Source organism: Miniopterus schreibersii, assembly GCF_964146895.1.
Source record: "Miniopterus schreibersii genome assembly, chromosome: 3".
NCBI lineage: Eukaryota > Metazoa > Chordata > Mammalia > Chiroptera > Miniopteridae > Miniopterus > Miniopterus schreibersii.
In genome coordinates, this window is record NC_138103.1 from 12,506,020 (window position 1) to 12,573,907 (window position 67,888).

Consider the following 67,888-nt stretch of genomic DNA (forward strand, 5'->3'; position numbering starts at 1 on the left):
CGGCAGGGTTGGCCGACTGCAGCTGGGCTCTTTTTAAACCAAGGTTTGCCACCAGACAGCAGAGCAGCAAGAAGATAACTGGGCGGGGGCTCCAGATTGGCTCAAACAAAACACACTCAAGAACGCCAGTCGGGTTTCAACATCAGGAGGTAAAAACAACTTAGTGGGTGCAGGTTCGGGGCTTTCTCACTCGAGTGTATCCACTCCTTCCACTTCCTCACCCGAACTGCGCTGGGCGCTGAGGGGCCGAGCTCAATCAAGGACCCCGCGGCGCTCCAGCTGAGGACACGAGCTGCCCCAACTGCTAGAACCAAGGCTGGGGCCAGGCGGAAGCCCGGACTGCTCCGGGCCTGACCTGGTCCATTGTGAGGGAAACTGAGGCCGAGGGAAAGGCGGGGGGCGGGGGGTGGGGGGTAACTAGCGTGGCGTCGGACAGGAGGGAGGAAGGGAGGCGCTGAGCCCGGCTTCGAACCCCGGCGTGCGTTGCTCCGAATCGGGAGCTGGGGCCTCTGCCCGCCGGGTGCTGCCCGCGCGTTCCTGGAACTGGGCTGGGCGGAGAAATCTGGGCCGGCGGAGAGGCATTCTTGCCGCCCTCCCCGCCGCCTGGGGCTGCGGGGGGCCTGGCCAAGGTGACCCCGCGGGAGGGAGGAGATGGGCCCCGCCCCCTCCTTCATCTTCCCGGTTTTCCGGGCTTTTCCTCTGGGCCCGCACGCCCTCCCTGGATACACTGCGAGCCCGCCCCCTCCCCGGGCTTCCCCGAGGGCGGGACGTCCCTCCCCGCCCCCCGCCCCCCCGGGCCACCTCCAGGCCGTGTCCTAGCGCTGCCCTCCGGCTGGAGGCGGGGCCGCGGGGGGGGTGAACCCAAGGATGGGGACCCGGAGGACGCGCTTCTCCAGGCCGCGGCCCCGCGCCCCCTCCCTCCCTCCCTCCGGGTGCCGGCTCCCCGCTGCCTCGCTGCCCTCAGTCCTCCCCTCCCCCGGCCCAGCGCCAGCGCGCGGCCGCCCCCTCCCCCCGACGCTCACTCCCCGCCTGGCAGCTGGCGCCCCGGGCCTGGGGCCGCGGCGGCGAGAGGGGTTTGCTGAGAGGGCTGGAGGGAAGCAGCGGGGAGGGAGGAGGGAGGGCGGCCGCCCCCCGAGCCCCTCCTCCTCCCCCTCCTCCGCAGCCTGCCGGTTCCTCCTCCCCCCGCCTCCCTCCGCCCTCCTCCCTCCCTCCCTCTGTAAGACATCCCGGCCCGGCCCGGCCGCCGCGGCCACCTTCCCCGCCGGAGCTGCAGATGTGGCGGAGCGGCCGGGTGCCGGGCGGCCGTGCCAGGGGAGCCCGCGCCCCGTGAGCCTCACGCCCCGGCCCCCGCCCGCCCCGGCCCTTCCCCCGCTCACTCCCCGCCGCACCCCGACCGCCGGAGCCCGACCGCCCCCGCCGCCGAGGTAGGAAGCCCCCTGGCGTCACGTCGTGGAGACGGGGACCGGGCGGGGGGCCGGCTTGTCCTGCGGGGGCTGCGGGACTCGAGGGTCGCCTCCCCCTACCGCGTCCGCGCCTCGCTCCGGGCCATTGTGAGCCCTCGCCGGGGCCCCTGCGCTCGCTCCCTCGCTCTCTGGCTTGCGCGCTCCCTCTCTCGCCGGCTCTCGGACTGCGTCCCTCCGTCTCTATGTCTTTCTCCTCCCTTCTGCCCTCCCTCCGTCCAGCAGCCCGGCCGAGCCGGGGCCGGACCCGGGGCGGGAGCAAACTTCGGCTGGGAAGTTGGGCGGCCGCAATGGGGGCGCTCTGCGGGGTGAGAGGGGGGCCCCCGGAGCCTGGGCAAGAAGTTGTCTAGGGCTGCTGGGCAGCCTCTTTTTTTCACGGCTGTGCCGGGCTGTTTCAAACGGGGTTTGAAAGGTGTCTCTTCCCTTGTCCTCCAAAGTCTCCTCCCCTGCTGCCCCTGGTTAGACCTGACCCTTCGTTGAACGGGGGAGGGAGGCGTCCCTGAGGTTCCGGACGGGGGTGCTGCCGCGTTTGGACTGGGAGCTAGAGTCCTGTCCAGCACTTGTTCCAATCCCTGCTGTCTGAGTGCAAGCAGAGGGCTTGGCAGAGTGGGGAGGGCAGGGGTACCCAATCCGCCTGAGGAAAAGTCTGAAGGGGGCAAGGCAGGTGCATCTGGAGGGAGGGAAATGCCTGTGCCCTGCCCCCCCCACCCCGTCCAGGCCCCCTGGGATGGGGCTAGAATCCAGGCTGGCACCTGGAGGCCTTGGCACACTTCCTGCCCTGCCGGGTACTCAGGCCACAGCAGGGCAGCGAGCCGCCTGTCGCTTGTCCAGGAGGGCCTGCCTGGCCTGGCTGCCCCCCCTCTCACCTCCCCCCAGGGCAGCTATGGTTGCAAGGAGCTACCCAGCCCTGCCCTGGGGCCTGGGAAGCGGGAAGGGATCCTGGGAGGAGCCCTGGGCCCCTAGCCATCTCAGCCCAGGATCTTGGCTCTGAAGGGAATGCTTGACACTGAAGGGGCAGCCAGGCCAGCCCTGGACCTGGCCAAGGCTTGGGCTCCTGTGGTTCTTGGTCTGGGCCAGGGACAGGCCAGAGCTGTGGTCCTGGGAGGCAGCCATCCTGAGGGTCCTACATGCCTGATCCTGGCATCCTGGAGAGAAGGTGGGGCTTAGCAGACAGCTAGGGAAGACACTCTGTTCCCCAGTGTCTCCTCCAGGGCTTTCCTCAGCCCCGAGGCTCAGGGAAGAGGAAAGTGGCTTCTTCAGTCTGCCCACCCACCCAGCCCTCCCCTAGCCCCACACGGGTGCCACAGTGCCACAGCTGTTCCAGCACAGCCCTTACATCCCTCCCCATGACCTCCGAGCCTTCCCCCTCTCTGCTCCTCCTTCTCCCCTCTGGGCCACAGCTGGGCCTCCCAGCTGGTCCTGACCGGTATTGGGGGAGGGGCTGCACCTGGGGGCCCTTTCCAGGACACCTCTTTCTGAGCTTTAGCCCAACTCATTTCACAGCCCACCCCCAGGTCCCCTTGGCCCTGTTTGTAGCCCACCAAGCAGGAGGCAGTGGCCAGGGGTTTGGGGCACCATTTATGGAGTTGAGGACCCCTTGGAAGCAGCCCTGTTTTCCTCAGCCCCTTCCCCTCCCCCTCCTTTCCGGAGCTGCCATTAGTGCTGACCCTCTGACCCCCCCATGCCTGCCCACCATTCCCTGTCTGTGACCTTTAACCTTTGGTGTTAAATCCCTCCAGCTGGGGCTCTTTGGCCTCTGAGTGACCCTGGCACAGGCCCCCTGGGGGGCCTCTCCCTTCTCCTGGCTCTCTACATAGGGACACCTGCCAGTCCCTCCCTCACTGATGGGGAGGGGGTGCCCCAGAAAGCCAGACAGTGAGTCATGCCACTTCTAGGCACCACTGCTTTTGGGGTTAGTGGCTTTGGGGGATACACTGGAGCTGGGCCACAGCCTGGAGGGTGAGTGGGAAAAGCCCCCTCCTAGGAGTCTGCCGTTCTGGAATTGAGTTCTGGCTGGGCCACCAACTCCCAGGGGGTCCTTGAGCCAGGTTCCTCTCCTTTCTGGGTCTCAGTTTCCTCATCTGTCAAACCAAGGGGTCAGACAAGGTGAGCTTCCTGAGCTTCAGAGTCCATGAGAAGATGGGCGGGGGGGGGGGGGGGGGGGGGTTGTTGAGAGAGGGGTAAGACCAACAAAGGCCAACTCTCAATTGTCCGTGGGTGGAGCCAGTATGAATAACTGGATGCCACAGACATCCAAAAACCTCATTTTAAACAATCGTGTGAACCGCGCTCCCCCCCAAAGCTTTTGTTGTTTCTAAAAAGCCCAGCTGCAAATGGGTAGCCACAGTCATGTCTTCTCCTGCCTGGGCTACCCTGGGCTACCCTGGCTGCCTCTCTGGGAGTGCCCATGGAGGGTGAGAGGGTGAACTGACCAGAAGGAGGCAAAACTCTCTAGGGCCCCTCCTGGGGCTTGTTTGGAGGCCTGAACCGCCCTCAGCTCCACCATGGGGCCCCCACTTTTCTCTCCCCTCCCTCCCTGGCTTGGCCTTGGCCCTGGGCGGTGGGAGTGTCTTCTGCCACCTAATCCTCCCAGGGTCTAAGCTGTGGTGTAGAAGGAAGAATGTGTTTTCCTGATATTTTCCCATGTGGGTTTTCCATCCAATTTCCCACTTGGGCAAGGGGGCGGGGACGGATGCTGGGCAGAGTTTGGGGCAATCCCAGGATGAGGGAGGGTGGTGAAAGCTGTGGCCGGGTGACCAGATGTGGGGAGTGGGGCCTGCAGTTGAACTCTTTGGGAGGTGTTTGGGATGGGCCCCTGATGCCGGAGAGGAGGGCTGGACGGAGAGAGGGGGGCCGGACAGGGTGGGGAAGACTCCTGTTCCCACCTTTCCTCTCCAATGGGGTATGCTTCCCAGGTTCCTGGGTCCCGGGGGAGGCAAACTGAAGAGGCCCCTTACCCACGTAGGAAATTTGGATTGTAGTGGAAAGGCCTGAGCTAGGTGGAATGGGAGGGTGGGTATTGGGGGCTGCTTTTCTGAGGCTGAGAGAATCCTTTCTCTATTCATTGTTATCATTGTATATTTCACACAGATGACTAAAGCCAGAGGGGTGACCCCTAGAAAGTACTTGGTGATCCTCCCTTCACCCAAACAAGTGGCCTTCTCAGAGGTGGGGAGCACTAATAGCTGGTGAGGGGCTCTCTGGGGCCAGCCAGAAAGATGTGGATCCCTACCCCCCACCCTGCTGGAGTTGCTTACCCCTCCAGGGCCTGTGAAAAGGCCCTAGAGAGAGGCTGAGGTCCAGGCATGTGTCTGAGGGTTCACCTCTCTAAGAATGCCGGGACACCCAACCTTGCCCTGGGTGTGGGGGAGCACAGCTCCTTCAAGACTGTTGGGACACATCTGCCCAGTGTTTCCCAGGTGGATGTCTCAGCCCTACCCTGGAGAATTCTAAATCAGGTGTGGCCAGGTAAGGCACTCCCATTGTCAGCCAGGACCTCTAGTGCTTTGCTGATCAGCCAGGGTTGGGGCCACTGCTTTGACACTGGGACAAAGAAGGACTTGCTGGAGGAGTGGAGATCTCATGCAGGGGCACAGCCTGGAGTAGACCCAGGTTTCTTCCTGGCTCCCACATAACCCCGTAAACCTCTGCTGTCTCTGCAACTAATAAAAATGCCATCTTAGGTCCCCAAGGAGGGGTAGGGGAGTGAAGTGGGTCAGGGATAGAGCAGCGTGGGGGGAACACCTGGTAAAAAAAAAATCAACAGTGTCTTCCAATGGCCCTGTGAACTTTGCAGGCATTGATATCTGTCACTTGTAATTGCTACCTTAACCTTGTGATAGAGATCCACTGATCCCTGTTAGAGTGAGGCAACTGAAGCTCAAGATAGAAAAGGGCCAGTGGGCATCAGGGGGTCCAAGTTTCCGGGGGTCTGCTGTGGCTGGGGTAGTGGTGTCTGATGGCCAATTTCCCAGCCTGGGATGAAAAGGAACCCTGCTCCTGAGGGGACCCTGAGCTGGCCCCAGCAGCTGTGCACACCAGGCCCCAAGCATCCACCCTTTTCCTGCACTGATCCTCCTGGCCTCCACTCCAGACCTGTCCATGGGGGAGGTGAGGCCTGGCCTAGGTCTGCCAGGGTCCCTGGCCCTTTTTCCCCCTTCTATATCTGGTACCCTTCCAGGGGAGCTCTTGGAGCTTCTACACAACTGATCCCCAGGGAGTCCAGTTGTCTGACTATGCTGACTGGGATGTTTCTCCAAGCTTCTTCAGGCCGGGCAGCATAGAGGCCCTGGCTCTGGACATCTTGAGGGGGGAGCTCTGGCCTTGCTGCCCTCTCCAAGATGGGATGGCCAGACTGAGAGGGGCCTGGGGGCACAGAGATGGGAAGTGGGGTGTGGGGGTTTCCTTTCTGTTCCAGATGCCTCTGGTGGGAGATGGTAAGGGGCTGAGAATCTTCCAGGCCATGGCTGGGGGTTGGCTGGGGTCTCCTCATGCCCTCTGACTGCTCTACAGGTCAGGTAGTACCCACCACAGGGATGGCCTGACATTCTAGTGTGTTATGTGTGCACATGTATTGCCACCTTGGCAGATGGCTGCCTGGGGAAGGGACTCAGACGCAGCCTCTGGCCCCCTCTTCCAGTCATGTCCAAGGGCGGGTGGGGAGCATTCAGAGGCCCCAGGAGATTGGTGAGCTGCCTGAGTCAGCCCTGGGCGCCTCCAGGAAAACAATCCTGCCAGCTGACAGAGGGTCTCCACCATCTGCACAATGTGCTCACAGGCCAGCGCCCCACTGGGACCTTGGGAGTAAGGAGGTTGCATGTGGGTACTGGTGGGGGAAAATTGAGGCTCAGAGATTTAAGGAGTTTGCCTGGGGTCACAGCGTCAGGGAGGGACAGAGGGGGACTGGAGCCTAGCGCTTTCTGGCCCTGGCCTCTGAAATGTCAATTCAGCCTGGGAATCCCCCCAGCGCCACTCTCATCCACTGCATGGGCATGATATGGGGAACAGCTGTGTCTGGATAAAGCCTCCCTCCCTTACCCCCATGTCCACCTGGGTCTAGCTGGGAAGTCCCAGCCTGCCTGAGCCATTTCTCCTCTGGGCCACTTCCTCCTGTGTCCGGAGCCCCCCAGCCCCACCCTTCTAGGCTGACTGACCCCAGCTGTGATGTCCTCCTCCCCCAAGGCTATGGGGCCCTCCATTGTTCTGCCTGTTCTAAAGTACCCCCACCCCAGTGCTGCTGGCTGTCTGCCTGCCAGCCCCACCCTCCTCCAGGCGAAGCCCCCAGCACCACCTCAGGACACCTAGTGGTCACCCTGCATAGTCTTATGGACCCTGGGCCCCAAGGGCCTGAAGCAGGCCAGGCCTGGCATGATGTTTCCTTTTGGGTTCGGAGGCTGCCCCCTGGCTTCTGGACTTGCTTTGCTGCCTGGAGTGGACAAGTGGGGGAGGGTGGGGTGGCTGGTGAGGGCATGAGGGTGGAGCCAGATTTTGTGCTAGAGCCCCTGCTGGGCTTGGTGTAGCCCAGCTGTTCTGGGGCAGGCTCTGTGCCACTGCTGGATAGGAGTGGCAGGAGATGAAGCTGGGGAAACTGGGTCCTTCTGGTCATCCCAGACGACCAGGGCGATTCTAGCTGCCCCACCCTAGTCCTGTCCGTAAGTCCCTTGCCCTGGACAGGGAGGAGGAAGAATCTGTGTCAGGGCCGAGGCCCTGCCTCTCACCTTGACCTTGGGCAGGCCACTTCCTTCTTTGGGCCACTTCCTTCCATACCTGCCCACCTCACCTGGCTGGTGGCACCACAGATAGATTCACTCAGCAAACATTCACTGAGGACCAAGTGCCAGGGAAAGTGAAGGTCAATGGTGCTGTTAGGGGCATGGTCAGGATGCTTGAGCTCCAGTCCTTTTCTAGGCGAGCCCCCTCCTTCCTTGGATGGGGAAACTGAGGCCCAGAGCCTGGCCCACATCACATCGGGGCAAGCCTGGGTTCTGGCTCTGAGCCCCAGCACTTTGCATCAATGCTCAATTCATGCTGCTGGAGTGGGCAGTATGGGGGCTGTGGGAGAAGGGGCAGTGGTGTGTTCCATGAGGCCTTCTACTTTTCAACCCCCCCAAAGGCTTAGAGCTCCCTGGGGCCCCAGATATATCCCTGCCTGCCCTAGGCCTCCCTTCTTGGAAAGAGGCTCTGAATGCCAGGTGCAGGGGGTGAGTACCTGGGGCTGAAGGTTGGGAGCAATGAATATGACACTGTGTGCAGGGCTGGGCACTCAGGGCATGCTCAAGTGCTGGTGACATTGTGGCACTAGTGATAATATTAGTGAGGACCTGGACCCAAGGTGAGTGTGGCAGGCAGCACAGGGCCATTGCAGGGCTAGGGATGCAGCTTTTGGCAGTGTGGGGTCAGAGCCAGGTCCTCTGCTCAGCTCTCAGGTACCTGGAAGAATAGTTCATGTGCAGTTTGAAGAGGCTGATTCAGGGAAGACTTGCTGAAGTAGGGGGTAGGACGGGAGTGGCAACTGGAGATTATGGGGGCATGGAAGATTGTAAAGCAGGAGCTGGCACCCAAGAAGTGGGCCCCAAGCACACGGGAGGCAGGGACTACTGAGAAAGGAGGTGCTGCAGGAGAGAGTCTGGGACAAGAGATTCTGGGCTGGAGAGGATGATGGCACTTTCTGTGCAGAACGCTCCATGGCCCCAGTGCCCCCAGGTCCTGGCCTACCCTCCCCCTTGGGACTCCTCCTCTGATGAACAACAGACAGCTTGGCTGTGGGTTAGTTGGGCCCACACCCCTGGCCTCTGCAGCACTGGACCTAGAAAGAGTGTGGGCTTTGGACTTGGAGGTGAATCCCAACTGTGCTACTTATTATAGCTCTGTGACCTTGGCAGGTGACTTAACTGCCTTGAGCGTCAGTGTGTCCTCATCTGGAAGGTGGGGAGAATAGCACCTAATTGGCAGGGTGGTGAGGATGAATGGAGATGGTGAGCGGGAGGCATGCTGGCCAGTGTAGCCTGCAGAACATGTTAGGACCCAACACTCCCTCTTGCTTCACCCCATGTCCATTTGGCCAACTCGGATCTGCCCCCCCATTGGCAGGAGCAGCTCACCCCTAATACTGTTTCTCTGTTGCCAGTGGTTTCCCCACTGAAGTCTGGATGCCCTTCATTCTCACTCATCTGTGGGCCCCCCAGAACTGGATGGAGGGCCTGGCATTGGTTGGAATGCAAAACTGAGTGATGGGGTAAATGAGGCTGGGAGGGAAAGGCCAAAGTCCAGAGCCCGTCTTGCCCGCCTCCCCTCCTGCTGGGACTTGGCAGGTGCTGTTCAGTGGGACTGGTGCCTGTCCTTCGGTAATGGGAGGGGTGAGCCACAGGCCTCGTCCCTGCTTCCCACCATAAGCTAAGACTCCTGGGTCCTGGGTCCTGGGTTCCTGATTTCGATGCTGGTTACCTGCCACGTCCTGTGTGTCCCATGTATGTGCACAGGTGTGACACATATGCGTGTGCCTACATGTGTGTGTGTGCCCATCCATGTCCTGTGGGACACTGACCAACACCTTTGCTGGCCCCAGAGAGCTCTGAAGGAGAGCCTAGCCCACCAAGAGTGGCAGTACTGACGGGCAGGGCCTGGGCTTCCGACGTCTAGGCCTTGCTGGGTGTGTGTCCTGTCTGGCTCCCCAGTGCTGGCCCCTCCCAGGGATTTGGGCAGCCTGGGCCCAGCCCTTCCCTCCCAGCCCGCTGGCCAGTGGGTTTGTGGGCGGGTTGGTGTGGGGGCTGCTTGGCAAGCTCCCCTCTGGCTGAGGCCCAGGTGCAGGCAGTGCTCATAGCCCCACATACCACCTCCCCCCGAAGCTGGGCAGACAGGAAAATACCAGACATAGTTGTGCAAAGGTGGCTGCAGGCAGGCAGGCAGCAAGGGGTGGGGGCTGCACTAGGGCGCCTAGAGCTACCAGACCTAGGGGAGACCTCTGTGCCAGGCTGGACCCTGCAGCTGGATGGGCACACACATCTGTGTGAGTGTTCATCTGTGGGCTAGGGCCCATGTGTGAGCTCCTGCCCCAGCTGGTGTCACCCTGCTGGTGTTGGGGAAGGAAGTACATCTGGGGAGAGCCGGGCTGGGGAGCATGAGTGTTGGGGGAGCCAGCTGCATGCCTTTCAGCTTCAATGCTGCCTGAACTATCTGGGTGACTTTGGCAGGCCAAGTTACTGCATGGGGCACTCCTAGCCTGGGGCCAGGAACAGGAATCCTTAGGGCTACCAGTTGCTGGCACCTCCTGTGTGCCAGGCACCTGGCCAGGCAAGTCCTGCAGGATGCCCTGATTGTGGTGCCTGTGATGGTGGAGGAAACCAAGGCTCAGAGAGGGTGACAAGGACCCATCTGAGGCCCCACAGCCAGGGCGGGAGCACAGAAGAAGGGAACCAGGTAGCCTGGCTCTGGGTAGCACTGTCTAAACATGCCTGCTCAGGTGCTGCCCAGCTGGGGCCTTTCCCGAGGCCCCCATAGCCCAGAGCAGAGAGCTCAGCCCTGGCTGGGTCACCTGGGGGTGCTTGCACTCCCACCAGAGTGAGGTCTGCCCTCCCAGAGGATCTGGGAAGGCCCAGGGTGCTGGCTGAGCGCCCTTCTGGTGATGGGGGAGGGGCCTGTCTTCAGAGCAAGAGGTTCCCAGGGAAGGCGAACCCCAGGCTCCTTCAGGAAGTGCTGCCTGCCCTGGTCCCTCTCCTGGGACCTGCTGGGCAAAGGCCTCAGGATAAGCCCCTCCCCTTCATCCTGGGAGGAGGCCTGCCCCTTCCAGGGCTGCTCAGACCTTCTCCAGGGCCTCCCAGCTTTTTTTCTTTGATGCAGTATGGCTCTGGAAGGTGACAATGATCAGCTGTGGCCATTCCACAGGACAACAGAGGCCTGAGACTCTCTATGGGGCACACAATTGTTTAGTTACATCCGAAATCGAAGCCCACGTGCTCCCAGATGAGTGTCAGACTATAGTGTCTGGAAACAGCAGACACTGTTCCCTACTCAGCTGCCCTCAGCTCTAGACTGGCCAAAGACTGGAGAACTCAGCGATGGTGACAATTTATTCAACAAGTCTGATTACCTACTATGCACCCAGTACTGTTCAAGGTGCTGAATATCACATACCAATGGGAAACACTAACCAACCATTGGATATGTATCATTGTATTGATTTCTCCCCAAAACCCAGTGTGAGTGGCTTATTACTGTTATCCTCTCATTTTAGAGATGAGGACCCTGAGGTGACTTGCCCAAAGTCACATGGGGAGGAAGTGGTAGAGCCATGTTGGAGACCCAGGTGGTCTACCCCATACTTAGAGCCCTAAGTATGCTCTGCTGCCTGGTCAGGAAGGGAGACCAGGAGAGGATGAGGTCTGCCCCTGCCCCTAGCCCCTCTATGGCTTGGCTGCCATAGAGGGTGGAGCTCTTAGCCAGAGCAGGGTGGAGCCGCAGTGGTTCCTAGGAATGCAGGGCTGTAGGCCCTTTGCTTTGGCAGCATATCTGCCTGCAGCTTTCCAAACTTCCCTGTGTCCACCCCCCAGTTGGCCTCTCCAGCGCCCACCCACTGCCTGCTGTCCCTCCTAGGCTCTGCACCTAGCTCCGGCAAACCCCTGGGCAGGGAGAGAGTGCCAAGTTGGAGCCCTTTTGCCTGCCCCTCCCCACATCCACTGGCACAGGAGGGGCTAATGGTGAACACAACTTCTGGACTCACCTGGGCTTGAAACCCAGCTCTGCCACAGACAAGCTGAGTTTCTTGTCAGGACAGGTCATTTAATCTCCCTGAGCCTCAGTTTTTGCATCTGTAAAAGGGACAAAAGAGCACTTGCCTTAACAGTTGCTAGCACATTCCCCAGCTATCAACTAGCTGTTGGTACTGTTATCCTGTAATATTCACTCATGGCTTCCAGTCTTGGGCTTGCCACCCACTGTGCAACCTGGGGCAGTAATCTCCATCTCTGGGCCTTAGTTTCCCCATTTGTAAGACCAGCGTGTTGACAGTGATGGTCCTAGTCACCAGACTCAGAGCACTAATGGAGCACAGGGGAGGCCAGGGACTTGCTTCCTTTTTCTAGGCTATATCAAGAAAGCCACATGGGCCCAGCTGGCATGGCTCAGTGGTTGAGTGTCCACCCATGAACCAGTAGTTCATGGTTCAATTCCTGGTCACCGCATATGCCCTGGTAGGGGGCATTCAAGAAGCAGCTGATCAATCGACTCATCATCTATCTCTCTCCCTCTAGTCCTCTCTCTGAAATCAATAAAAACATATATTTTTTTAAAACGAAAAAAAAAGCCACAGGGGCTTTTGAGAGTTGCATCTTGGGTGCTTGTCCCTAAGCCCTAAGCTGGATGAGCCATGGCTGACAAAAGGGCAGTTTCAGGGCTACTCTGGGAATAAGGGATGTCCCTCATGTCGCCTTTGACAACACTAGTAGTCAGGTACCTGGCTTTATGCTGCTGTGGGGTGGGCAGGGAGAGCCCCCATCTTACAGAAGACCCCACCCTCTCTGCTTCTGCCAAGGAGACCCTGAGTGCCTCTCAGGGTGGCTGTGTGGAGCCCCCCTCCATCTACACAGGTACTCCTACAGGCTTAGTGCCAGCCCACCGCCCTCCCCCAAGCAGGGAAGGTGGGGCTTTATCCAGAGCAGATTCCAGCCTGCTCCTATTTGCCTGGTGACCTCGAACCTCAATTTCCCCATCTGTATGACAGGGGAAATGACTGCATCTACTCACAGTAGGGGATTTAGAAGGTTCAGAACAGTGCATGAAGGGTAGGTGTTTAATGGATGTCGAGACTTTTGGTATGCCATCCACCCTAGCCACCAGGCCTCAGGGCCTCAGTTTCCCCATGTATTGGCCCACCTGGTCCAAGCCCCGCCTTCGGGCATGGGAGGGTGTAGCCCCCCACTCACCCGCCAGGTAGGCCAGACATGCCGGGTGGGGGTGGGTGGGGGGTGTGGGGGGATCTTGGTGGGCCCAGCAGCTGGGGCCCTGTTGTTGGGCCACAGGCAGCACACAATAGCAGCCATTGTCTAGGCCCAGCTAGGCCCAGCCTGCAGGGAGGGGGTGGACAGAGGGCCAGCGTGGCCCACCCCCGGATGACCCCGCCCCGCCCCCACCACCTCTGTGGGTCCCCCCCAGCCTTGCGCTCCCTCAGCTCCCTCCACTCTAATTAGTTCCTTTCGCAGCTGGAGTTGCTGTGCGCAGGCCGCAGCAAGACCACCTCCCCTCGGATCCCGCCCACACAGCTCCACAACCCCGCACCAGCAGGGCGGAGTCGCATCACCTCTGAGCCAGATTCCCCAGCCAGGTCCCTGGGGAGGGGACTCCATGCTGCACCCAGGGGATGCCTGCTGAGTTTCCGCACGGGGGTGTAGGAGACTTGTGGCCCCGACTATTGCGGGCCCACCGCTGGTTAAGAAACTTGCTGGCACCCTCAGAGCAAGACAGCTGCCCTTCTGGGCGCCTTGGTCCTCTCCACCGCCTGGTTTTCATGAGCGTTAAATTGGGTGATGGCTGGCTGGCCTCCGCGGGTTATCACCGAGCCAGTCCCAAGGTTGCAAGCCCGGTTGTCCCCTCAGCCATCGGAGGGCATAACTCTGGCTCACACCCGCCCCCCTTACCCAGCTCAGGAACAAAGAGCAGAGCTGGAGCCCAGAACTGGCCGCTGGCTGGGGGATGGGGGGTGGGGATGAAAGAGGACACTGAAGTTGGCCAAGGAGTGGGGTCACAGGCGTCTTCCCCTTGAGAGTGGGGGCCACCATTGGGAGGGAAATCTGGGTTAGGCCAGCCTGGGGATGGGGGTGCTGGGAGCTGTGGGCCTTGGGGGTGGCTCCTTCCTCCTTTCCGAGGAGTGGAGAGGCTGGGCCTCTACGCTGGGCTCTGGCTCCCATCAGAATGAATCCCTGGGCAGAACCCAAGGGCAGGAATTGGGGACAGAGGTCTCTGGGGGTGGGGTGCTGGAGTACCCCCTCCCACCTTGGGCCCCGCCCTGGGAGACAGGTTCCTCTGGGGGCCCTCCCTGGTTCTGGGTTGAGGCAGAACCAGGTCCTTCAGGTCTTCAGAACAAGGTGACCCAGGGCTTAGGGCTCTTTCCTGGTCCCCCTCTGGTCTTGGGGGAGGGCAGTAGGCAGGTGCCAAAGGGTGTTGCTTGGGCACCAACGCCAATGAGAGTGTCACTTTGAATTCTCAGTTCCAAACTATTCTGCCCTCATGGTCCCCTTCTCTGGAAGGTTGGGTTGGGGACTGGGGGTGGGAGGTGGAGGCTGTGGGGAGGCCTGTGGCCCTAGGCCAGCCAAGGACCAGGCCACCAGCCCTTCCTGGCTCCTGAATTCTTAATCAGCATAAATATTTACTTCCTTCCTCTCCTTCCAGGCTCCTAGCACAGAGGAGCTTCAGGGAGGTTGGAAGGGGCCTGTGTCTAAAAATAAACAGGTGGAGGGACAGGCAGACACATAGATAGACAGACATGACTGGGGGGTGGGTTACGCAGAGGGCAGCTCCTCCCCCAGCCAGAAGGAGAGTGGAGGGGGCCCATGCCTATCCATTACTGTCATTCACTCACCTGATTGCCTGGATCTGGAGCTCCTGAAGGACAGGGTGGCAGTCTGGTCCCAGCCCCCCTTGCATGGCTGGGAGTCCCTGGCCCATGTATGGCCTGGGGGGCAAATCCAAACAGACCTGCTGACTCTCACCTGATGGAGTTTAACAGGGACAAGTCAAATCACAGACCTGAGTCCCATGGTCAAGTGAAGCCAACTGTGCTCTGATAACGCAGTCCCCCTCCCTAAGCTCAGAAACTCTGATATTACCCATGTGCTGGTGGAGTCTTGGAATGTGTCCCCAGAAGCTGAGGGTCCTAAGTGAGGGGGGAGACTGCCTTGTTGTTCCCTGTGTGCTTGGATGGTCTTAGCAAAAGTGGAGCTTGGCCTAGCCCTGGCTGGTGTTCTCAGTGGTTAGAGCATCGGCCCTCGCACCGAAGGGTCTCGGGTTCGATTCCTGTACCTGGGTTGCAGGTCTAATCCCGACTGGGGTGGGTGTAGGAGGCGGTCAATCGATGTGTCTCACATCATTTCTTTTCTCTACCCCTCCCTTCCTTCCACTCTCTCTAAAAATAATGGGGAAAATATCCTCAGGTGAGGATTAACAACAAAAATGTGGAGCTTGTCCTGGGAGACAGATGAGCCAGGGCTTGGAACGGGGTGAAGACTGTTTAAAGTTGCTGAGGGGCCCAGCCGAGCGTGGCTCAGCAGTCGAGCACCGACCTATGATCCAGGAGATCCAGGTTCGATTCTCGGTCAGGGCACATGCCCGGGTTGTGGGCTCAATCCCCAGTGGGGGGCGTGCAGGAGGCAGCCGATCAATGACTCTCATCACATGTTTCTATCTCTCCCTCTCCCTTCCTCTGTCTGAAATAAAGTTGCAGAGGGGCTTGACCAGGAGAAAACGAGTGGGAATGTGGGGGCTATCCTTTATCCTGTTCCATGGAGAGAACTCCATACCTCTCTGTACACATATGGGCAACACTGGCTCTCAAGGAGACACACCAGACGAAATATAGAGTCTTTTACCACATGGTGGTTATGGGGATATTCTGTATTAAATTGCGAAAACCTGGATTCAGTGAACTGGAGTGTTGGCTTGTTTTGCAGATAGATTTTTCAGGGTATAATCATCTGAATTAACAAATGCAAGGAAACACTGTGACTGTTTCCCCACATGTGAAAAGATTGCAGCTGTAAGAAAAGTTTGAATTTGGAATGAAGATTTGAGACCTGGTTAGTGTTGTTCAGTGGTTAGAGCCTTGGCCTGCGCAGGAAGGGACGCTGGTTCTATTCCCAGTCAAGGGCACATACCTGGGTTGCAGGTTCAATCTCTGCCCCCCCCCCCCACATGCAGGAAGCAACCAATCATTGTCTCTCTCTCACTTCCATGTCTCTCTCTCTCTCTCTCTCTCTGTCCCTCTCTCCTCCTCCCTCTGCCCCTCCCTCCCTCCCTCCCTCCCTCTCAAAATCAATGGAAAAAATATCCTCCGGTCAAAAAAAGAGTTGACCTTGTTCTTGGGTCATTTTTATGTGAAGAAAATGACACCATTTAGACATTCTAAGAAAATGGTGAAAATTTCAGCATGAGAACTCATAATAAAAGAATGTCATCACCAGTAAAAAATGCTATATGCATATATTTTACTAACCAACAGAGTAGGTCCACTTCCTTCCAACCCTGCCCCTGGCTGGCCTGGCTGGGCCACAGCCTCCAGCTGCCCCCTGGTGGCAGCCCAGGGCCCTCTGGCTCCTTGTTCCTGCTGATACCTCTTCTCCTGACCTCACTTGTGAGGCAAGGCCACCTGTCTGCACCCCCATCCCTTGGGGCTAGGCTTTGCTCAGCTTTGCCCAGCAATCTCCCAGCTTTGTTCTCTCAGAGGTGACCATAGATCCCTATGGGGCCCGGTACAACAGGCGCTCAGCAGTCAGCTGAGGACCTCTCATGGCCACCTTGGAGAACACTTATTACTCCTCTGGCCTGGTTCTGGGTCTTCCTGCTCAAACCGGGCATGTGTTCCAGGCATGACTTGCCACTCAGTCAGAAATGACCTTTGGGACTTGGCTGGTTATTTCCATGGAGATCTGGCCTTGAATCTGGTAGTTCTACCACTTCCTAGCTCTGTGACCTGAGGCAGGATCTCTTAAAACTCAGTTTTATGGCAAAATGGATTATTTGAGCTTTGTCTCCCAGAAGAGACTTATGGGAAGTGGACATGGAAGATCTGAGTAGGTGGTTGGCTCTTTTCATGGTACCTGCTGGCCAGGCCACTCAGAGGATTTCCCTACCTGGGGAGACAGCTTCCACAATGCTGCACATCTACTGCCTCCCTCTCCTGTGGGCTTTAATGAATGCAGCCTGAGGAAGGCCTGGGGTCACAGCGTCACAACACAGCTCCTCTCCTCCCCTAGGTTCTTGCCTGAATACCAGCTTGGGAGCTCCCCACTACCTGCTTCCACCTCCAACCCCAGCCCCCCATCACTATGCACTCCTTGGACGAGCCGCTTGACCTGAAGCTGAGCATCACCAAGCTCCGGGCGGCAAGAGAAAAGCGGGAGAGGACGCTGAGTGTGGTCCGGCACCGAGCTCTGCACAGGGAGCTTGGCCTGGTGGACGATATCCCCACCCCATGCTCCCCGGGCTCCCCGCCCTCAGGTACTGCACCAGGCAGGGCAGCAGTCTCTGGGCCCTGATGGAAGCATGGTGATAGAATGTCCAGAGTGTGTCCACCAGGACATAACTGCAGCCACTCACAGCTTCTGGCTCAGAGTGCTCCCCACACTGTGGCCATTCATCACCCCAGCAGTTTATCTTTGGAGAGTACATTGTCCCCAGGAGAAGGGGAATTAACTGCTCAGTTTATAAAGCTGGAACAGCAGAGCCAGGATTCAAATTGAGGCCTCTGGGAGGAGTTGGAGTGGCTGATAAAGGGGAGCTGGGTTTCCATGTAGTAACAAAGGGCCCTAAGACCCATCTCCTGGGCTTTGAGGAAGTGTGGGCGGCCAGCCAGTTCAGTAGTGATTGGGGACCTAGCCCAGCAAGTGTTTCTGAGGATGCTTAGGGCTCAGGCCCTCTGCTTTGCCTCTGGTGCTCCTGAAAACCCCATCTACCACTTCTGAGCTCAAAGGCTCTAGAAGTAGCCTTCAGACCTCTTGTTTCACGAAAAGGAACAGGGGCAGAAGGGGCCTAGGGAAAGTTAAAAAGATCCCTACCTGCCAGTGTGATGGGAAACTAGGGGCACTCGATTCAAGCTCCTAATAATCAGTTGCTCACACTATGTACCAGATCATTCTGTCTGTAAAATGGGTACATCCCACTTCTCATGTCAGCTGATGGCCAAGCTTTCATGATTGCAGAGGTCACATCTGTCAGCTGTACAGGCTGTTGCTCAGATATCTGGGATCCCAGGGTGGTCATGGGGTATGGCATAGTTGAGGTCTGCTTCCAGGGTCATGGCTTAGGATTCAGAGGTGGGAGGGCCTGCCCCACCAGGACTCCTGCCTTCAGCACCTTTGAATTGTGCCTCTCTTCTAGGCTTCCTACTGAACCCCAAGTTCCCTGAGAAGGTGGAGGGACGCTTTTCAGCGGCACCTCTGGTAGACCTCAGCTTGTCACCGTCATCAGGACTGGACTCCCCTAATGGCAGCAGCTCGCTGTCCCCTGAGCGGCAGGGCAACGGTGACCTGTCTACAGTCCCCACCGCCCCGGTAAGGAGGGGGTGTGGGTTCTGGAGAAAGAAGGTATATTAGTTTCCTGGGGCTGCTGTAACAAAGGATCACAAATTGGGTGGCTTAAAACAGTAGAAATGTGTTCTCTCACTGTCTGGAAGCTGAAGTCTGAAAGCAAGGTGTCGACTGGGTTGGTTCCTTCTGAAGGCTCTAGAGAAGAATCCTGTCTTGCCTCTTACAGCTTCTGGTGGCTCCAGGCAATCTTTGCCTTGTAAATACATCATTCCAGTCTCTGCCTGTTGTCACATGGCCTCCTTCCCTGTGTGTCTGTGTGCAAGTCTTTCTCTTATGAAGACAGGTTGCTGGATTTAAGGCCCCTCTATCTAGGCTACTCTCCTAACTTGATCATGTCTGTAAAGACCGTATTTTCAAATGAGGTCACAAACACAAGTACTGGGGGTTAGGACTAGGATATACCATTGTGGGGACAACTCAAGTTGCTACAGAAGGAGATAGAAGGGGTCTGGGCCTGCTGGCCTTGTAGGGCACTGACCAGTTCTGCCCCTTACCCTCTCCTGCCAGGATTTCCAGCCGCTACGCTATCTGGACAGCGTCCCCAGCTCCTTCCAGTTTTTCCTGCCCCTGGGCTCTGGGGGAGCCCTGCACCTGCCTGCTTCCTCCTTCCTCACCCCCCCCAAGGACAAGTGCCTCTCGCCAGAGCTACCCCTGCCTAAGCAGCTGGTTTGTCGCTGGGCCAAGGTGAGTGGGGACCAGGAAGAGTGGGGCAGGGCCTTGGGTGAGTGGCCTCACATGGGCTCAGAACTCTCCCCGGCCCCGCAGTGTAACCAGCTCTTTGAGCTCCTGCAAGATTTGGTGGATCACGTCAATGACTACCACGTCAAACCAGAGAAGGATGCAGGGTACTGCTGCCACTGGGAAGGCTGCGCCCGTCACGGCCGAGGCTTTAATGCCAGGTGAGAGAGGGCAAGAGCTGGCAGGAGGGAGGGGGCACAGGTGTCCAGTGAGCTGAGCCGTGCTCCGTGCCCTCCCTGGAGCAGGTACAAGATGCTCATCCACATCCGCACACACACCAACGAGAAGCCGCACCGCTGCCCCACCTGTAGCAAGAGCTTCTCCCGCCTGGAAAACCTGAAGATCCACAACCGGTCACACACAGGTGAGAGATGGGGCTGGAGGGCAGCAGCTGGGCAGGCTGGCAATGGTGGAGTGCCCAGCATCCCTGGGCATCCAAGGGATGCATCCCATTGTTGACTGGTACCTTTTCGAGTGCCACTTGCTGGGGGAAACTTCTATGGGTCACGGGAGCAGATAGACAGGTCTTCTCACCACACTCAGCATTGTTAAATTTGTAAGACTGACTCATGCCACCTGTGGCTGCAGCCAGTGTGTATGCTTTGCTCCTCACCATACCCCAGCACACAGTAGGGCCAGCACTGGCCAACAGAGCCACACACCTGATTATAAATTTCCTAATTGCTGAATTAAAGTACAAAGAAATAGGTGAAATGAACTGTAACCATATATTTTCTTGAATCTAATATGTCCAAAGTGTTATCATTTCAAAATTAAAAAGATAACAATGAGACATTGAAAATCTTCATTTTGCATGAAGTCTGTAGGATCTGGTAAGTACAGCACATCTCAGTTTGGAGTGGCCACACTTCAAAGGCCCATAGACTCACTGCTCCATCCTGGTCAGTGAAGGAGCACACATTAAGTAAATCTGGAGCCATTTTGCTGAGTAAGGGCCGCATAAGGGGTAGTCAACATTCATCAGTGCTCACTGTGAGCGTGCTCCTAGTAGGGGCTTTATGGAAGTCTGTAATCAGGTTCCTCAGTTCACCTGTTGAAGTGGCTGTCACCTGCAATTTGAAGCATAGCACTAGGGCCAAGGGCGCACAGTCAGGGCACAGTGGTCCTGGGGGTATCCAGGCTGTCTGGGGTCAGATCTCGTGCCAGGTGCTGAGGACACCGCCCCCCAAATGGGACAGTCTGTATTTTCAAGGATATCTTGGTCTGGTGGCTACCAAGTAAGTAGTAGGTGGGGGCAGGACACTGGGCTGGGAGACCCCTCACACCAGCCCCACCCACAGGTGAGAAGCCCTATATCTGCCCATATGAGGGCTGCAACAAACGCTACTCCAACTCAAGTGACCGCTTCAAGCACACTCGAACCCACTACGTGGACAAGCCCTACTACTGCAAGATGCCCGGCTGCCACAAACGCTACACAGACCCCAGCTCGCTGCGCAAGCACATCAAGGCTCATGGCCACTTCGTGTCCCATGAGCAGCAGGAGCTCCTACAACTGCGCCCACCCCCCAAACCACCACTGCCTGCCCCTGACGGCAGCCCCTATGTCAGTGGGGCCCAGATCATCATCCCCAACCCAGCTGCCCTCTTTGGAGGCCCTGGCCTGCCCGGCCTGCCCCTGCCCCTGGCCCCCGGCCCCCTTGACCTCAGTGCCCTGGCCTGTGGCAATGGTGGGGGTGGTGGGAGTGGGGCGGGCATGGGCCATGGGCTGCCAGGCCCCGTTCTGCCCCTCAATCTGGCCAAGAACCCACTGCTGCCCTCACCCTTTGGGGCTGGTGGACTAAGCCTGCCTGTGGTCTCTCTCCTGGCTGGCTCCACGGGTGGCAAGGCTGAGGGGGAAAAGGGGCGTGGGGTGGTGCCAGCAAGGGCCCTGGGCCTGGAGGGACGCAAGACCCCCCTGGAGAGGACTGAGAGTGGCCGCTCCCGGCCCAGCCCAGAAGGACTCCCCTTGCTGCCAGGCACTGTGCTGGACCTGTCCACAGGTGTCAATTCAGCAGCCAGCAGCCCAGAGGCCCTGGCCCCTGGCTGGGTGGTCATCCCACCAGGCTCTGTGCTGCTCAAACCAGCTGTGGTGAACTGAACTGGCCCCAGGGACAGCTACCAGAAGCTCCTGGCCCTGCCCTGACGAACGGAAACTCTTCTGCGAAATAGCAATAATGTCCTCCCGCCCCCTGGGGCCTGTTGGCTGTGTCCCCCTCCCAGCCCCAGCCCCAGACAAGCTGGGTGGCAAGGATGGTGCTAGGTCATTGCTGGTGTCGCCGGCTCCCAAGGGAGGAACTGCCTGCTGACCAGAGAGACCTGAGCTCATGGGTGCTGAGGCCTTGCTCACCTCTGGCCCTCAGTCTCCCTGCCCTGTCCTCCACCCTGGTGCCTCCCTTATCCAGTAGTCAACTCCCATGTCGTCGTGTCGTCGTCTCCCCTCCCTTCCCCCCCCGCCTTGTCCACTTGCCAGCCACATCCCAGCAGTGGGGGCAGGTGGGGTGGTATCTACCCTCTTTGCTAGCCCAGGGCTCTTTCCATACTCCTTCATGTGGTGAGCTATGACAAGGAGCCCCAGGATTGAGGCCCCCACCCTTCCTGCCTAGCCTCACCAGTCTCCTGCTCCAAGGGCTCCTCGGACCCCTTTTCCTCTGGCCCACCCTCCAGAGGGAGAGCAAGACAGACGCAGGCCCCTGCAAAGCCACAGGAAGAGCCACCTTATCCTTATGACAAGGTGCCTCCTGCTCAGAGGGAGGCCTGCTCTGCCCACTGCCCCTCACCACCTACCTATCTGTCTAAAGCATCCAGCACTGCCTGAGGGTGAGCCCCTTCTCTGTGTTGGATGATGCTCTCCAAAGTGAGGGGACAGCTGACCACTGAGCTGCCCCTTTACCCTTGGCCTCCTCTACCTATGGGTAGCCCTGGAGTATGGGGAAGTGAGGTACCAGGACCTCGGGCTTGCCCGGCTCAGGGAACAGGTGACGTGGGCCTGGCCTGGGGCAGTGGCCCTCCTGCACTAGGTGCTGCAGAAGCCTGCAGGCTGGTAAGAGGCAGGAAGTTGGCTGGGGATGATCCCAGGTTGGGGCAAAGCTCTCATTCTGGGTGTGCTGTCAGCCAGCACACAGACAAGGGAGGGCTACAGGCCAGTGCTAGGCACAGGAGCTTTCCAGAGGTCATGGACTGAGGCCCTGGGCTTAGGAGATGGTGAAACAGTCAAGAATGGCCATAGGAGGCCCAGCCCATCCACATGGGAGGGGAAAGTTGGAAGGAGTTGGACTTGTGACATGCTGTTTCCCCTGGCTTCTTCCAGCTGAGCTTCCCCATGGTTTTTTATTTTAAAACCCCAGGGGCTAGAATAGGGCAAAGATGCTAGTGTTCCAGGTGCCCATTGCCCAACCCTGGGGAGTGGGCGCTCCCATCAGGCCCTGGGGATTTAGCATGTGCTTCTCGCTAAGCCCTGAGGAGGCACTGGTCTAGCCCCCAGGAGCTTTGGCTCCAGGCCTGCCCTGTCCTTGGCCTCAGTGAGCAACCCTTCCCTTTCCCTGGCAGTAGAACAAGGGAGCTGCAGGACAGCAGTGGGGTCTTTAGTAGCCCTGCGGTTCCAGAGTCCCTATTCTGTTCCTCAGCAGCTCTGCTGACCCCTACCTTTTTCTGGACTGCCCTTCTGTCCCAGAGGGGTCACCCTGACCCAGCCCGCCCTAATAGGGCCCGGCAGTGCTGGCTCTGCCTCTCCAAGGGGCTGTGAGCAGAACAGGAAGGAGCTGGTCTCCTTTCTTTGGGCCCCATCCAGGACCCAGGCACCACCAACCCCATGAAGGGCCCCAGGCCTTTAAGTCCCCAGCTGGGGGATGAGGGGGGTTGAGATTCAAGCCCAGGGAGCAGAGGAACAGGGCACTGGAAGGTGACATTAGCTCAGCATGTGACTCAGTGATAGACCAAGCCCAAGAGGGCTGGTGTACGTGTTGTTGTTGATTTGTTGTTGCACATTCCAGGATATCAGTATTTTAACAGGTTCTAAGTGCCTTTCTATCGTAGCTTATGTTTTTCCTCCTCTTGGCTCCACTGCTGTTAGCATAGAGTAAAAAAAAAAAAGATAAGCTAATGACTATAACAATATATTCCTCCATGTGAGAGGAAATTTATAAAGAAACAATAAAAGTGAGTTGCAACGATGGTTTCTGTCTTGTACATTCCCGAAGCTGGGCCACCCAACAAGAAACTACTTCTGACTGCCCTGTGTCTGGCTCTGGAGTCACCCACCCCAGGCTGCAGCACCGAGGCCCTGTTTCTGGGTCTTCTTCCCAATCCTGTGGGTGCCATCACTTTTCAACCTGCTGCTGAGGGCTGGACAAGGTGGGAGGGGACAGGTACTGAGGGAGCAGGACCACTAGGACCTGAAAGGCAAGATCTGGGACAAAGCTCAGTCAGGTCCTTGTCCTGCCAGTACCTGCTGTGGCTTTGGTGAGTGGCTTAGCTCCTGGGAAGACCCAGCTCCCAGGCCTCAATGCAATGAGAGGTTTCTTTCCCCCAGCCATATAAGAAGCATTCTGCCCAAATTACTGAGATTGCTAGAGTCAAACCCAGCTGTGGAAAGGCAACCTGTGATAAAGCTTGGGTACCCATGGCTCCATCTCCTGGTGGGAAGGGCAGGGACAGACCCAAGGATGGTGACACTGTAGGAGGGACCTGGTGCTGGCACTGTGACAGCAGGAGTGGCTATGTCTAGTACGTGACAGAACTCTGGCTGGCTTCTTGCCAAACTTACCCACCCCACCTCTTGCCGCATGCCGCACATGGCTGGCAGGAAGAGCAGTCTGCCTTCTGGAATCTAGATATGCGCACTTGAGAAATGCGGAAAAGACATTTATTACCGAGCTATAAATTAGAGGTGGAGGGTGGGGTGGGAGGAACCAAGTAGTCACGTTTGGGGCCTCTTCTCTTTTTCTCTGTCCTCCTGGGCCTGGATTCGGAGCTCCTCCTCGAGACGCTCCTTTGCTCGGACCACCTGGGGAAGGAGTTACAAACAGCTAGATAGGGTGGCCTGCACAAGATAGTCCAGTTTCAGCTGTGAGTCCCAGATAGCAGTGGGCAGGTCTAGTGTCCGAGGTGGAAAGGGTGGCCTGGGGGCTTCCCCCCACAAAGAGACAACCCAGGACACATATGGACTGTTGTCTGGGACCTGAGAGCTGCTTCTAGCAATCCACCAACTAGGTGTCCTCTTCCCTCAAAGCCATGGCTGTTGGGAGGACTACTGGCCAGGCTGATGCAGGGCTCAGGCTGACAGAGCTAGACAGCTGAAGCAGCCAGAAGCAGTGATAGTTTAGAGGGGCCTTCCTGAGGTTGGGGCACCAGGGAAAGGCCCGCACAACTTTCTATCTGCCAAGCTCTGAACTGCCTGGAACGTGGCTTGCCCTCCTCCCAGCAGCAAAGACCACTCACCTTTGACTGCAGGTAGAAGGAGCCGCCCACAGATTTATCATTCACCTTGAATAGGTGTTCGTAGTTCTGCAGAGGAGGGGAGACGGTGAGAGGTGTGCAGTCTCTGGGTTACAGAGGCGGGGGAAGCTAGGAGATGACAAAGAAGGAAAGCGAAAGGGCTCAACCCCTCCACCCTGCATGCTTGAAACTCCACACAGGAAGTCACTGTAACCACTAAGGGGTAGAAAGGTGGACAGATACCCATGGAGGAAGGAGTTTGGCTGCTACCACCAACTGCTCTATGCCTCTGCTACTGCCTGCCTCGGGCCTAAAAACCAGGGACACTGGTCCCCACAAGTCAAGAGTCCCAGCTGACTGCAGCCAAAGTCCCCACCCCACCCCTCTTATCAGGCCTCCTTTCCCACAGTGCTGGCCTGCCCCCTATTTCTGCTCTGCTTGCCTCAGAGCCAGCCCAGTAGCCTCACCTTCTGGATCACTTCGGGGTTCAGTTTGGAGACATTGAGAATCTGCTGTGCCTCCTGGAGGCTGAGGCCAGAGAGGTTAGAGGCAGCTGCAGATTGGTGTCCGGCACGTCCCCGGGCATCAGCTGCTGCCCGGCTGGCTGTGTGAACATGCGGGTTAGTGCTCAGCCCTCAGCAGCCCAGAGATCCCCTGGTTTTCCATGTGGGTGGCTCACCCCTGCCAAGTGGCATGGGAGAAGAGACACACAGAGGCAGGAGCAGCCAGAGGGCATTTCTCAGGAGTGGTTTCTTTTTGCGGGGGAGGGGGGGCTGGGGAGGGTGGCGGAGGGGGAAGGGGATAGAGGGGTAGTGAATTGAGAACAGATTTGCTCTGGGTCTGGTCACCAAACCTGGAGCCTAGCCCCAGTCTAGACCATGAAATTACCCTGTCCTTCCTCTCTGCTGCTCCCTCATCTGGGCACATAGCTGGAGATCTTCAAGCTACTAAGGGGAGCAGAGTGAAGGTGTAAGCAGGGAGATGCAGCAATAAGCTCTGTCAAGGTTTGCTGCCCATTGGTTACGTAGGCCACCAAAGCAGGCTGCCTCAGGTGACCACTTCCTTTTCAATGACCCTAGATGCAGAAACCAGTACACTTTTTCTTATGGAATCAGAGAGTATTTTAGGCTTTGCAGGCCAATTAGTTGGTGTTGGACTCTGCCTTAAAAGCAGCCAGAGGGTGTGGCTGTGTTCCAATAAAACTTTATCTACAAAAACAGATGGCCAGGCAGGCCAGTTTGCAAACTCCTGACTGGATGCTCATGTCAACCAGGTCTCTCTTTTATGGGAATGCCCCAACGTCCAGCAATGTCCTCCACTATGGAAAGTCCCCCAAGCCACCCAAGCTGCCAGAACCCCCCCTCACTGGGAGTTCCTGCATTCACAATGGGCCCAGCATGAGGGGCCCATTGCTATGGGGAAATCTGACCTGGGAAGGAGCTCCCACCCCAGGGGGAGACAGGGGTCAAACTTACCTGCAAACTCCTGCCGCAGGGCCCGGGCAAAGGCCCTTCCCACCACCTGTGCCCCCATCACAATTATCTGGGCCAGGTACTTGGCCTGTGGGCAAAGCAGGCATCTGGTTAGCAGGCTGCAACCCCTGGAAATGGCTGCTGAGTGGTAAGGCCTCTGGAGGGTTGAGGTAATAAAGCACAGAACAGCAGCTACAGGCTTCTTTTTCTAATGAAAAGCTGCTTTCGGTGGCTTCAGGTAAGGGGGTAAACCTGAGTCTCCAGAGGCAGAAGGGGCTCTCCCTTGGCCTCTGGAAGAGGCAGACAGGAGCCAAGGCATAGTGGCTGCAGGGCCCCGAAGCCACTGGCTTCAGGAATAATACTGTGGCCTCGAGTCAGAACCAGGGGCTGGTCCCAGACTCACCAGCCATCCAGACCAACGAGAGCACTTTCTGTGCTTCTGGAATTGGTTGGTCCAACCTTCATTCTACTGGTGAGGAAATTAGGAGCAATTCTAATTCTCCCAACACTATTCAATTGTACGCCATTCAACACAACACAGCAAAAACTGTACCTTCCAAAAGTGAAAGCCTATGAGGCGGGCATTTAGACAAACATATCAATGACCAAGTAATGAGGGAGAGCAGGGCTGTCATCTATTCCTCCACAGGCTCACTCATTGAGAGGCAACATTCAGACTACAAAGATAACACAGGCCCCTGCCCTTGGAGCTCCCACACCCACCAGGCCTTGCAGGGAAATCCTCCATGGCAGTGCTCCACCCTAAGACCATGTGGTTTCATGCACAATAGAGGCCAGCGGGGAGTCCCATTAAGCATGTGGACCAGAGGCATGGAGAGGCAATGCACAGAAACCCAGTATGAGATAGAGATATTGGAAGACAATGGCATTTCTACTGGGATGGGTTTTGAAGGGCAGGTAGAATTATGATGGGAACACTGGGGTTTCCTAGGCAGAGGGACCAGGGGGAGCCCAAACTGGGAGAAGGCATAAGAAATGTATGGGTAGCAGCCAGGAGCCCAGGGGACCAGGAAGGTGGCTGAGATGGGCAACTGTGTAGGTCTTACTATGTACAGAGATTATGGATAGCCAGTACATGTGAAAGTGACCGTATGTATGAGATGGTACAAACCTGGGTATGTACAGGATGCCCGGGAACATGCTCACTGCAGGTCAACACTGTTCATGGGGCACATCAAAGTGGTTTCCCTTGTTCTTTGTACTTTTCTGTCATTACATTTTCTATCAGTCAACAAGTATAGACTAGGCCAGGGTGCTAGGTAGCATGCCAAACACATTCTATTTATTGTACCATTTAATCCCAACAACTCAAGCCACTGAGGAACAAAAAACATTCATTTTTTAGCAAGATTTAAGCCCTGGGCAAATTACTCAACCTCTCTGAATTTCAATAACAAAGACACTAAGGCACAGAGGTATTTGGTGACCAGCCCAAGGACACACAGCTAGTACTCAGGGGAAGGTGGGCAGGGATCCCAAAGCCAATGCTATCAGCCATGGCATCCCTAGGCTGCCCATCTCACACAGGGTCCTGGAGTCTGCAGGGAGGGTGACAAAGCAACCCAGAAGCCAGAGAGTCTTGTCAGATTTCAATGGAATCCAGACTTCAAAACTGGCGTTTCGCCTCCATGGAACCTGCTCTTCCCTAATGGCAGGGCAGGACATGAGTCTGGGCTATTGTTGGGAATTAATAAATGGAAATGGGTCTGGATTTCACGAGTGGGTGGAAAGTTCATAAGCCTCATATTTCACACCAGAAACCAAAGCTCAGTGAAGACTCCTGTGATCAAGGCTGCAGCCACCTACCTTGCAGGTGTAAAGACAAATAATGGACCTACTGCTGATTGGGAAGCCTCATCTGAGCCCCCCAAGCCCACCTAGAGCCACTCAAGTGGGACAGGAGGCTCTGGGATGAATTGCTGGTCCTGTCTGAGTGACAGAGAGGCTGACAGTCTATACTAGGTGACTCCAGAGGGTTCCCTCGGCCTGGCACACCCTCAACCCTCAGAACACACCTTCCTCTGCTGCCACATGCCTGAGTGCAACCCCATCATACCACCTTGTATTAACTGGTTTACTTCTCTGCCCAGGGTAGTAACTGTTGCTAAAAAATGAATGTTAAGAACAAGATTGTAACCAGGCAACTCCTCCAACCATCCCCTGCAGGCTTTAAACCAAAGTGGCATGGTGGCCCCATGGTTCAGGCTGCCAGAGCTCCATGGCTGTGGGGAAGGCTGGTCTGGTCTTCAAAGTTTCAGAGGACACCCTGTGACCAAGGGAGCTGCCTAGTCGGCTGATTGAGGCTACCAAGGTTCCTGTGACAGCCATCTCCCAGGGGAGGCAGTGTGGTATAATGGTTATACAAGCAAGATTTGGGATCACTTGTGTGCAATCCCCAGCTGTGTGCCCTGGACCAGTTCTCAACCTCCCTGAGCCTCAGGTTCCTCAATAACTATGGGGGTGCCACAGGGGTTAAATGAGGTAATGTTTGTAAAGTGCCTGGCACAGAGCCCAATGACACCGTAGGTGCTCAATAAATGTTGGTTTTCATTTATTACTATTCTTTGTTTCACAAAACTTGACAGTGGCCAATCATTATGGAGTTACAAAGCTTCTCCCATTTGATAGATTCTCTAATTACTCAGGGGAGAAGGCTGCACAAAGCCGGGCCACATTCCCAGGAATCTCAGAAGCAATGTGAAAGAGTAAGAAATGCTGCTTTAGAATTGGGCTGACATCATCTGGAATCCCAACTTTGCTTCTTGTTAGCTGTGTGGCACTGGGCAAATTATTCAACCTCTCTGAATTTCAGTTTTCTCATCTGTAAAATAGAGAGAATAACACCCTCTTCACAGGAGAGCTGTAAGGCACTCAAGAGGCAGTACACGTAAGACCAAGAGGACGGACAGACAGTGGCCGTTCCAGAGCAGCTCAAAAGCTGCTTTTGCTTCTGGATTAGATACTACTTGATGTTGAATGGTCTAGAGACCAGGGGTGTAGCCAAGCCTCTCATCCACCTATTCAACACCCAGACACCTGTTGAGCACCAGCTGTCGGTCAACTCTGCTCAGAGCTGAGGATTGATAGGCAGCAGAGTTCTGCAAGCTACAGCTACCATGGGTGATGAGGACAGCCACTGGCTGTGGCCTCTCCCAGAAAGCCCATAGTCCACACACTGACATTTGGGCCTGAAGACCCTGGGCCAGAGCAACTGACACAGCATCCAACTTCAGGCGAAGCTGACAGTCAAGGAGCAGAGGTCAAAGCCATAGGATTCTGAACCTGTGACCCACTGTGGACGCACCACTCATGCCTTCTCATCTGGGAAGCATCACGGCTTAATGTAGGGCCAAAGCCCTGCAGCTGGGGCAAAGGAGGACAGTAGCGTAGGGGTCAGGGAGCACTCAGGAATGTGGTTTATCCCACATCAGGTGCATCAAGACGAGAGCCTGGCTTTCCGACAGGCCAGTGTGCAATGTTTCCTTGAAGGAACGATTCCAGGCCCTCAGGCTGGTGGGCAGAGACAGCCACTGAGATTCACCCCCTTCTCTCAAGGATGCACTGAGATAGGAAGGGGGCCTTGTTCACACAGGGCCCCTGCAAACAGTTGCAACTGGGCAGGAGGGAGTTGAATCTGCCAAGGTATATGCAGGCCCAGCCTGTGGCTGGCCCAGCAGGTGTCTGATACATATTTGAATGAATATGATACTTAACCAAGTTGCTATCAGCTCTGCTTTGGCCAAATTGAAGTCTCATAATCTCTAAGCCCCCAGACAGAATTTCCAAATGCCTCCCATACCCTCTGCTGAAGGAGGGCTCTAGCCATCCCCCGACAATACAAACAATTCTCCACCAACACCACCTGCAAATTAAGTCCACACCCCCAGCTGACCAGCTACAAATGACTTCTAAGGTTTCTTCTGGCCTCACCTCTCTCCACCACCCACTCCTAGAGCAGCTCTCTACTTCTTTACCTGAAATCTCTGCAGCTCTGAATTCACATACCATACAAGCCACCCTTCTAAAGTGCACAATTCAGCCTGGCTAGCGTGGCTCAGCAGTTGAGCATTAACCTATGACCTAGGAGATAGAGGTTCCATTCCCGGGAAGGGGACATGCCTGGGTTTTGGGCTTAATCCCCAGCAGGAGGCATGCAGGAGGCAGCAGATCAATGACTCTCATCATTGATGTTTCTCTCTCTCTCTCCCTTCCTCTCTCTGAAATCAATAAATAAAGTCAAGACTTAGTCACATCCCCCTCAGCCCCCAAGTGAAACTGAGGGCTCATCACAGGCCTCAACAAATGGCAGTGACTACTACAAGGCAGGAATAATGTAAAGGAAAATGTGGAGTCTCAGGACACGGAAGGAGCTGGGATCAAGATGTCTCTGACACTCGTGGAATGAGTGACCCTGGAGAAGTCAAACACGCAGAGCTTCAGGTTCCTTCTCTGTGAAACGGGGACAGTGAGAGCACTAACTTCATACGAATGAAATGAAAACCTACATAAAGCCTCAGCTCAGGAGCTGGCACTTGTAAGCTCTTATGTTATACTTATTTTCAGTTAAGAAGTGGCTCCCCAAACCCTGCATCAGTCACTTTGAGACTGGGGGTAGGGCTCAGGACCCTGCATTTAAAAAATTTATTTTAATTTATTGATCTGAGAGAGAGGAAGAGAGAGAGGGGCAGAGACAGAGAGATCTGTTGTCCCACCCATTCATGCACTCATTGGCTGACTCTTGTAATGTGCCCTGACTGAGATCGAACCACCAACCTTGGCCTATCTGGGCGACGCTCTAACCAACTGAGCTACCCGGCCAGGGAAGGACCCTTCATTTTTAAAGGGGCCTTAAGTGACCTGACACAGCCAGTGTGGCCCAGGTCTGAGGACTTGCTCTAGGTGCCAATGGTATCGCAGAAACGCTGTTTTCAGTGTCGCAGGGCCTGGTTCAAGCCCAGCCACTTCTGCCACTTTATTGGGAAAGTCTCAGAGCCTGTTTCGCCAGCTTTCAAACGGGGGCAATAGGACGACACCAACAACTAGCTCCGGACACAGGAGGGGCTCGTGTGCCGGGCTAGGCTCCACCTCAGGCTGCTAGCACATGGGCCGGCGCACGCGGCGACCGCACCTGCTGGGCCTTTTCCGACCGGCCAGGCCCCCCTGCCTTCCAGCCAGGCGGCTCTCCCCAGCTCCGAGGCCGCCAGCGCCCGCCCAGGTACCCCCTGGTGCGGCGCCCTCCCCTCGCTACCCGCCGGGCAGGTAAGGGGAACCGAGCGCCCGCAGCCAGCCAGGAACTCGCAGACCCCGCCCCGGCCCCGGCGCCAAAACGGCCTCCCTTCCCCCGGGCAGCCCCGACTCAGCCCTCACCATGGCGGCCGCTCTGTCTCGGGGGCGCGGGCTCGGTCTTCCAGGCCCCGCGGCCCGGGCTCAAGGGCGGCCGGGGGTCAAAGGTCAAGGGAAGCTACCGAGGGCGCGTGCGCGAAGCCGCGCTGGGCATGCGCATAGCTTTGATACAGAGAGGCGAAGTGTGGTTGGTTGCGCTGGAGACTTGGGATAAGTTGGGGGCGGGTCCTACCTCGCGCCAGGACTCCGAAGGCAACCAGGGGCGGGTGACGGGCGGGTGACGGGCGGGTGATGGGCGGTCCCAGGACCCTCAGACCCACGCGCTTTACCTGGTGCGCTAGGAGCCGCAGTCTAAGTCTGTCAGAAGCGGGCCGATTTCTCCCCTTAATTTTGTCAAAGTATGTGGGACTAAAAGATAGGCAATATATATACATCACACGAACATAAGGAGCGCGATACTAAGTTCTCACAAATATTTAAGAAAAGGGAAAACTCCAAAATAGGGCTCATTCCCTCCTCCAATTCTTTGCTCAAATGTCACCTCAATGAGGCCAACGTTTTTTAATAACGGATTTATTGAGAGAGAATTCACACACCAGTTTATCTTTTTTAAGTGTACAAGTCAGTGCTTTTTAGTATATTCAGTTACTAGCTCCAGAGCATTTTCATTACCCCCCCCCCAAAAAAAAACACCCCCTCACCATTAGCAGTTACTGCCCATTTCCACTACCCTTCTCCACCACGAATCCACTCTGTCTCTGTGGATTTGTGTGTTTTGGAAGTTTCATGTAAATGGAATCATTCTATATGTGGCCTTTTGTGTCTCGCTTAAACCTTCATTCTATTTTTTTAAAATATGCCTTTATTGATTTCAGAGGGAGGGAGAGGGAGATAGAAACATCAATGATGAGAGTCATTGATCGGCTGCCTCCTGCACGCCCCCTACTGGGGATCCAGCGGGGGACCTGGGCATGCGCCCTGACCGGGAATCGAACCTCAATCTCCTGGATCACAGGTCCATGCTCAACACCGGAGCCACACCAGCTGGGCTAAACCTCCATTCTTAATCCCCCTTTTTACCAAAGCTGTAATTGTAATTGGAAAATTGTAACCCACCCCACTGTTCTTTTGGCATTGGTTCTGTAAATGCTGAATCTTGACTAATATGTAGCTTGTAGATAAACAACATGTTTGTGTAAGAATCCTAGGAACTAACTTCAGAAGATACAGGCTCCAACCTTCAGGCATCCCAGTTCCGGGAGATTTGCTGATCTTCAAATGTAGAACCAGAATGACAAAGAACCAGGATGACGGCGACCAGGATGACACACACTAGACCATCATTTGACCAGTTTTGAGGTCCTTATTGGAATGGGCTGGACTGCACATAGAGAACTTTTCAACCCCTTCCCTTGATTCCTTTGTTCTGCTTTGCCTCTCCCTCCTTATAAAAGCCTCTGCCTGCACTGAGATATTGAGATGGGCTTTGCGACAACAGTCCTCCATCTCCTCAGGTGAACGGCACTTGAATAAAACCTCTCCCCTTTTTCACCAGCATCTGCCTAATGAGTTTGGTTTTTGTGGTGGCAGGCAGTTGAACTTGGGTTCTGGTTAGTTTTGGAGAGTCAGCCAGGAGGTTGTGGGACCCCCACCCTTGGTAAGGCCCTGGACTTTCGAGGGGGTTCCCCAGGCTGCCTGTGGCTGGCCTGTGAGAGAACTTGGGAGTCACTAGCAGCTGCCAAGTGATTTTACTTGGGGAATGTCCTTTGTTCTCTCTCAATGCTGGTTGCCTGCTATGTCTAGCTGGTGAAAGGAAACAGGTCTTTGGGGAGTTGAGAGACTCCCAAACTGGGTAATCTCTGGTCAAACCATTTGGGATTCTGTAGGAATCAATAGGTGCCACATGGCAGTAAACACAGGTCAGTGACTAAGAAAAATCCCAGTTCCCAGGTGAGGGATTTGGTTGGAATGCTCTTTTGGTTTTGGTATTTGGATTTTTGGGTATTGTTTGCTTTTCTTGTTGCCTATATCTGTGGGTTGTTCTTTTTTTAATCTGTGGGTTGTTGTTTTTTTTAAATATATCTTTATTGATTTCAGAGAGAGGAAAGGAGAGGGAGAGAGAGTGATAGAGACATCAATGATCAGAGAGTCATTGATCAAGCCCACAACCCGGGCATGTGCCCTGACCGGGAATCGAACCCGGATCGCCTGGATCCTAGGTCGATGCTCAACCACTGAGCCACGCCCGGCCGGGCTCTGTGGGTTGTTCTTAATAGATGTTTTTAATTTGGAATATTGTTGCTTAATTTGCGTAGGACTCATACTGCTATATAGTTGCTTGCTCCTTCCTGTTTGTCTAATTGTTATTACTACTTTGCAATTGGAGTTGTTTTACCAAAGTTCTGATAAATAGGATAAGGTCTCTTACCTACAAGCTTTCATGCAGTTACATAGTAAGAATTCTAGTCAGAGAGATCTAAACTGATGGTTCAAAGAGGGGTAAAAGGTCTCATCCCTCCCCCAGCTAGTAAAAGAAAAATGTAATGAAATAAGTCTTTTAAAACACTTTAAATCTTCCTCCTGGAGGTCCAGGAGCTACAGCCGTCCCAGGAACAATGGGGAAATTAATACCACCCCAGAACCCTGCGGGCTGTGGAAGCAGCTGGGCCAGTGCCCTATCTCAATATAAAGGAAGAAAAAAAAAAGGGGACTTTTAAATTCAAGCCTCTGAAGGCCCAGGAGCTGCTGCAGTCATGGGAACAAGCCTAGGAGCCTGCAATCTCCCCCACCCCCTGCCTTTTCTCCATCATCCTAGGAGTTGTCAAGGTTATGTCATCTCTGTTAATGCCTCTCAAAAAATTTAAGCGTATTTTCCAATGGAAAAAAAGCCTGCTTCTGAAAGTTATGCAATGTGGTAATAAATTTCCCAATCTAAAAAATGCTAATTGCTTGCTTTTAGTTGTCACTAAAAATTAAGGTTTCTAAGGATTGAGAATTCTAGTTAAGTCAAAAGGAAACTACATGGTTTTGGTAATATAGAATTGAAAGTAGGTTGTTCTAAAGTTGGTTATTTCTGAATGAGTTAAAAAGAAATAAACTGAAAGGGCCTAGGAAAGTCACAAAGGGTTCATGTAAGCTGCAGGTTCATGTAATTCTGTGTAAGTTGAAGAATTGTGTAGAGGAAAGGAAGCAAAAAGAGAAAGAACTAAGGAAGTATAAAAGGTGAGAAAAGATAAAAGATAGGGACATACATATTACAGGAAAAAAGAGAAATACTCAAGAAGGAAATGGAAATGGGAAAAAAAGAAATAAGAAAAAGGTGCATAGTTAGGTAGTAAAATGGAGTAGCAATTTTATTGACAAATGAAAAGACCAGGAAGCTCTCTTTGATTTTTCAAAACCAACTGTAATTTTCCCACAGGAATCCCATGTACAACTGATAGTGGGGAACAAATTGACTTCATAGTCTGATATACCTGCACTTGTAATTCTGACTTACCTTAAAATGTTACAAAATAAGCAAATTGCATTATAATTGGATCTATGACCATGTTACTTTAAGTATTTTTATTTATTTATTTTTTAAAATATATCTTTATTGATTTCAGAGAGAGGAAAGGAGAGGGAGAGAGAGAGACAGAAACATCAGTGATGAGAGAGTCATTGATTGGCTGCCTGCTGCACGCCCCTGACTGGGGATCGAGCCCGCAACCCGGGCATGTGCCCTGACCGGGAATTGAACCCTGATCGCCTGGATCCTAGGTCTATGCTCAACTGCTGAGCCACGCCCGGCCGGGCTTAAGTATTTTTAGTCATTTAGAGACAGTCACTGTTTTACTCTGATGAACTTGCAAAAATGTTACATCTTCTGACTTATTCTAAAATATGAATTTTGGAGAATAAGTTTTCAGATCATACCTTTAAAAGAGACACACAATTATAGAACTCTAAGGAATAACTGGATTCATAGAAATACTGGTAATCTGCCCGGCTGGGCGTGGCTCAGTGGTTGAGCATCGACGTAGGATCCAGGAGATCGGGGTTCGATTCCCAGTCAGGGCACATGCCAGGGTTGGGGGCTAGGCAGCTGATCAATGACGTTTCTCTCTCCCTCTTCCTTCCCTCTCTTTGAAATCAATAAAGATATGTTTAAAAAAAAATTTAAAAAAGAAAAAAAGAAATACTGGTAATCAGGAGAAACAAAAATTAATTATGGGACTGAATAAACTGAAGATAATTATTATTCTTATGACTTTGTTCAAAAGATTGCTGAGTTTTTAAAAAACCTGTTTGTTTTCTTAGAGCAATTTCGTAAATTTTACTCTGATAAGCAATTGATAAAGCATTTATATTTTCCACTGTACTTGATCCCTCCAGAATTTAAAAACTCTTAATGAGTATTATTATTTTCATGGCAATATGTTTATTTGCATGAATCCAATAGGAATCTGATTTTTTCATAACAGGACAAGTAAAGCCAGTGCCCAATTGTTTTATTAACCAAGACTTTGACTGGAATGTCATGTTTGAGAAAGGCATGCCTAGACACTGGATGTCAGCAAAAAAGCTTTAAGGAATGAAGATTGATTCTGAAACCTGTAAAAGCCCCTTGGAAAAAATGTCCTGGTACCTTGCTTATTTATATGGTTCATGGCAGTCTTTCCAGGTAAGAGATGAAGGAAAGAGCCGCAAAACATTTTGGGGACATTGAGAACTTGAGGAATTTACCCAAACCTATGGGTATTGCAGGCAAAGCCTCATGGCAACTGTGTGGCTTGGCTTCTGCACCCTGAGCAAACTTTCTTGTGAGATTCCAGCAAAATTTTTAAAGCCTATATGATCAATTGCTATTCCTATTGTGTTTATGCAAATAATCAGGCCAAATTGAAACTGGGCTTAGTATAGTAAATGAATTAATCTTAACTTGGCTCTTTGATAAAAATGAGGATGATTTTAGGAGAAAAGTTATGTTTCAATGGAATCTGTAATACACAGTTATGAATATTAGACTCTAGTTCAGTTGATCATCTATAAAATTTTATTTTTCACCTATGAACTAGACTGGATCCTGATTTTTTCCAGTTTTCTGAAATATTGTTTACAATCTCCTAATTTCCATGGAAATTGAAGAAAAATTGACAGAGGTGAACTGTAACAGTGGAAAATTGTAACCCACCCCACTATTTTTTTGACGTTTCTGTAAATGCTGACTCTAATATGTAGCTTGTAGATAAACAACATATTTGTATAAGAATCCTAGGAACTAACTTCAGAAGATATAGGCTCCAACCTTCAGTCATCCCAGTTCCAGGAGATTTGCTGACCTTTAAATGTAGAACCAGAATGACTAAGACCAGGATGACACCCACTAGACCATCACTTGAGCAGTTTCGAGGTCCTTATTGGAACGGACTAGGCTGGACTGCATGTAGAGAAGTTTTCAACCTCCTTTCCTTGATTTCTTTGTTCTGCTTTGCCTCTCTCCTTATAAAAACCTCTGCCTGGCCCTGGATGGTGTGGCTGTTGGTTGAGCCACAGCCACATCCCATGAATCGAGAGGTCGCCAGTTTGATTCCCAGTCAGGGCACATGCCTGGATTGCGGGCTCAATCCCCAGTGTGGGGTATGCAGGAGGCAGCCAATCAATGTTTCTCTCTCTCCCTCTCCCCTTCCTCTCCTTCTAAAATCAATAAACATATTTAAAAATAAAAACAAAACAACAAAAAAACCTCTGCCTGCACTGAGATGTTGAGATGGGCTTTGCAACAAGAGTCCTCCATCTCCTCAGGTTATAGCACTTGAATGAAACCTTTCCTTTTTCACCAGGATCTAATGAGTTTGTATTTTGTGGCGACAGGCAGCCAAACTTGGGTTCTAGTTACATTATCGTCTTTCACTAAATTATATTATTCATTTATTTTTAATTTTCATTGTTTATAATCTCTTCCCTCCCACTAGAATGTGGAATCCTGGTGGATACCTTTTATCTCTTTTCTCCACTCTTGGAGGTCAGCACCTGAAAGAGTGGCTGACACATGAAAGGCACCAAATGTTTGTTGAATGAATGAAAGTCAGGCTGCTTTGTGCTATGTTATGGACCACTGACCCTCTTTCTTTTCCTCTAACTCTCCAAATTCTTTCTTCCCTCAGCACCCAGGCCATCCTTCCCTTTGTCTGAAACACTCTCACAGCTCTCTCTGTGGCTTCTTGGCTTTCGGCTCTTAACTCTCTTCTTAAATGTCACCTTCACAGACCCTGAACACCCTGTTTCCCCCTGCATCCCAGTCACTCTCTTCCACATAATTTATCTTCTTTACAGCTCCCTATTTGCTTACTTGCACATGATCTGCCTCCCCTGCATAGTAAGACTATAATAAGTACCTTGAGAGGCTCATGTCACCCCCATCTGTTTTACAGTACCTACCATCCAGAGCACTGCTGGATACCTCTGTGTTGGATGAATGAATGAACTCCCAGGAGCACGCAACTGAAATGGCCCCACGAGCAAAGTGGAGCCTGGGACCTATACTCCTGTCACCTTCCCCTCCCAGCCATCCCAGAGACCACAGCAGCACAAGAGGTAGCCAGCTTAGAAAAGTTTAATTGCTTAAAATATCCCTAGGCATGTGCGGGCCAGCCCCTGCGGAGCTCATACTCCCTTAATCAGGCTATCAGTCTGTGATGCCCCCTTCTCCTGGCTTCAAGCCTGTGGAGCAGGGTGACTGGGCCCAGAACCCTGAGGCTGGTGCTGCTCTAAACGGCCTGACAGGGGGCCAGCCCCCAAAGGCAACCGACCAGAATTGGGGCAGCAGGCAAGATGAGGTGGCATGTAATCACTGAAGGTTCTGGACAAAGGCAGTCCAGGTCAGCGTAGGGAAACAGGGAGCCCAGGGCCTGCCCAGGGATGTGCTACTGAACCCCCACCCTCACCCCACCCGCCATGCCTCTGGTTCCACATGCTAGCAGGCAGCTGAGGAGAAGTGGGCAGTACCAGAGAAAGCAGAGGTGCAAACAATCCATGGTTGCTTTAGCAGGGCCCAGAGGGCATGGAAGTGCTCAAGGCCCAAAGAAAGCCAGGGTTTCTGGGATGAGTTGTGCCAGAGCCAAGAGGTGCCTTCCAGTTTGAGGGTAAGATGTGAGGTGTGCAGGGGCACTAGGTGGTTCTAGGAAGTGGTAACGGCAGGTGAGGCAGAGGTGACTTGGTGGGCAGGCTAGTCCTGGGGAGATAAACCAAGAAGTGAGTGGGAATCGAGGGGCTGTGGGGAAGGGCGGAGGCGCGTGCTCAGGGGGAGCAGGGGTGTGTGTGCCAGGGCCCCTCACTCACCCACTCGTCCTCGTCCACACCTTCAAAGGAGTCCTGGGGGAGCGGGTCCTCCCGATTTCCCAGCTTTGCTACCATGGCATTCAGCAGCTGGGAGAGTGGACAGGAGAAGGGGTGGGAAGAAAAGAGGACCCTGAGAAGGTCAGACCCCACTTTGAACCCCGTCAAGGTTGTGAAAATGCCATTGTCATCAGCGCCCCAACAAAGCTGATGGTTTTCATTGTAGAAGACAGCTCTGTGGATGGAGAAGCCGGAGACAGACAGGCTGTGACACGCAGCACCCGAGTCAAAGGGCAGCTGTCTCTGCACGTTGCCTCAGAGGCTCAAGTGTGCACCAGGGTCCCAAATGCACTTGGGTCCAAAACCTCTGGTTCTGGTTAGGTTGGGACAGACCAGGGCAGGGCCTCTCTCTGCCATTCCCTGGCTTCCCGAGCTGTGTTCCATAAGTGGCAGTAGAAAACCTCAGGGCTCTGGAAGGTCTCCCCTTCCAGCTCTCCAACTGAGAGGGGTGTGACACTGGCTACTGTCCCAGTGTGGGTCCGGCTAAAGAACTGAGGGGACCCCGTGCCCTCCCCACAGCCAGCCCTCTCCTGTGCCTACCTCTTCCTTCTTTTGCTGGTCTGACTTCTCTTCCAGGTAGACTGCTGAGGATGGGGCCCGCCGAGCAGGGGCTTCACGGGGGGCCTGGCTCACTGGGGCAGGGCAAGGACAAGCATCAGGCATAAGAGTCCCTTCAGTTGGAGACCTATGCCCAACCCTTTGGAACCAGCCACCTAGGGGAGTCTGTGGCAGAGACCCCCAGAGGTGGCATTAACAGCTACTCAGCCCTCTGTTCCCAAGGCCTACCCTGAAGAGCAGGCTGCGTGCATGCATGAGTATGTGAGTGTGAATGTGTGTATATTGGGGGTGGGCACTTGTGATGGCAACATAGAACCTGGGCCCTGCCCTCCAGTGGCTTAGAGACTGAGCCTGGAGACGTGGCCACCCCATCCTTAGGAGTACCAGAGGTTTCTGCACGCCAGCAGGGACAGAGGATCTGCCTTCTGCCCTTTCTCTAACCCCCATCCACTCCCTGCTTCCTACCCACCCCAGTCCCTCTTCTGACCTGGGGTCATGCCAGGGGGCTGCAGGCTGAGAAGGCGGGGCTGTCTGTTAGCACCTCCCAGCCAGTCTTTGGCACTGAGCGCTGGCTCCCAGCTCACGGCCGTGTCTGGGAACACATCATCCTGGAAGAACTCTTTCTGCAGGGAGGAAGGGACTGCCCTGAGGCACTGGCCAGAGACCCAGGGCACACTGGCATGCATTGGGAGTGGGGCATGGCAAGACCTGGACCCCAGTCTGGAGTTTCCATGAGTTCCAGAATCTCAGCAGGGAAGGGAACAGGCGCCCCAAAAAGCAGTGAGGGGGCCAGTTTTGGGTCAGGGCCAGTTAGGCCTCAAAGCCCCTGACAGGGACTGGGTATTGGCATACTGGGCCCCATCCTCACCCTGACTCTGGGCAACCGGAAGGCAACAGGCTCCAAGGAGGTCTGGCGAAGCCGCAGGCATCGGGCAAACTCTACTTCGCGCACATCACACTCTGTCTTGGGCAGGAGCGCAAAGCCCTGAGGGGGTAAGAAAGTCATGCTGGGGTGGAGCCCAGCTGGGCACCTAGAACCCCAGGGTGCCAGCACCCTTCACTTAGGAGCACCAGGACCAAGGCCCATCTCTGGACAGATAGGTCACGGCTGTTACATGTTTAACTGGCTGGCTCTCTGGAGGAAAAATGCCCTGATGTGTAGTATTTGCCTATTTCCATAGTTTGAAAACTACTGCCATGGCTGATTTCACCGACTTGTTGCATAGAGATGTAGGAAGGAATACGCAGCAGCATGCCACCATACAGTATTTTCCATCAGACAGAAATGACGGATGTAAATAACCTCAATGGCACAAAGATAATAAAATCAGGTAAAATAATTAGGAAATGATAAATTGAGTATTTATTGCCTTCATTTTTTTAATCCTCACCTGAGGATGTTTATTGATTTGAGAGAGATAAGGAGGAAGGAATGGGGAGGGAGGGAGGGAGAGAGAGAGAGAAAGAGAAACATCGATTGGTTGCCTCCTATACATGCCCTGACCCGGGACTGAACCCCCAACCTAGGTGTGTGCCCTGACCAGGAACTGAACCAGCAACCTTTGGGTATACAGGACAACACTCCAACCAACCGAGCCACACTAGCTGGGGCTTGCCTTCATTTTTAGTATAACTCATGTGCAGGTTCACATAACTTAACTTCATATAGTTTAACTTTTAATAATGGTTGACTTTATCAACCAGCTCCCGGGAACTGCTGAGCAAACCCCACACGCCCCTGCACTTCCCAATATGGCCACAAGAGGGCGGGGAAGCCATGTAGTGCCAATTAGGGAAGGAGGATGGGGGTGGGGATGGCACCTCAGGGCTCACCTTGTGGGGGTCAGGCGAAGTGAAGCTGTTGCACTCCAGGAAGAAAGGGGCCTCCGCGAGCAGCTCATACAAAAACACGCGGGTGTCGCCCTGATGGGTGGGTAGGTGGGAGAGAGGTGACCAACTAAAGCTGCCTTCACCCAACCTCCCCTCATCTGCCCACCACCCCTACCTGTGCACCCCAGCTTACCTTACCCGTGAGTAGCACCAGGCCGGTGTCCTGGTCATAGCTGGGCAACAGGGTGGAAGGAGCCACATCCAGCCCCAGCACTGCCAAGGGCCCACCAGCCAGGGCCCTGGCTGAGTACAGGAGTAGCTGGCGCTCACTTCGGCTGCAAGGGGGGCGGGCACAGAAACAGGCCATATTGCTGGAGGGGCATGAGGCAGGGCAAGGACTCCAGCAAGAACCCTAATCTTGTTGAGCTGCGGGCCTCAGGGCCAGAGGAGGGTCCTCTGCCCATCCTCCATTGTGATCTAGCCCTTAGAACTACTAGCTTGGCCTAATGCAACAATGTCCTAACCTGTCCCCACCTCAACCCCTCCTCCCTAACTACTGCCCCCCTCTGCTACCCTCCAACCCTCCTCAGCACAGTTCTGGCCCTGGCACCTGTTCCATGGCTGCTGTGGCCACTAAATCTGGACTTTTCTCCCCAGGGTCTGTTTCCCACCCTCTGCTCCAGTCAGGCTGGTCAGCTTTCTGGCCTTCCCACCCACACTTGATATCCTCTGGTTACTAGTCCCTTTGTGACCCAGTTTAGAGATGAGGCCTCCCTTAGGAGGCTCTCCCTGATCTCTCCTCCAAAGTGACAAATGCCCAATCCTTGGTCCTCTTCAGTAGGCTTGCTTCTGTGTTTTGTGCACTTCAACTGGTCCCCACCAGGCATGGGCTCCTTGCAGCAGGCCCAGCTTCTGTTCCTCTAGGTCCCCAGTTGACTCACTGTCCCCCCCTTCCCACCACCCTCCTTCCTTCCCATCCATCCATCCATCCATCCATCCATCCATCCATCCATCCATCCATCCATCAATAAGTGATGGATAAGGACAGCTTCTGCATGCCTGACAAGTGTGTGTCTGGGGGTGGGGGACACAGTGGCTCCTGAAGTCTGGGAATAGGGATGGTAGTTTCTGAGTCCTCACCTGTCAAAGCCAGACACCAGTAAACAGTGACCACCACACACCCAGACAATGCGGGCTCCACGGGCGCCCTCGGGCCCTGGGCCTTCCTGTTGGAACACAGCACATTAGAACCAGCCAGGCTCCCCACTAGGCCTGAGGACTGCCCCATTCCATCTTCCTTACCTGCAGGGGCTCAGGGCTACTCCGGGGCTCATAGACCCGCAAGCATCCATCCTTGCAGACAGTGGCCAGCTGCTGACCATTGGGACTCCAGGCCAGGCTAAATATCTAGGGACAAGTGGTGATGTGAGAGGTGGCCTCTTCCCCTGTGGCTGGGCGCTTGCCTCTACAGCTATCCTACCTGGTCCCGGTGGCCCTGCAGCCTCAACCGCTCGACTCCAGCCTGAAGGTCCCAGATTCGAATGGTAAGGTCATAGGAAGAGGAGGCCAGCAGGTCGGACGCCAGGGGGTGGAAGCGCAGAGAGTAGATCTTCTCTGTGTGACCTGGGGACAAGGCATGGGGTGCTACTGAGCTCCTCAGGAGCCACTGCTTGCCCTCCCCCCAAAACCAGGGCCCACCTGACCTGTGAGCACAGCCTCTGGCGTGGTAAGCACCTCCTCCAGACCCTCTGGGGGCACTCGCCACAGACGAATCCTGGCGTCTTCCCCCGCTGCAGAGAGCAAAGGCTCATCACTCCTGGGCCCAAGACACCCAGGCTCCCCCTGCTCACATTCAAGATCCTGGGACCCTCCCTCAAGCCCAGCACCCAGCCTCCTTACCCACAGCAAGGCGGTGGGGGTCAAAGGGGTCCCAGGCCAGATCCGTCACGGCTGTCCCATTCTGAAGGGTGGGCAGCGCTGTGTCAGGCAGGCGGCCAGGCTTCTGAAGCTGTGGGAGGGAGTCCTGTTAGTAACAGGCAGGGCTGCAAGGAAAGTAGCATGTCTGAGTCCCCGCCCTCTGTAGCCGATGCCCCATTGCTGGGTGGCCCAAGCTCTCTGCCTTAGCCTCCTCATGCTCTGAGCCTTAAGTGCCAACCATGAGGTCACAGAAAGTGGGGGCGGGGAGAAGTGTGTAGTGGAAAGAGCTCCAGCTTGGGCCTCAGGTGGCCTGGGTTCAAATCCCCAGCTCCACCACTTACCCAGCTGTGTGACCCGGCAGGTCACTAAACCTCTCGGTGCCTCACCGCTCTCATCTGTAAAATGGGGATAAGAATGGTACCCCCACATGGGGCAGCTGGGAGGATCAAAGGGGACACTGGGTGGGTGCCTAGCACATGGTTTGTGCTCAGAGAACATGGGCTGGTGTGGGTACCCCATGCCTTCAGTGTCCCATAAGGACTTGGGGGCAGCTGTAGTAGGGTGGAGCCCTCACCTCTAGCACAGCCACCTGCCCGCCGCTACTGAGCAGGGGCACGGCCACACGCAGCTGGTTGGCACAGAAGCCGTCGCTCTCACCGGGGGTGGTGAGGTTGAGCCCCTTGAGGTTGGTGATGTGGCTGTCTCGGTGTAGGACGGTGCCCTGAGCATGACGGAACTTGGAACTGGGGCCTGGCGGGAAGCAGGGACACAGAGCCTTATGAGAATGCCCTGCCTAATCACCTTGAGCTGCCCTGCAGGAGGACACCAGGCCAGCCCTAGGTCCTGGCTGCCTGCTCCCCTCGCTGAAGGATCATGCAGGGCGTGCCCAGGTCCAGGCCTCTGCTGGTCAAGCCAACACAACTGGCCCAAAATGGCACCTGGGAATGAAACTCAAGGTATCTCAGTAGAAGCCCAGGGCTCCAGAGAACGTCTAGGCCAACCTCTTCCAGATAAGACTCACTTCATACCGCAGGACATGTGACTCCACCAGGAGGGGAGACAAGGCTGGGGTACAAAAGATGACTGGGCTGGGGGTGGAAGGCTTAGCCTCCCCCTGCCCCCCGCCACTTACCCAGAAGGCTCTGCAGTGACCTCTGGCTGGGGCTGGTGCCAATGCCACTGGTGCTGGAGAGCGAGGGACCCAGGCTAGACGGCGTGGAGGGTGAGATCAGAGAGCTGGGAGGCGAGGAGAAGCCCTCCTGGGGAAAAAGCACCTAGGGTCACTCACAGCCCCTTGGCATGTGGGCCAAAGAGAGGGCATGCTGGGATCATCACTCTGGGCCCCTCCTCCTGGGCTGTGGGACACTGAGCTGGGCATGAAGCCCTGCTCTGAGACGTGGGGAAGGGGCACAATTGCAGATTGTGCCCAGGGGATGGGCTGTAACATGGGGGTTAAATGAACTTCAGACCATGAGGACAGCAAGTGGCAGCTGCTGGCTCCCGGCATTTGTGGGAAGGTGGGTCCAGGGTGATCAAGATCTGCCAATATTTCAAGAGAAGCCAGAAATCTAGATTTTATGGGACAGTCTCACTTTCTACTAAATGTTTGTTCAATTTAGAGACTACTGTGAGGTTCTTTCTATCTGTTATGCTTGACAGCTAGAAAAGGTTAAAGTGGCCATGGGGGCCCTGGCCGGTGTGGCTAAGTGGTAGAACATCAGCCCACACACCAAAGGGTCGCAGGTTGCGAGTTCAATTTCCAGTCAAGGGCACATACCTCGGTTGTAAGTTTGTTCCCTGGCCCCAGTTGGGGTACGAGTGGGAGGCAACCAATCGATGTGTGTCTCTCCCATCAATGTTTCTCTCTCTCTTTCTCTCCCCCTCCCTCCCTTCCACTCTCTCTGAAAATCAAAGAAAAAAATATACTCAGGTGAGGATTACCAAAAAAACCCCAAAAAACAAAAAACAAAAAACAAAAGACCATGGGGGCTCCCACTGTGGTGTTGAGAAGCAGGCAGCCCTGGCACTCACACTGGGGTCCTTGTCGCCTATGGGCGGCTCCGAAGGCTGGACTGCATCAGGGGAGGGCTCTGTAGGGGGCACCAGGTGGGAAGTGAAGCTGCGGTGGGGCTGGCAGGCTGGGTTGAGGCTGACCCTCTGCACCTGTGGGGAGAGGCAGCAGTTGAGGGGTGGGAAGGGATGGGGACACAGGGCAGCTGAGTTAGTGCACAGCTGGACTGTGAGGCCATGCACGGGGCTGCTGTCAGGAGGGCTTCCAGGGGTTGGTGGAGACCAGGAGCGGCCAGCCAGGCCTTGGACCTACCTGTTGGTTGCTCCCAGCCCACCAGGCGTGGGGTTCAGAGGCAGGCATGCAGCCTGCAGTGTCAGGGAACAGGTCCTCGTAGAACTCCACAGCCTGGTGGCAGACAGGCATGTGGTTAGTGAGGCACGAATCCCCCAGGCCCTCCCAGCCCCTCACCCAGATCCCTTTCACCTTGCGGGGCACGTGGTAGCTGATGGGCACGATGGCTGTGTCGCTCAGCTGAAGGACTCGGAGTACCTCACAGCCCATGACAGCCAGCGCCCTCCGGGGCACAAGGGCAGCTCCCCGAAGCACACTCTCCAGGAGGCACTGGGTCACTATTGGGGAAACCATGGGAAGAGAATCAGGGTGGTCAGGGGATGGGAGGGAAGGGGAGAAAAGAGGAGGGAAAAGGAAGAGGGCAGAGGAGCAAAGGGAAAGGGAGGAGGGAAAAAACCAGAAAGAGAAGGGAGGAGGGGGGAGGGTGAAGGGCAGGGCTCACCTGGGTTCAGTGCCAGCTGCTGGGAGGCCACCTCGTAGCAGTACAGCTGGCTTTCACCCTGAAACAAGTCTAGCCTGAAGACCCTTGCTGACTGAACCCTGGTGACCAAGGGCAGCCCCAGGTCCAGTATCAGCTTTCCCATTCCTCTCCAAGGACCTGAGCTACAGAAGCATGGCAGACATCATGAGCTGGGCAATGAGTTGAGCCCTCAGTGGACTTTACCGTACCTGTTCTTCATCAGCACACATGGAGTAAGCACCAGGATACATTCAGTGTTTACAGAGTGCCTACTGTGTACTAACACTGCCCTATTTTCAACTTGTCCTCATGAAGCTGACATTCATGGATGAAGACTTGGAGGCTCAGACGCTGGTGAGAGTGGAGCCTGCCACTAGTGGAGCCTGGGGGGACACTGTTCTAGTTTTCCTTTCTGGGGGTGGTAGCATCCTGTACTCCCCATTCTCCCAGCTGTCTGCTTAGGTCAAATGTCAGGGCCAGGCCTGGCAAGTGAAGGCACTAGGACGTGGGTGGACAAGAGAAGGGGTGGTAAGGGGGTGGTTCCAGCTTCTCCCTCACCTTTCCAGCCAGGACCAGGAGCCCGGAGTCAGGATCCAGCAGGGGCATCAGAGACCTGGTTGAGAGAGAACTGGTTGATGCGTGGAGCCAGCCACTCGTGGGCCAGGGGCAGTAAGGGGAGGCCCTGGGCACAGGGGAGTCATCCCCTTTCTGCACCTCAGCCCCAAACTCACCCCAGGCAGACCCCATATACATTTTGTCTGTGAGCCTTTTGACCCCAGATAAGGCTCAGACCAAGCACCACAGTGGCTGGGAGTGATGTCGCCCCTACAACTACATCCAGATGGTCCCCCAGGACCTTCTGTCTCATCTCCCTGTGCTACCAACACACCAAGCATGCCCCCACATCCCTTTCTTTTCCCAAGTCCTCCATCTGCCTACATGCTTCACTCAGGACATGTGAGGCCCTGGGCACTGGGGAGCCATCCCTTTTCTGCACCTCAGCCCCAATCTCACCCCAGGCAGATCCCATATACATTTTGTCCCTGGTCCCACCTTAGGCAGCCTAGACATCAGGCCAGCATTACAGAGGCAAGTGAGAAGGTGCTGGAATTGGGGAGTTCCCTCCATCCCCATCCAGTGCAGTTGGGTAGGTACGCCAGGTCTGCACTAAAGTTTGGCGGCCATCTCCTCAGTCACCCCAGGCTCCTGGGGTTTTGATGACATCTTAGAGACTCAGACGCCCCCTCAGCACCGACCTTGGGCCCCTGTGCCCAAGCCTGAGTCATGGGCCAGAGCAGGGCCTCCTTTGCTGCCAAGCTTCCCTGCCTCCCTGTTCTTCATCCCCCTTGTTCCCAAGGCAGGCCTGGGGAGGAGTGGTGGCCAGGAACATGGAGAACAGGCTGGAGGCTCTGCGCACCCCTGCTGCTCTGTGCCCATCTGGTCTTGGCCAATGGTCTGTTGCTGCCCAGGGATTTACGAGGACCCTCCTCAGGCCCTGCAGAGGCCCCTTTGCAGCCCCCAGCCCTGTGAGTCTGCCTTCTATCCTCTAGCCTAGGGTCTGAGGGTGAGGGGGACCCAGAAGAACTCTGGCAGGTGCCTTCATCCATTTGTTTCTTGCTCCTGGTCTTGGTCTCATGTCCCTGGGGACCCACAGACTTGAGTCTCCACTTCAACACCTACCCCCACACAGAACCCTGTCCTCACTGTGGTCCCAGTGGTCAGAGGTCACCTAGCTGTGGCAGCTGCCTCCATCCCTTGCCCAGGCAACAAAGGGCCTAACCCTCTCCTCCCCTGCCTGTCTACCCCTCCCAGCCAGCTTCTCAAAGCTTGCCTGCTGACCACCTACCCCCATACCACACACACCCTGCTGGAAGCTACAGAGTGAGCTGAGCAGCTGGGTGGGGCCTTGGGTGTCTCCACAGCTTCCTGGAGGATCTTGGGCCAGTCACCTGTGAGTAATATAGCCTCTAATTACCTCAGGCCCGGCAGGGTAAGCTGGACTCAGAACTGCCCTTCTTGACCTGGTCTGACCACTGCCTGCCTTGGGGGAGGGGCCGGGCAGGAGAGACAAAGTGAATGTGTGGCCTGGGGTGCCCCCACACTGATGCTGGCTTGAGAGGTTGGAACCAGGTCCCTACAGCAGCTCTAAAAGGACTCTCGCTAAATTCATTCTCAATCATTCATTCCTTAGGTAAACTGGTCTATGCCCAGCCCTTGACTCCACCTACAGGTGCAACTGGAGGTGGATGCAAGACCCCACTTCTGACCTCAAGGAGCTCCCAACCTGGAGAGGCAGTCACAGTCCACAGATAAACATGTGAAGGGAAAGTTCTCTGAGGACACACAGCAGAGAGCAGAGATGTTCCTAAGTCCAGGGGAGAGAGTTCCAGGCAGAAAGAGCAGCATGAGCAAAGGGCCTGTAGCAGGTGGGTGCATGGCCTATTTGAGGAATAAAGAGGACAATGTGGCTGGTGGCCTGGGCAGTGAGGGTGAAGGGTTGAGGCTTGGAGTGGGGAGGGTAGAGGCAAGAAAGGATGGGGTCTGGTGCATCAAAAGTGTTCTGCTTCCATCAGACAATGAAAAGCTGATGGCACATCTTAAAAAAACAGGAATAGGAGCAGATGTGCACTGAGCAGAGATCACCAGGTAGAGGTGGGTAGGAGGAGTGGAAACAAGAGGTGATGGGTTCAGGGCAGAGTCTGAGGTCAAGTTTGAGGCACTTTCTGCTGCCTTGGTGAGAACTGGTGGGACTGTGGGTTCTACCACAGCACTGATGGCTCCCCTGTGCTCTAAACTAACCTCCTTAAGAATGACCTGGCCTCCCTGCACCACTCCTCCCACCCCTGTCAGTCCCAGCTGGCCAGCCTACTGACTCAGGAGCTGGGGGTGAGGGGGCAGGAAGTCACAGAGGGCAGGGCTGGCTCCTCCAACAGGTCAAGCCAGTCTTCCTCACCTCAGGCAGAGCTATCTGGGCAGCTCAGTCAGGCGGGAGCACCTGCCTACCAAGGCACTGACGAGGAAATGGGGTCATGGCACCAACTCCAAGGTCTGGCCAACTGCTAGCACGGGCCTGACCCCAGGCCTCATAAAGAGAGCCAAGCTGGGTCTGGGTCTGGAATGCAGAATAAAGCCTCTGCCTGGCAGAGGACCAGAGGTGGTGAGAACTGGCACAGTCATTTCTCCCACTGCCATGGCACATGGGGAGGACTAACATCTGGGTCCGCCACTGAAAAGGGCTCTGAACCAGGTCTGGTCTAGCACTCAGATCTGCCCCCTAGCCCTGAGTCCAGGTCTCAGAAGATGCAGGATGATGGTGGTACAGAGTGGATCAAGTTGGGGAAGGGTCAGTCTCTGATAATTCCATTAGCTTTCCCAATATTCCTGAAATTAGCACAGGGAGTACTGGGGTGTGCCTGCTAGGGAAAGCAGCTTCAATAGGCCTTCTTTGGTTCTCCCCACCAGCCCACCAATCTAGACATCTTGGCATTGCCACTGATCGAAAGCAGTCCAGGTCCCTCGGATCTGTCTGTCACCCAGGCTGGGCAGCGGGGAACCCCTTGGACCAATCTCTGCCTCACACTCCTTAGCTCCCTCCCTCAAAGAGACTCCATGTAACCAGGTTCTAAAGGGAAACCATATGAGAAAAGGATGGGCAAACTGGGGAGTGGTTTTCTGGAAGCTGCCCATGAACCTCTTGGTGGATGAAAGCATGGTGCAAGATCAGGGCAGGAGATGGACCATTTAGGCAGATGGGGTCTCTCCATCATCGAGAACTGGCTGCAGAGGTAGGAGGATTTGGGGCCTGTCAAGACCTTTTCTTTGGGAAAAGTCCAGCTGGAGGTCCTCAGAGCACCTCCTCCCTCCTATAGTATCTGTGGACACTTCTGAGGGCGTTAGGGGACACAGGACCCAAAGACAGAGGCACACAGACAGTCTAACCAGAGCCACATGGTACTAACTGCAAACCCAAATGCTTCAGGAAACTGAGTGAAGTAGCCTCATGTGAGACGACTGGGAGTGGTGGGGACTGGGGTGACCTGTGAGCCTGAGGCTTGGTCAGAGGGGGCAGCTGCTACTTGGCTCTAGCTGAGAGTTCCTGTTCAAAGCAAACTGGGAAGTCCCACTTTAATGTGAAACCACCGGATTTTTAATGTTTGAAATGGCATCAAAGTTTTGAAAAGTCCCATACAGGCCAAATGAAACACACCCAAGGGCTAGCTCTGGAGCAGGAACACAGGTTTGAAAGTCATGCTACACATCCACAAATATCAAGATAATCGAGGGGTGCAGGTGTGGGGTGCAGACCCCTGCCTATCCTGAAAGGGTAGGGAAAAGGCCCTAAGGAAGCTAGGAGCTGACAGGAGAAGTCTGGGAGGTGCGTTTTGCAGCTGGACTCTGCTTAACTCATTAGCAACTGGTCATGGAGGTTGTCCTGCCTTCTGGAGGTGATCAAGTCCTGCAAAGACCACCTGTCTGTCCCCCCCTGGCTGGTGTGACCCAGCCTCATAGGACAAGCCCTCGGGGGCCCTCTGACACTCAAGCTGACCCAGGCAAAGGCCCTGGCTGTAGGCCGGGCTAGAAAAGGAGGCGAGTGTCCCGGGGCCCTCTGGAACTCAGGAGCTGAGCTAGGTCCCAAAGCTCTGAGGCATGCCTCTGACCACAAACATGTATGGGGAGGAGGGCAGAGCCTTTTCCTGGAATCCTCCAAGGCAGGGGATTTTTTTGGACTAGTCCAGGCCCTGGCACCAGTCCCTCCTGCCTCATCAAGGGCCACTGTCAGCTGCACCCAGGCCCCACCCACGGACGGTGAGGCCCAACCTCCCACCCCATCCCCCACCCTCACATACACACTCTGGCTTTGAAGCTGCCTGTAACTATGGTGCCTTGGACAGATGGTCACTTCTCCTTCCTGTGTCTAAGTCCCTTCATCTAAAATGTGGGAAAGGTGGTACAGGGATGCTCACAGCCCTGAAAGCTGTCATGGCTAAAAGGACCCCAGAACTCAGATTTGGAGTTAGAGTTTGTATCTAGAAGGCCCTCAGAAGGGCTCTGTAGGGCCTGCCCAGAAGTTTTTGAAATTGGGATTAGCTACTAACAATAGCACACTAAGATAGTTCACCTAAAAAATAAAATAAAATAAATAAAATAAAATCCAGATTTCCAGTTTCTCTTAAAAAATCCAAAGCTCTGGCACGCTGAAGCAGGTCGTGGGGGCTGAGTCCTTACACCTATCCCCACTCCCCTCCTCCCCTGACTTTCCAGGTCTGCACAGGCTCTGGGGTCTGCTCCTCGAATTTATGTCACCCGTCTGGTGTGTCACAAGCATCGGAGTTTGGGACTCCTTCATCTCACTGAAATTCGCTTGCTTTTTACACGAAAAACGGGAACCTGCCCAGAGTCATAAGACAGACAAGTGGTAGATATGTCTGGGGCGTTGGACTCCTGACTCCAGACAGGGCGAGACAAGACTTCTCCAGCCCGCCAGGTCGGGAGGTGGCGGGTGAGGACCAGGACGCCCAGCCAAATGACCCCCTCAGTGGAGAGGGGAGGCGGGTCTCCCTTGGCCCAGTTCCGCCCCGGCCAATGGGGAGCGACCCCGCCCCCGCCCCGCCCCCCGCCAGCGATAGCCCCTCCCCCCTGCCTTAAAGGCGCGACCCGCCTCCCTCAAGCTGACTCCGCAGCCCGAGCCCGTGGCGGGGGTACGCGGACGCGGTTGCCTCGGGACCCAGGAACCCTCCGGTCTGGCTGGCCGGGAAGGACTGAGGCCGTGGCCCGCCCCGCCCGGCTCCCGCCGCTGCTGTCCGGTGAGTGTCTGCCTGACTGGGGGGGCTACGAACGGGACCTGGGGGGCCACGGGGGCGGCTTATGCACATGCGCCGATCACGCGCGCAGATTCCCTCGCCGCGCGCACACGCACTCGGGGGTCGGGGGGCATGAGTCCTCAAGCCACACCATCACCTGGGCCACCCGGGTTCGGACAGCCCCATGGCCGGGTGCGCCCTCGGACGTATGTACACAGCTCACCAGCCGGCCCGCGGGGCTGCGAGTAGACAAAATAAACACCCCCTCCCTCGCTTCCTCCTCCCACGGCTGGGCCCTCCGGCATGACCAGTTTTATGAATCAAATCCCTTTAAGGGGATGGCTATGCCATAGTCTTCGGTTACTTTTACCTCCTAAAGTGGGACAGTCTGGTTCTGGGCCTGGAGCCCCCAGTGCCCCTTTGCAGATTGGTCCCCTGGGGTCCTGAGGGCCCTTGTCACTCAGGACAGAGCTGGGTGGAGTGGGGCACAGGTATACAGCCCTGGGGAAGTGTAAGCCAGTGGCTGGCAGGTACTGATGCACCATTCCACACCCCCACTGCCACCCCTCAGCCCTGGTCTCCACTCCACCCAGTGCCTGGGGCCCAGGTATTACCATCTTGCCTCTTCCAGAGAAGGGGCTTTGCTTGGGCTTTGAACCCAATGGCCTGGAGCCAGTCTACTCCTTTGTGTCCCAGGGCTGGCAGCACTGGGGCCTGAGGGCTGCCAAGGTCTCCCTGTGGTCACTGGCAGATCAGCTGATTAGTGCCAACCATTCCTTAACCATTACCACACCAGGGTCGCTGACCACTTCTCCCCCTTGAGGCCTAGGGAATGGAGTCTGCAAGGTGGGAAGGAGGAAGAGAAGAGACCGTGACGGTCCCAGTGTCCCCCTGCTTGCCTTTTGCACCAAGGGCAGGTGAGGCTCTGGAGAGAGGCACCAGGGCCCAGGGCCTCCCTCCCCAGGCCAAGAGCTTCTGGGGCTGGGGGACTGAACGGAATCTCAAAGGACCCTCCCCACTTGGCTGGACTTTTGGGTATTGAGGGCATAAAAAGGTGGCTGGGTGGGTACCCTCCGAGTTGGGTCCATTCAAGCTGGTCCAGCAGGCAGTGAAGTCCATTTAGGGCCCAGCTGTTGGCAAAGCCAAACAGCGCTAAGGCAAGTGGGTGGGGGGATGGGAGAGCAGTCCCCTGAGTTTGCTGTCTTCTCCCAGGGGAATCAGGCCCCAGAGCTTCTGTAAACAGAGTGTCAGAGGCAGGAAGAGGGCTCTGGTAATGAGCAGCCCAGCTGGATTCCCTCCAGACCATTATTTGGCCTCTCCTGGGCCCAGAGAGGGACAAGGAGCATACTCGTGCCAGGCTGGGGGCCTGGGCATTGCCTGTCCCACCTCTCCGGCTTTGAGCTGCTGTAAACTGAAACAGCTACCCCTGGGACCTGTGGGTCCAGAGTCAGATGGGACCAGTGTGGGCCAGTGTTCCAGGGCATTTGCTGGGATGGCACCACTCTCTAGACTCTGGAAATGGGGGAGGGGGTTCAACACAAGAAGACCCTTAGACATTGCCCAGACCTCTGCTTTCCCCAGGAAGGCCCTTCTGGCAGGCAGGGCCAGGGAGATGCCCTGGGCAAAAGATGGGTCCACAGTTTCTGGCTCCCATTCCTGACACCCCCCACTACAGCCCTGGGGGAATTGGGACAAGTCCTAGGTAAAGAGAGTTGAGTCCACATGGGGGCTTGTAAGTGGACCCCACCCCTGGGCTAGGCAGCTCCTGGGGACAGGAAAGTGGGGACCCAGCTGGGCCCAGGAGGCAACTTCCACTTCGGCAAGCCAGCCAGCCAGTACCCTCTGGTCACCAGAAAGAAGCATCCCTGACCATTGGCAAGTCCTCAGCTCATGGGAAGGGCAGCAATGCCACCTAAATGGGTTAGTGACCCCTTCTGGAGCCCCTCTCAGCTCTCCTTAGAGTCTTCCCTGGGCTGGGGAGCCCAAGGCTCTGTCTGCACTGCCAAGAAAACCAGCTCCCCTCACTGCTGTGGAATTTGTGAGAGTTCTTGGAGAAGGGGGAGGGTGTGTGTGTGTGTGTGTGTGTGTGTGTGTGTGTGTGAGTGAGTGAGAGAGAGAGAGAGAGAGAGAGAGAGAGAGAGAGAGAGAACACAGCCCACTGGGCGTGTTTTGGGCGTGGGTGTATGTGTGTGCGCGTGACTGGAGCAGGGCTATGTTTGGGGGCGGGCAGGGGTGCTGCGGGAGTCTGCATGCACCGCGGGCGGGTGCGCGGGCTCAGCCTTCTTCCTTTTATCGGTTTCCACATTCCAGAGTCAGCCGGATTGCTTTCCCTTAGCTGGCTGGGCCGCCTGGCCGGCTAGGCCTGCAGGCCTCCCCCGCTTTTCCTCATTCCAGCTTCCCTGGGTATGAGGAGGCTGGAGCAGGCTCCCTTAGACCACCTCGGCTTTAAGGGGTGGGGGCAGGCTAGGAGCCAGTTCTTCTCCAAGGTTGGGGAAGGCCCCCCCACTAGTCTCCTCCAGGGAAATGCAATAAGGCTCTGACATTCCTCTGAGGCTGCCTGAGAGATTTAATTAAGGAGGGAGGAGAGAGCTGGCTTGCATCGAGAAGGGGTTGGGGCTGGGGCAGTCACTGGAGCCTGGATGGGCAGCAATGAGAAGTGAGAGGGGTGGGGGCTGGGGGGTGGCTCCCCATACCAATCTCACCTGCCTGCTGATCAGCTCACAGATCTCAGGAAGGGCCACTTCTGTCACAGGGTAACCTAGATCCCTGGGCATGATGAGCATAAGGGCAAGACCTCCTCTAGGGCTACTTCCTTCTCAGACGCTGTCTAGGCCCCAGACAGCCTGGGCCCAGCTGGCTTGGGGCTAGTGGCCTCCCTTGGTGACTAAGGCCTTCCTCTGGCAAAGTCAGGGTTAATTGCAGGGCTAGGATCTTTCTTGATGGGTGCTTGGCCCTGGGTGGGGACAGGGCAGTGAAGGGGCCGTGTGTCTGAACCCAGCCCTGGTGGCATCACACTTGCGCGTGCCAGCAGTGGCACCTGGACTGGCCCATTTCTAGTTGGGCCGCAGCCACCACATAGCTCCCGGGGCAGCAGGTGTCCTCTCCCAACAGAGTGGCACCTCTCCTGACAGACGACACATCCCACCGCCCTGAGGGCTCACTTGAGTTGTAGATTGGCCTTAGTCACTGATCTTCCTGCCCTGGGCTGACAGGTCTGGTGGCTACCAAGTCACCCACAGGGCCACAGAAGGTCCCCACCCGGGGCCTGGCAGGCTCCTGCTGTTCTCCCACACCTGCTCAGGGATCTTACTCTGACTGGGAGAAACAAGCTGATGTACAGACTGTCCCCTCTGCAGCCTCCTGTCCCAGGGTCTGAGCCCTTGCTGGAGGGGAGACTTATCCAAGGAACTTCTCCAAAACACAGCTTTGCCAGGCCTCACCCCAGACATTCTTATTTAGTGAGCCTGGGGGTGGGAACCAGATATCAGGAACTTTCCAAAGCTGCCAGGGTGATTCTAATTTGCAGCTGGTGTTGAGAAGCCTCTGGGGTTCCAGGTGGGGGATGGAAGCCCAGAAAGGGAAGGGAACTGGATGAGGTCATGAATTATCAGGGTCTTATCTGTAGAATGAGCAGAGCGAGTTGGAGTGGTGGATGGAGTAAGGCAGAGATGCCGAGACCAGTGGGGACCTTTAGCTTAATCATAGGGCAGGGCTCTGGCCCCCACCTGAAGAGAGGGCCATCTCTGAGGAACCTGAGGCTCTGCCCTCTTGGACCCTTCCCTGAAGGCTCAGGAGGACACCCCAACCTCTGCACTGCTGGGCCAGAGGCTGCTTTGTCCACCACATAGCTCCCAGGGATGGGGAAGACGGGTGGGTCCAACCTGGGCCCTGAACCTCCTCAGACACGTCAGCGAAACTGGAGCCAGCTGTCCTGGCCGCCGGCACAGTCCCGCCTGCCTGGGGGGTTGGCAGACTCCTGGGCTGGGCTGCTGCCAGGCCTGGCCTGCAGTGCTTAGCCCGGGTGGGCCAACACTGGGAGCCAGAGGCCCAGGGCTCCAGGGCCCCAGCGCCCCAGGGTCAGGCCTATAGTACCTGACCCCTGCACTCACTCTGCAGCATTGGGCGCAGGAGGGGGGTATGCTGGTCTGTCCTTCCCCAGGAACCACTAGTGAGATGCTTCAGCCTCAGATCTGATACGGTCACCCAAACGCCTGGGTTCCACCCTCTTGCTAATTCCTGCCTGACCCGGGGCCTTTGAGTGAGTGGATGTCTGTGTGCCCCACACTTGGGAGTGGATGGGGGCACTCTGGGTCCCCCTGAGAGCTGCGATGATGGATGTCTTTACTCAGAGCCCTCACTCTGCTCCCCCCCCCAGGTCATATGCTAAAGGGGGTTAGCCAGAAGACAGCTCATCCCCCTACCCCCTCCAAAACTAAAGGCACTCCCCCATCAGGCTGCTCTCCCATGCCCACACCCAAGGGTGAGGTTGGGGGGAAGCCTCTACATGGAGGCCTCACCCTCACCCCAGGGGGCCTCCTGTCTGTGCTGAAAGGGGCAAGAAGCCCCTTTCACAGTATGGCATCCTCCCCCGAGGAGGCTCAGATGTTATGGATAACACCTTCAGTAATGAATGTTGACTGACCACTCAGAACATGCTCCAAGTACAAACTAAACAGCCCTGAAAACCAGGCACTATTACCAGCCCCCCACTTCACAGATGGGAACTGAGGTGAAGGTCCATGGCCAGGCTGGCACAGAGCCAGGCTGCAAACACAGGTAGTCGGACCCTAAAGCACCATCCCAAAAACTGTTCCTTGGAGTTCAGCAAGGCCAGCAGCAGAGCCGAGGCTTCTCTGCCTGCTGCCTCTTTCCACCAAACCATGGCAGGGCCAGGCCAAGGTGAGGCTGTGTTGAATTCAACTGGAGTTCGGATGCCCTGGACCCTGTTGTCCTCTCCCTTCACACCCCACCCCCCCAATGCCAGGACTGCCTCCAGAACTCTCCCGACGTCCTTTGCAGAGAGAAAGGTCCCACCTCCCTGCCTCAGGTCAGCGGATCAGATATCAAAGCCGAGGCCCCTGGTCCTTCAGAGCTGCTGAAATTGTAACAGGCTGCACAAGGGCAGCCATGACCCACCCCACTCCCCGGAGACACCCCCACCCCCAATGCACACACACCAGCATGCGCCCAGACAAGCGAATCACTTCCAGAACTTGTTAGAACTTCCTCATTTGGAAACAAACAGAACACTGGGTGCTTAGGCCAACTCTGGAAGGTGAAGCAGGGCTACTGAGAAACTGAGGTCCACAGGTGGGGACTTGGGAAACTATTAAGGGACAGAACTTGGTCCCAAATTCAGGCCTCTGTCTCCTACCACCTGATGTCTGTCACCTGCCCTCCACAGAAAGTCTGGACCTGCTCTTGGGGACTGTCTGATGTCTGATCTGCTCTTGGCACCTTGTGGCAGAGCCCCTGGAGCCACCAGCCCCCATTTGCTGTTTTCCAAAGCCCCAGTGCCGACTTCTTGGGTGATGGATCCAGGCTCAGGCCAAGGCGCTTGCCCCTGCCTCCTAGGGCCTGGGAAACAGGTTAGCTGCTGCCTGCTGAGGTCTTCCCAGCCCAGGATGCCAGTCACTCTTCCTGATGCAGCTTCTGCTCCCAGCTACTCAGCCAGATTGCCACTCTGGGTTGAGACAGAGCCATAGCAGTCACTGCCTCCCTTCCCCATGATGACTTTGCTGATTAAAGGGAGCAAAGCCCAGAACCCATGCTGGCCCCCCCTCCTCAATGCAGAACAGGGAGCACCCCCAGCAGTGCCCCAGTCTTGGGAGGTGTCTACTATGAAATGTCCTGGGAGACAGATGCAGAAACATAGGTGCTGAGAGAAATGATTGTCTACACCTTACAGCTCCAACACCCATGGCCTAGGGTTGCCTGACTGGAGTGTGAGTTGTTAACCATGACCTTATACAAGTCCTGTGGGAAGCCATCGTCACAGGGGTGATCAAGCCGGCCACATGTAGGGTCCCCTCCCACCCCGAGTCTGGCTGCTCCCTTCCTGACCCCAGCCTGTTCCACCAGGAGAGCTGATTCAGGGGGAGGTGGCTCACCCCCCACGTCCACACAGGAGGTGGGGGACGCTCATAGCCCACATCTGGAGACCAGGCCGAACTCTGAGTCAGTGAGGGTGGAGCAGCCCTCACAGGGGAGGAGGCTGGGTGGGGTGCATGGAGCCCCCTTGAGATGACACTGGCAGGGCCAGGGGTGCATGTGACAGCCGGGAGTCTAGAGAGCAGGGGAGGGGGCACTGGCTAGGGGTCAGGGAAGGCCTCCCTAGCTTCTGAAGGGCAGTCGTCAGTGTTAACTAGTGAGGGGCAGAGGCGGATGGCCCCACTTCCCAGACAAGGAGAACCCTGCAGGTGTGCAGGGCACCCAAACTGGGTGACAGGCTTTTACCTAGAACTGGCCTAAGACCACAGTTGCCTCCCCAGTGATTTGTCTAATCCATCCTGAGACCACCTGCCTGTCTTCCACCTCATATGCCAGGAGCCCACTTCCCTTGGTGAGGGACAGCCTAAAGGATGGCAGTGGGGCAGAAGGCACCCTGGGTGGGGGGCCATGTTACCTGCCTTGGCCTGACAGCTGGCCCTTGTGGGGGAAGGGGAGGCTGAGCCCCAGCACAAAAGGCCCTTGTGTAAGCAGAGGTGCCTGGAAGGGGAGGGGTACTGGCCTCTCTGGGACTGATGGGCTCAGATCATGGAGACTGCTGCTATGGGTGGCCCCCCCCCGCCCCAGAAGCCTGAATGAAGGGGGCCCCGTGCTGTGGCCCCATCCTGTCTTGGGCAAGTCAAGCTACAAGCTGGAGTCTGGAGTGGGGGTGGGGGAGCCACCCCCACACACCCCAGCAGGACTGGGCCTCAAGTCAGGCAGCAGGCCCAGCCACACCTGGACTTGCTTAAGGACCTGGGCTCTGGCTCAGATTTCGTGGTAGTGCAACGGCAGCAAGTCACTGCACCTCCAGGAGCCCCCCTTTTCTGTCATCTGGGAGTGATGAAAATAGTTTCCACCTGGAATGGCTGCTGGGGGAACTACAAGAGGTGGCTGAATGCTCAGTGGCCCTGGCACATGGCAAGGGCTGAGGCTCTGCTTCAGTGCCCAGCCCATAGTGGAACCTAGAAATGGTAGATGAAGGAGTCTGGGGAGTGTTTCCATGTCTGGCACTGTCTCAGGGGCCATCATGCAACCAATGTCCTCCAACTTGAGCCTTGAGTCAGCCCAGGGAGGCTTGGACCCTCTCACCTCTAGTTCTGTCATTGTGCCCAGGAGGGGATGTGAGGACCAGGGTTCCCTCCCTACACCCCTTCCCAGGGATACACCTGCTAATTGCTCCAGCACCTCTGCTCCCTTCCCTAGGAACTTTCCCACTGGCCACATCCTGGCTATCCCACAGCTCCCGTTCTGGGCAGGTCTGACTTCACAAGTGGAAAAACACCGATCCCATAGTTTCCATGTGAAGTCTTCCCGCTGCGGTCTCTCCTCACTTGGAGGATGTAGAGCGTGGCAGCAGGGGCTGGTGTCCTGGGGCAGCCAGCTTCTCTGCTTACGCACTGGGCTGACTGCCTGCCCGTCTCCCCCAGAAGCTGTGGGGAGGGAGCCACCATTCTCCCTGCTTCCCTGTCCACCTCAACAGAGATTTGGGGGTGGAGGGTTGGGGGAGGGCCGGAGCCTGATGCTTTTTGATCACATGTTCTCTCTGAGCCACAGAGAGGTGGGGGGGCTGGGGTTAAGATATAGGTATCCTTTGTGGTCACTGAGTGTTTGGGCGCTAGGCCCTGTTCTGCATGCATCAACCCACTGAAAGCTGGTGACAGTACAGGAAGTATCAACTGATAGCATAATGTGACTGTTCAAAGTCACATAGAAAGGGAGTGATGGGGCTGGGACAGGAACTGGGCCCAGAAACTGGAGAACTGACTCATAACTACAGTGTGTTATTGGATTTGGGGGCAGGGAGTGGCAAGGGGGCTTGGAATTTCCCTCTTGGTCCTTCCTGGCATAGCTGTCTCCTGGGCCCAACTCACAGCTCCTGTCTTTCCTCTCTGCTCCCAGGGACCAAAAGATGCGCTCCAGGGTCCCCCTGACCCTGCTGCTGCTGCTGCTAGCCCCAGGGCCTGGGGTGCAGGGCTGCCCGTCTGGCTGCCAGTGCAATCAGCCACAGACAGTCTTCTGCACTGCCCGCCAGGGGACCACGGTGCCCCGAGACGTGCCGCCTGACACAGCAGGCCTTTACGTCTTTGACAACGGTATCACCACGCTCGACGCAGGCACATTTGCCAGCCTGCCAGGCCTGCAGCTCCTGGACCTATCACAGAATCAGATCACCAGCCTGCCCAGTGGGGTCTTCCGGCCACTTGCCAACCTCAGCAACCTGGACCTCACTGCCAACAGGCTGCGTGAGATCACCAACGAGACCTTCCGTGGCTTGCGGCGCCTGGAGCGCCTCTACCTGGGCAAGAACCGAATCCACCATATCCAGGTTGGTGCCTTCGATGCACTTGATCGCCTCCTGGAGCTCAAGCTGCAAGACAACGAGCTTCGGGCACTGCCCCCACTGCGCCTGCCGAGCCTGCTACTGCTGGACCTCAGCCACAATAGCTTCCTGGCCCTGGAGCCCGGCGCCCTGGACACCGCCAATGTGGAGGCACTACGGCTGGCTGGCCTGGGATTACAGCAACTGGATGAGGGGCTTTTTGGCCGCCTGCGAAACCTACATGACCTGGATGTGTCAGACAACCAGCTAGAACGTGTGCCACCTGCCATCCGGGGCCTACAGGGACTGACACGCCTGCGGTTGGCTGGCAACACCCGTATTGCCCAGCTGCGGCCCGAGGACCTGGCTGGCCTGGCAGCCCTGCAGGAACTGGACCTGAGCAATTTAAGTTTGCAGGCCTTGCCGCATGAGCTTTCGGGCCTCTTCCCCCGCCTGCGGCTCCTGGCGGCTGCCCGCAACCCTTTCAATTGCGTGTGCCCCCTAAGCTGGTTCAGCCCTTGGGTACGGGAGAACCACGTGGAACTGGCCAGTCCAGAGGAAACACGCTGCCACTTTCCACCCAAGAATGCTGGCCAGATGCTCCTTGACCTCGACTATGCTGACTTCGGCTGCCCGGCCACCACTACCACGGCTACAGTGCCCACCACAAGGTCCCTGGCATGGGAACCCACACTCTCATCTTCCAGCCCAGCCCCCACCTGGCAAAACCCCACGCAGCCTGCTGCCAAAGCCCCAAGCCTGCCACCTGCTACCCAGCCCACCGTGGGACCTGACCCCCAGCCCCAGGACTGCCCGGCATCCATCTGCCTCAATGGGGGCACCTGCCACCTGGGGACTTGGGGCCACCTAGCCTGCCAGTGCCCTGAAGCCTTCACTGGTCTGTACTGTGAGACCCTGGTGAGACAGGGGCTATGGCCCTCCCCTACCCCAGCCACACTGAGGCCTGCAGGGCCCCTGCCCCTCAGGATTGAGCCAGTAAGCCCCACCTCCCTGAGGGTAGGGCTGCAGCGCTACCTGCAGGGCAGTACTGTGCAGCTCAGAAGCCTCCGCCTCACATACCGAAACCTGTCAGGTCCCGACAAGCGGCCAGTTACACTGCGGCTGCCTGCCTCACTTGCTGAGTACACGGTCACACAGCTTCAGCCCAATGCCACCTACTCCATCTGTGTCAGGCCCCTGGGGGCTGGGCGGGTGCCTGAGGGCGAGGAGGCCTGTGGAGAGGCCCGCACCCCCCCAGCTGTCCGCTCCAACCATGCCCCAGTCACACAGGCCAGAGAGGGCAACCTGCCGCTTCTCATTGCACCGGCCCTGGCTGCTGTACTCCTGGCTGCCCTAGCTGCTGTAGGGGCAGCCTACTTTGTGCGTCGGGGGCGGGCCGCGGCAGCTGCAGCTCAGGGCAAAGGGCAAATGGGGCCTGGGCCCCTAGAGCTGGAAGGGGTGAAGGCCCCCTTAGAGCCAGGCCCCATGGCAAGTGAAGGTAATGGGGAGACCCCATCTGGTGGGCCTGAGTGTGAGGTACCGCTCATGGGCTACCCAGGGCCTGGGCTCCAAGGGCCCCTTCCCACTAAGCCCTACATCTAAGCTGGGAGTGATGGACTACTGGGCTTGGCTCTCAGCCCTGCTGGGACTGGCCAGCGCCAGTCCTGCTACCAGACCAAGCAGTACTCAGATCCATAGGATGAAGAGGACACATCAGGGCAGGGGCAGTGTGGCTGCAGCAAGTCCCTGCCCCTCTCTGGACCTTGGTCTCCTCATCTAAGATGCTGGGACCCAGGTGAAGACCTCTAAGGAGCCCCCAGAGCCCAAGTGCCTCTGAGGATGACTCTGCCCTGTCCTCTGCAATGTGCAACCTCTGGGGTCGGGCAGGGCAGGCAGGCTCTACCGTGTGCTGGTAACACAGGCCTAGGGCTGCCAGGCCCCCAACCCAAGGAGACTCTGGGGGCCAGTGAAGGAAGCCCCCAGAAAGAGAGCAGAGGGAGAGCAGGGGCAAGGATGGGTGTGTAGCCCAGCCTCAGCCCCAGGGAGTGAAGCAGCAAATGAAACTGGAAAGAAAGACGCTTTAGGAACAAGTTTTGCTTTTGTTTTTAAAAATATATTTATAAGAGATCCTTTCCCATTTATTCTGGGAAAATGTTTTTCAAACTCAGAGACAAGGACTTTGGTTTTTATAAGACAAACGATGATATGAAGGCCTTTTATAAAAAAATAAAAGATAAAATAAACTGAGTGTTTTTCTGGCATGGCTCCAGGGATCCTGGGCTGGGTGGAGGGAGGGTAGGGTGCAGGGTGGGTGTAAAAGGATAGCCCTCTCTGTGGGGACCTAGGGGCCAGGACCCCTCTCCCCAGTGGACACCAGGCCCTGGCCAGCATCCCCTGGGCTTGGGAGGGCTACTGCTGAGGGCCATGGTGGGAAGGGTGGCATTCCCATGAATCCTGTCCTGGGCTGTGCCCACCCAGTCTCCACTGAGATGCCCAGTCCAGCCTCCCAGTGTGAGGACAAAAGCTGGGCAGCTTCCAGCCTCAGCAAAGAGTAACAGTCAGGGCAGCCTTAATCTACCCAGGCCCAGGAGCTGCAGTGCTCCTGTAAGAGGTTCATGGTAGATACATGCCAAGAGGGTCCCCAAGGGTCCCTTCTCAGGGATGGGTGTGACAGGCAGTTCATGCCTGCCTTCCTCTGTGGAGGGGGTGCCTTAACTATGTCCTGCTAGGCCTTCGTGGATGGTGCAGGACCAGGGAGCACACACAGCCCACCCTCTCTGCAGTCTCACTGCCCCTCTGCACGGGCTCCTGCTCCAGCTGCAGAGAAGGGGTGTTAGTTAAGGGTGGCACAGATCCTGAATGGCAGGAGCCCTCTGGTGGGTGAGAAGGCTGCAAGAGACTGTTAGGGGCCAGTGGCCCAGGATCAGGATCAGAGATCTGAGTCTGGCCTGTGGAGACCTGGTGGCCTATGATGTCCCTTTACTCTCTGCAGTTGCGATATGCCTGGCTTTCCAAACCCCTGGAAGTCGGAGTGTTTTCCAGGAAGACCATAGGCAGGGGCAGGACCAGGGATGGTGCTGGAAGCTTGGGGACAGTGATAGATACAGAGCACCTTTTCCTAGTACCTTTCAGATGGTGGGCCCTCCAGATGCTGGAACAAGCCTTTCCGAGGCCCTATGCCTGTGTCCCTCTGTGGGTCCCAGCCCCTAGCTCCTAGCCTCAGCCTGGCAAAAAGGAGGTAGTTCAGTAAGGCCTGGGGAACAGGCCCTGTGGCTTGGGGCGTTGATGTCAGCTCCAAGTCAGGCCCGGCCACGCGAGGCTCTGGATTCAATTATCAGCTGCTGAGGGTTCTGGCATGAGAAGGGAGGAGGCAAGCTACGAGGTTGTAGGGGCAGAGGGTGGTGGCAGTGGGCCTGGGTGGGGCCCCATCTTCCTGAGCCAGCAGCAGCAGCCCAGGTGGATTTCCTGTGGGCCTGGGTCTCATTACTGGAGCGGCTATGCTGAGGCCTGCACCCCCCCCTCTCGGCAGCCCAGTCAAAGGGGCCATTGTGGGCCTGTGGGCCGCTGCTGAACACGGTGGCTGCTGAATAAATGTTTTCCCTGAGAAGCTAAACCTGGCCTCACGGGCCAGCAGGGGGTGGGTGGGACCTAAAGAAAGGGGGCTGGTGTGAGCCCTCCCAGAAACACTACTTGGAGTGTCCATCAGATCAGGGGCTGGGGAATAAAGGAAGGGGCAGGGGCTGAGTTGGGGAGGCCAAGTCACGATGCAGCCCCTACTCAGGGTGATTCCAATGGCTCCGGGCCAGGACCAGGGATGGATGTGGAGAAATGCCAGCCCCAGCATTGTTGGGTCCTTGCTGCCAGAGGCCTGGTGCCACATGGGCTTACACACGTTCCCATTTCATACCCAATGACCTGTCTATAGGGAGACAGGCTAGGAGAAGAGAGACAGCAGCTTGCTCACAGCAGGCGGGGACTGGTCCTAACACCCAACACCCACTCCCTGGCCCAGGAGGGCATTTCGAGCCAGGTGGGGAGGGTTTGGATCTCCAGGAGGGGATGGGGCCACTGAGCAAAAGCTACTCAGGCAGGCAGGGGACACTCAATCTCTAAGAACATGCTGGGTGTGGGACCCAAAAAAGGGGCCATATACTAAACCTGACAAACTCAGGGGAGGCCTGCTTGGTAGGACTTACAAATTCAAGAGACTGAAAGCAACCACATAGGATGGTCTGAACATAAAAATTCCTAGCTAAAAGGGGGTAGTCACATCCTGTCTTTTTGCATCTAAGATAAAATACTTGGAATGTCAGAGTAAACTCCTTTTCCAGACCCCTCGGGGTACACCCATGGCACCAGAGCAGAGACCACAGAACCTTTCATTGTTATCTTTCATTGTCCCCCAAACACCATTTCTATGTCTGTATATGGTTAACTGTTAACTGTCCAATACCCACCAGTGTAAAAGAAGTATGTGTCTCTGTTTTGTTCTTTATCTAATCTCAGAGATTTCCCCACTTTGCTTTCTCCCAACTCCCTAATCTACTTCCAATTAATTTCATGTAACCCTTTACTCTTCTTTGATTGTTACATATAAAATAAGCTGTAAAACTGTCATTCTCCAGAGCATTTTCTCAATCTGTTGAGATTTTTGCTTCCCAGCAATTATCGTCAGTTTGACTCAAATAAATTCAAACATTCTGTACAGGTTTGGAGGTTTCTTAGCCAACAGACCTCCTGCCTCTGGCTGATGGATGAGCTTGGGTTGGGGGTCTGGCCAGAGGTCACACCTTGGTGTGAAGAAGCAAACCCAATCCCTGCCTGCATCCTGCATAAGCTTGCTGCTGGAGGGATCTCAACAAAGGACCCGCTTCTCTGGCTTCAGCTGCCTCTTCAGTATATATGAGGGATCCCTACCTGTCTACTGCACAGGCATCTGACCATTTGCTCAGCCCAGAGGCACCAAACCTGAGACAGGTGGTGTTTGTGTCTCCCAAGGAGAGCACAAGCTGCTTCTTAAGCACCAGACTCTACCAGACCACCCTGGCCCTCCACCTCCACCCTCCACCAAGCATGAGACCTGACACACGGGAAGTGCAGGGCTGCCTGAGCCTGCTTTGCAGATAGGACACAGATGTCCTGCTCTTCCCACCATGACACATCTCCTCTTAGTGAGGTGCACTCCACATATGAAAGGGATGACAAAGAGGAAGGCATAGGTGGGGCCTGAGACAGAGGTCCCTGGGAGGGTGGGGCCCTGGGTTCTCCCTGAGAGGCTGGGGAGGACTATGTACCTGACTCCTGGCTCCCTCTAGCTCTTATAAGAACACATACTGTTCTGCCTAAATTGAGATGGAAAACATGTAAACAGAAGAAACCGAGGGGGTGCCGTGGAGGCCCATGCCCATGCCCATCCATACACTTTTCATCTTTAGTCCAGTTCTTTCAGCAGCTCCCACACCCCAGGGGGCCAGTACAGGACTCTGGCTTCCAGGGAACCTGGGGAGCAGGGGACCCACCACCTCTCAGGCCAGCCTGGAGGTTGGCATGCATCCCTGTCGTCCATCAGCTTTATAGAGGACTGGAGAGTCCCAATTCCTCTGCCAAGGGTGTGGGCCCGGTGTCGAGGCAGAGGCCAGGACTGGGGAATGGAGGGGGCAGGACACTGGCCTGGTTGGCCCATCTGGGAGTAATTTGAGAAATTCCAGGCCTCACTGGCCCTACAAGGCTATTCTTAACTGCTGTAATTACAGGGTCAGCCTTGGCCAGTGTACTGTGGGGTCTGGGCATCAGTTAACTCCTCCAGAGGCCAAGCTGGGGCTGGGTGGGGTGGGTGTGTGTGGCTGCTCTTCAGGGGGAGGGCGACCCTTCACAGGCTAGTGGCAGAGCCTGAAAGGCAGGAAGTGGTGGGTGGAGAGCATTTAATGGCTAGTGCTGGGTCCCTTTTCCAGGTTGACCAGCTCCCTCCCTCTGCTGGGGGGCCCTGTAGGGAAGGGAGGCATAAAGAACAAGATACCAGCACAGTATCTGAACGAGGGGAGGGGGTGCTGGACATGGAACCAAGAGTGCATGTGGCTCCTAGTGACTCCCCTGAATTCCCAGGGCCCAGAGCCGGCAAAAGCCTCACACCCAATTGTAATTCTGAGGAAGGCACTGGAGTTCACTCAGCCTCACCTTCCTCATTTGCAAAATGGACCTCGCCAGTTCCCCAGCCTCTCCAGGAGCAATGAGAGAGGACGGGAGCAGAGGGTCAACGCCACCCTGACCTTTACCCCTTCTTTGGGGTCTCAGCTGGGGTACACCCTGGCAGGAGTTCTTATGGCACTTAGCTTTCCCCACCCCCAGACACAGCCCTTAGTGCTCCTGGAACTTAGAGTGGTTATAGCATCCTCTGTGACTCAGTTTCCCCAGCCGTGAAACAAGAGGAAGTGGCTGATAGGATATCCAAGGACCAAGGCACTCTCCTTGCTCTGACGTTTGCAGGCCCCTGCCTGGTGGTGGTGCCGAAGGTCCCAGCAAGCCCCTCTGAGAGTCATAGCTGAGCAGGGCTAAGGCTTTGGAACAAAGGCCAGGTCCCCACCTCCTCCCATCCCAGTTAAGTGGTCCCCCATACTCCCAAGCCTCTTTCCTCAGCTGTGACATGGGGTCCATGTGGACTGAAGTGAAGGGTCACCCCTCAGCACCTCTTTAGCTGCAGTGATCCTGGGCCATCTCTGCACAGAGCAGGCTCAGCCCAGAGCCTCACAAGCACCACTCAAATCCTCCTGCACACTTCTGGGGAGAATGGAAGTCTGAGGTGCATTTGCATACATGTTGCCCAGGCACCCCTCACCAAAGACAAGAAGGGACAGGCAGGTAGCCAGGGCTCAGAAGGCCTCATAGAGTCCACAAGTTCAAGGTCTGCCACCCTCTGCTACTTGTGCTTCCAAACTTGCCAGTCCATCTGTCCCCATGTCACCCCACATGCACCCCAAGTCCACCTTGCTATCGAAGCCTCAGTTCTCGGCCCTCAGCCCACCAAAACACCCACAGCAAAATCAAGTGCATTCTCGCATGGACCATGCATGCATCCACTGGGTCACAGTACCCTCCCCAAATGCCAAAATACACCAACCTGAGTCCCCAGGCGAGAAGCCTGCCCCATGACTAAGTGGCCACATGGGATGGGTCAGTTGGGCTAATCCACCTACTCTGGGCTGCCTCACCACCCCATGCTCGTGAAGCTCCAGGGGACTCCTCAGGCAGGGCCCCATCTGCCCAGCTCAGGCACCCCTGACTGCTCCGTTGATGAGCCATCTCCCTGATAGGATCTGAGCCGGGTAAAGCCCTTTTGATTGGATTAGGTCCCTATACTCTGCAGATGGCCCTGCCACAGCGCATCGGGGATCCTCAGCAGTGGTGCCAGTTCATAGGTCTGGAATCAAAACATCGTCTGTGCTCCTGCCCCACCCTACCCCACCCCCCATCCCATCCCAACATGCTGGCTGCTCCTACCCAGGTGAGGTGTCCAGGGTGAGGGAGGTGAGGGCGCTGGAGAAGTGCCGGGTGTCCCATAGCTTCACTTCATGTTCACGCATCTGTGGGGAAGGGGCAGAGAGAGGCTCAGAGAGACTCAGAGGGTCTGTCAACCCCCTGGGTTCCCCAGGAACCTAATGCCCAGGGACACAGTCTGGCACAGAGGCACTTGCCCCAGAATAGAGATTGGAAGGCAGTGCATGGTGGGGGAGCATGCCAGGAAGGGAGATTTGGGGTTTTCATGTCCTGCCCCTTTAAGAATCTTAGGTGACAAGGGACAAGGGGCGTTTCCCTCCATGGACTCTGGTCCCTGGGGGGTAGGTGGGGCTGCCATGGTTCCCAGGGTCAGGCTTAGCTATTGCAAATGGAATCTGCCAGTTTTCAGCAGCAGTTGGTCCCCTGGGGCTCTGAGACCCTGCTGCACTCAGGTCCGTATATGGACAGGCCTGGAGCTAGCCTGCAGCCCGGCCCTTGCCTCCTAATGGGCTTCATCCCTGCTCTCTTGGTATGAGTCCCTGCTCACCTTCAAGGAGCCCTACCTGGTTGAATCCGGTGGACACAAGGTGCTCCTGGGTGCCTGTCCAGGCCAGTCGGCCATCCTTGCTATTCTCATGGGCCTGTGTGCTCTGCAGGAGGAAGGAGACAGAGTTGAGCCACGTCAGGGCCACTTACCTGAGAGCCCCACAAAGCACAGGAGGGGCCAGGTAGGGGGCCCCTAGGGGCCGGCTGGAGGTGGGGGAGGCCTCATGTCACTACAGGATGGACCTCAGCTGAAG

General features: G+C 55.9%; 4 protein-coding genes across 6 annotated transcripts in view; 2 read left to right on the forward strand and 2 right to left on the reverse strand.

The window, feature by feature from the left end:
- Positions 1-1,349: 1,349 nt before the first annotated feature.
- On the forward strand, positions 1,350-22,660 carry GLIS2 (GLIS family zinc finger 2). Of its 3 annotated transcripts, none has more exons than XM_081133028.1 (7): positions 1,350-1,424; positions 16,418-16,661; positions 17,541-17,713; positions 18,257-18,433; positions 18,515-18,648; positions 18,730-18,851; positions 19,789-22,660. In XM_081133028.1, the coding sequence occupies exons 2-7, from the start codon at positions 16,490-16,492 to the stop codon at positions 20,586-20,588; spliced, it is 1,578 nt and encodes a 525-aa protein (XP_080989154.1). In that variant the 5' UTR covers positions 1,350-1,424; positions 16,418-16,489; the 3' UTR covers positions 20,589-22,660. The 3 variants fall into 3 exon arrangements, with proteins under 3 accessions (XP_080989154.1, XP_080989155.1, XP_080989153.1); XM_081133029.1 differs by having other exon boundaries at positions 18,733-18,851; XM_081133027.1 differs by having other exon boundaries at positions 18,257-18,648.
- A 677-nt stretch (positions 22,661-23,337) lies between these two features.
- Positions 23,338-30,915, reverse strand: PAM16 (presequence translocase associated motor 16). Its single transcript, XM_081133070.1, has 5 exons — positions 30,784-30,915; positions 25,399-25,483; positions 24,391-24,527; positions 23,927-23,992; positions 23,338-23,492 (listed from the first exon to the last, which is right to left on the reverse strand). The coding sequence occupies exons 1-5, from the start codon at positions 30,784-30,786 to the stop codon at positions 23,406-23,408; spliced, it is 378 nt and encodes a 125-aa protein (XP_080989196.1). The 5' UTR covers positions 30,787-30,915; the 3' UTR covers positions 23,338-23,405.
- Positions 30,916-37,340: 6,425 nt separating this feature from the next.
- The window catches only part of LOC308555143 (coronin-7), a 55,894-nt gene continuing 25,346 nt past the window's right edge, over positions 37,341-67,888 (reverse strand). Inside the window, exons 8-28 of the mRNA XM_081133026.1 lie at positions 67,652-67,738; positions 67,092-67,174; positions 45,825-45,879; positions 45,249-45,306; positions 44,939-45,084; positions 44,768-44,860; positions 44,476-44,607; positions 43,577-43,703; positions 43,019-43,194; positions 42,427-42,535; positions 42,231-42,317; positions 42,008-42,150; positions 41,830-41,934; positions 41,668-41,753; positions 40,721-40,862; positions 40,531-40,620; positions 39,566-39,682; positions 39,185-39,320; positions 38,680-38,771; positions 38,083-38,169; positions 37,341-37,975 (exon numbers count right to left, since the gene is read on the reverse strand). Coding sequence (XP_080989152.1) covers positions 37,970-37,975; positions 38,083-38,169; positions 38,680-38,771; positions 39,185-39,320; positions 39,566-39,682; positions 40,531-40,620; positions 40,721-40,862; positions 41,668-41,753; positions 41,830-41,934; positions 42,008-42,150; positions 42,231-42,317; positions 42,427-42,535; positions 43,019-43,194; positions 43,577-43,703; positions 44,476-44,607; positions 44,768-44,860; positions 44,939-45,084; positions 45,249-45,306; positions 45,825-45,879; positions 67,092-67,174; positions 67,652-67,738 — 2,157 coding nt within the window. The 3' untranslated portion in view covers positions 37,341-37,969. The remainder of the gene's footprint in view (positions 37,976-38,082; positions 38,170-38,679; positions 38,772-39,184; positions 39,321-39,565; positions 39,683-40,530; positions 40,621-40,720; positions 40,863-41,667; positions 41,754-41,829; positions 41,935-42,007; positions 42,151-42,230; positions 42,318-42,426; positions 42,536-43,018; positions 43,195-43,576; positions 43,704-44,475; positions 44,608-44,767; positions 44,861-44,938; positions 45,085-45,248; positions 45,307-45,824; positions 45,880-67,091; positions 67,175-67,651; positions 67,739-67,888) is intronic.
- On the forward strand, positions 50,938-61,817 carry VASN (vasorin). Its single transcript, XM_081131652.1, has 2 exons — positions 50,938-51,070; positions 59,177-61,817. The coding sequence occupies exon 2, from the start codon at positions 59,187-59,189 to the stop codon at positions 61,197-61,199; it is 2,013 nt and encodes a 670-aa protein (XP_080987778.1). The 5' UTR covers positions 50,938-51,070; positions 59,177-59,186; the 3' UTR covers positions 61,200-61,817.

Bases quoted from the DNA above. Each gene is read 5' to 3' on its own strand.
- GLIS2 (XM_081133027.1), top strand. From the start codon at position 16,490: ATGCACTCCTTGGACGAGCCGCTTGACCTGAAGCTGAGCATCACCAAG. The intron at 16,662-17,540 runs GTACTGCACCAG...CCTCTCTTCTAG, and splicing joins CCCGGGCTCCCCGCCCTCAG to GCTTCCTACTGAACCCCAAG. The intron at 18,649-18,729 runs GTGAGAGAGGGC...CCCTCCCTGGAG, and splicing joins GGCCGAGGCTTTAATGCCAG to CAGGTACAAGATGCTCATCC.
- PAM16 (XM_081133070.1), bottom strand. The intron at 24,528-25,398 runs GTAAGTTTGACC...ATGTTCACACAG, and splicing joins CCTGCGGCAGGAGTTTGCAG to CCAGCCGGGCAGCAGCTGAT. The intron at 23,493-23,926 runs GTGAGTGGTCTT...CTCCTTCCCCAG, and splicing joins CCTTCTACCTGCAGTCAAAG to GTGGTCCGAGCAAAGGAGCG.
- VASN (XM_081131652.1), top strand. From the start codon at position 59,187: ATGCGCTCCAGGGTCCCCCTGACCCTGCTGCTGCTGCTGCTAGCCCCA.